The sequence below is a fragment of the Equus asinus genome, chromosome 21 (assembly GCF_041296235.1).
Source record: "Equus asinus isolate D_3611 breed Donkey chromosome 21, EquAss-T2T_v2, whole genome shotgun sequence".
Lineage (NCBI taxonomy): Eukaryota > Metazoa > Chordata > Mammalia > Perissodactyla > Equidae > Equus > Equus asinus.
Window position 1 is genome coordinate 57,522,965 of NC_091810.1, and position 72,089 is coordinate 57,595,053.

Here is a 72,089-nt window from a genome sequence, read left to right on the forward strand (position 1 = left end):
GAAAATTTGCAGGAATTGTTATGAATATAAACCAGGACTTGCTCTTTAATCCAGGCTTCTATATCCTCCCAGTTTCCCTGGACCTTACTTTCTTCACTTACATGTCTTGGAGATTATTCAGCAACAACAAATAAAGCTTTTATTCAGTTTTCAAGTATTATATATTATTCCATTATATGAATTTTCAATAATTGATTTGACAAGTTTTATTAATGAAATTGAAGTCAAAAAACTCTGTATTCAAGTATGAAGGTAGAATGAAATGCATTAATTAGCGATGAATAACTTTTAAAGATAAATGAGAAAGACTCTGCATTTAATTACACAAAATGCTTATAAATATAGTGGTTTTCATTTGCTCTATCTTCATAAAACAATCCATACCTAGAATTCCAGGTGAGCATGGATGTATGCATTCCTCAGTCCTCTACATCTATAACGTGCCTGAGTACATGAGGGGTATCAGGTTACCCATATTACAATTACAGGAATACCTATGCAGAAGTGAATGATGTCCAGGGCGCAACCTATGACCTGTAAAATCTTGGGAAATGTTACCCACTTGTAGGCCTTTCCTCAAAACTGAAACAATTTGCTATCTTCCCATTCTCTCTTCCAGCTGTGTAGAGAACAGAAGTCGTTTCATACTTTGTGATTTTCTACTACATTCTTCGTATTATTACTCATTTACTTAACTTATTTTCTGCCACCTTCTATAGAAGACTTGAAGAATACACACACTCAAGAAAGTAGAAAGCTATAAATCTATAAAAGTTGAGTCCAGGAAAATGCAGACGAACAAACTGAAGACAAAAGTTAAGAATGCACAGACATGAGGAGTGGCAAGAACACTTTATTGTTCACCAAAATCTGTTTTTCTTCTTCTTTGCTACATGACTAGACTGCATTCCCCTGCCTCCCTTGTAGTTAAGGCCCTTTGTTTGAATTTCAGCCAATGGGATGTGAACAGAAGTGATATGTGCTACTTCTGACTGTGGTCCATGAAAACCTTCCTATTGCATTCTTCCACACTCTTTCCTCCTTCTACTTGACTGAGAAGGACATGACAATAGTGACATTGGAAGCTCTGTACCGAGGATGGCAGAGCCTCTGCCATCCTAGGTCCTTAAATGACTGTGTGGAGGAGAGATGCCCAGTCGATCTATACGCCTGCCCAGGATTGTCATCTGAGCCAAGGCACAAATTTTAAGTGGTTTTGAGCCACTAATCAGTTGTGAACGTGTTTGTTACTCCAGCCTCCTGTAGCCTAAGTAATATACGTGATTGACACAAAGCACAGTAAACTCATATTTTCTATTTGGATTTCAGCAGCTCTTTTAACAGGTAGGAAATAGTTTAAACAACCTTCACCCAGCAAACAGCAATTCAAGGCATGCCTGGCTTTAGAACTGAGTTAGTCTTGACTCTCAGTATTGGAGTAGGTCTCAGCTGGAACAGGGGGTTAGTTAGTTTTCCAAAAGATTAAGCACAGAACACTTGGGCAGTGTTATTAGTGAGTCTGAGGAAACTTCTGGGGCAGGAAGTGTCCAGTTGAAGGACATCATCAGTTGAAAACATACAGGACTGTGACTGGAGATTGAGGAACCCATGTTGCCTGTGAGTCACTGAGTTGGAACCAGGAAGAAGAGCTGTGGTCAGTGTCTGGAGTCAGGTAAGCTGGCAAAGTCAAGAAGCCCAGGGTCAACATGGAAGTCAAGAAATCCAGGGACCAAACTGCTGGCTTCAAATCTCAGCTTCACTCCTACCTAGTAATTGTGGAATGTTGGGCAACTTATTAATATCTCTGGGCTGATTTATTTCTTCTTCCATAAAACTTAGGTAATAAAGCTGTGTATCTCAAAGGGTTGTTGGGAAATTAAATGTATCCGAAGTGCTTAATTCACTGGCACATAGTAAGCACTCAATACGATGACTATTTTTTATTAAGATGAATGAAAAAGCTGATGTAGCACACCTGGGGGTAATCAGGATCCAGCACAAACCAGTGGCTTGGCCAGAAAGGGTTGAGAACCAGGGCTTTGCTCTATCCAGAGATTGCCATCTGAAGCTGCAGCCTAAGACCTTTGGTCTTGCCCCACCTGGATTTGGAGTGTGGAGCAGCTGGGTTACACCACTACCCTACAAGCCCTTGTGACTCATCACCAATGGCCACCAATGGCCAGATAGCATGTAGGAGCATCCTGGCCACTTACATGAGGGAGAAGGCAGCAAAAGCAGGAGTCACCCATCTCTGAGGGAAGACACCCCTAAGATCTGCCAGCTCTGCAGGGGACATGAGGCAGTTTCAGTTCATTGAGATTTACCAGGAAAAGAAGGCTGAGAAGCAGAGCTTGCGTGGTTGTCAGAATCTCAGATCCTCGGAATATCAGCTGTGTAACATTTAGGTGAGTCTCTGAACTTCATTTTTTTCTCATCTAAAATATGATCATAAAAAGCTGCATTATGGGCCAGCCTGGTGGCGCAGCAGTTAAGTTCGCACATTCTGGTTCCGTGGCCCAGGGTTTGCCAGCTCGGATCCCAGGTGCGGACCTACATACCACTTGTCAAGCCATGCTGTGGCAGGTAACCAACATAAAACAGAGGAAGATGGGCATGGATGTTAGCTCAGGGCCAGTCTTCCTCAGCAAAAAGATGAGGATTGGCAGCAGATGTTAGCTCAGGGCTAATCTTCTTCAAAAAAAGCTGCATTATGACTAAGATAACATGTTATTATATGAAATACTGAATAGGGAATAGCTCACTAAATCTTTAACACATGTCAGTGGAAGGGGGAGAATGGTGTTGATATGGTCTGTGCTGATGTGTTAGTGGCTGGGCCAAGCGTGGGAACAACTCAGTTTACTCCAAAAATCACACTTGGAAGCATTGTTGGTTGTGATTAAACACAATCTCCAGTGTGTGGTGAGTTGGTTCTGGTGCTCTAAAGCACCTTTGAAGCTCTGTGAATGAGTCTATGCTCCATCCAGTGAGCCAGTCTCAGAATCTCCCATTTCCTCAGTGTTATCCCCTTGTTCCCAGTGCTACCCTCAGCCATAGTTTGGGATACCTTGCTACTCTCTGCTCCAGTGTCTCCATATGGCCTCATGGACCTCCATTGCCCACTGTGTTATGGCTTCTGGTTCACAGACAGAAGCTATGGATGGTTGTGTTTGCACTGCCTTTAGTACTGGGCTTTCAATAGTTCCACTCTGTGTTAGACCCTCTTCTAGAACCTTACCGTGGATTGAGTTCTTAGGTACAATGAACATCTGCTCCAGACTTTGCAAGGAAATCTTAATTCCATGAAGTGGCCTTATCTCCTGCTTTGCTCCTACGTGCCTGCTATTCTCCATCCATGCTGAAGAACTTGAAGACCCAGTTCGTGCCTCTGCATGACGTACACGGTATTATCTCAGCTTGGAGTGTCTGCTCCCTGGGAAGTATAGGGACATGGCCATTAAGTCTTTGTGCCATTTTCAGGTGAGGAAATTTACTCTAAGTCCAACAGATGAATTTCCACCTTTTCAGCATTAGACTCCAATCCCTCATCAACTTTTTCCCGAACTTTTACAACCGCCTCCTATGTGTTTTCCCTGCCAGTCTTTCCCCACTCAAATCTGTCCTCACTGCTTCCAGAATGATGTCACTTACTAAATTGCTCTTAGTGATAGAAAGTGTCTTGAACCCTGGGTCAGGAAGTGTGTCTTCCAGGGCAGCTTCAATGAGAGACTCAGGGAAAATCACTTACCTTCTCTAGGACTCAGTTTCTTCGCCTGTAAATTAGGTATGTTGGACTATGTGAACTCTGATGTCTGTACTTGTTTTATAGGTCTGTGATTACAACTTGTCTTATGGACTCAGATGACATCTATTCATGGAGACATTTCTGACTATAAAACTTCACCTGCTCTTAGGAGAAACTGTGGAATCCATTCTGTGTAAAACTAATGTTAGTGAAGAATTAATTTGGGCAAAATGCTTTCCGGTATATAAAAGAACAGAAAGATATTGACCGTACAATGAGGGAGATGATCAATGGGGTGTGCTTGTATCTTGGGATGGAGGCATGGAGGCCCGTAGGTACTAGAATTTAGTTAGAAGTACAGAGGCAGAAGCAGATGGAGCAGGAGATTCTCAGTATCAAGAAGGAAGAAGCCACTGCCCAGGACCTAGAGGGAAGCAGAGCTGGGCTACACAGTTCAGATAGTGACGGCAAGAACCAGGAAGAAGCAGGGCAGCATCCAAAAACCACGTGATAAAAATCCAGTCTGAATAAGGAAGACAAGTGGGGGAACTAGGAGAGGAGGAGTGGATATGAGTGAATTTGTATGTGGAATGTTATTTTGGTGATGGACTCACCAGCATATGTCTATAGAAATGGGATAGCATTATATTAATACTTCAAAGACAACTTCAAGTTCCCAACTTGTGAAGGAAGGAATTTGAACCCTTCAAAATAGCCCTAAATTTCTGAGTGTTCACAATGGGGCTGACAACAAGCCTTCCTCAGCAATTATCGTTAAAGTCTGCCTTTTGTTCTCTTCAAGTTGCTGTGCATCATCTGCAAAGGCCCCCGTGTCTCCCCCTTACTAAAAATCTAGAGAGAGCGCCTTCTGGATTCTTTTACCTACATCCAGGCAAGAGGTGTTCAATGGAGTCCAGAGCAGTATCCCCCAGATTGCCACAAATTACGTTCAGTGACTTAAAGAGCAGGAAAGGAGGGTGCTCGTATGTTGACGCCTCCTCTTTTGCCCTCTTTCCGGGGTCTCACCTTTCCTTCAGAGATGTTAGAAACAAGGAGGACAGTGTGCTGAGAGCAGTAAGCTGTCTTGATCACTACGAATCCAGTTTGACTTGTAAGCCCCCAGGGCGAGTTCTTACTGTGACACCCAGAGAGAGAAGAAGAGAAGGCAAACCTGCCAATTCTGAGTGATTGACACTGACCGTGGGCAGTGCTCAGAGGCTCACAAACACCCATTCTTGGATTGATTTATTTTTATTTATACAAAGCCAGAAACCCTCTTTTCTTTGTTCCTCCTTTAAGCCCACTCAGTTTCCACCCAATACCTGCATCCTGCCGTCCACTGGACAGTCCCACAGTGCTGCTGACTCTCTGCCCAAAGCAGGCTTCCACCACCATCTCCTTCGGGGAGTGGTTGGACCTCCTGCTTGCGTATGTCTGGCACCGTGCTATCCTTTATTGGTGACAAACCTGTTGTTAGTTGGTTTCCTTCCAATTTTGTGTAAACCATAGTGAGTTTAAGATGCAGATTTTGCAAAGAACCAGATGTTATCAGAAGTACCAGTTGGTGTTAAAATGACCTTTTGGGGCCAGTCCCAGTAGCCCAGTGGTTAAGTTTGGTGTGCTCGTCTTTGGTGGCCCAGGTTCTGTTCCTGGGCACGGACCTACACCACCCTGGAGGCCCACATGCTAAAAAATAGAGGAAGATTGGCACAGATGTTAGCTCAGGGTGAATCTACCTCAGTAAATAAAAGGGACCTCTTTTTTCACTTGTTATATCATACGTTTTGTTCTCACGGACGCCAATAGACGGTATATTGACCTGTTTTTCCACTTGATGTTTGTACTTGTGGCTGTTTAGTGCCAGCGTGTTTTCCTCACACATTTGTGACAAACTTACCCCTTATCCTGCTGCTTCCTGTTCCTTCACTTATTTCCCATACCGCCTTAACTTTAAAATCTCCTTAGAGAGATAAGCTCAGTTAAAATTTACATTTTATGACATATTTTCCTTTTATTCTATCTTTCTCCTTTTAGTTTTTAACTAGCTTTGACCCTTCTTCACCAGCAAACTTTTTTCTGTTTGATATTGCCCTCTCAAAGTGTTCCATTCGTCAGGATCTTTTAACATTTTGTGACATCTGGAGGACTTTTTCCCCTTGGAGTGAGGCACAGTGAGGCCCACTGTGGTTGGAGAAGCTGGTGATTTGCCATCTGAGGTGCACAGCCACGTGGGAATAGAAATAATCTTGAAAGAGGGTATAGAACCCTTGCCTGTGCAAAGTGAGTCATTGTTGGATAAATGGCCACAAGCAACATGACCTATCTTGCACTAGGACACATGTGCTGGCTAGTTGATAAACTCAGCAAAGCTTTCAGAGGATGCCTCTCTCCGCTGCGCAACTGCTGCTGGCAATACTTAGGAAAGATTATAATTTACTGCCAGGAGGATAAGAGAAACAACTCTGAAAGGTCGCTCACAGCATCACCAAAAATCCCGATTCTCTCTCCAATCTGCTTGCATCCTTTTCTATCAAATAAACCACATTTTGCAGAGATCTTTGGAACATTGATAATGTCCTATGATACCCCTTCTGGTTCCGTACAGGAAAGGTACACCTGTACTCCTACAGGTTCACCTCCTTATAGGAAAAAACAGCATCCTGTATTTTCAAACAGATGGTTATAAAAACTTCAGCGTGGGCCTCACATAATGTGTGTTAATCAATATGCAGCCTTTTCAGTAAACAATTTCAGAAACCAGGTGTGCTTTTCAGGTAATTCTTTTTTATCTTCTCTTTTGCATCATTATGGATTTATGACTCTCTGATTCCCTAATGCAACCTTGCTTTCTCTCAACATCTGGAATTCACATACTAATCCTGATTTCTTGTCCCTGCCCAGAAACATGGAATCAACTCTCCTCCAAGGGCATTTGTTCCTTCCGCTGGAGGAGAGTTTCAGAAGACACAGGCACTAGTTCTGCAAATAAACTTGCTCCACATTTTGACTGGAATTTGGCAGGATGGCAGCAAAAGCATCCAGCAGCATAAATCACTGTAGGGACAGAACAGATAATGCCTCCTTTAAAAAGTGTCCATGGTTCTTATTGACATTTCCAATTCGCCTCTATTTTAATAAGTTCTTCTTGCCTTACTCTAACAGAAGAGTTTATTAATCCATTTTTGAACAACTAATTTTTCTTGTCCATTAATGTTAATAACAAAAAGCTATATATTAACATATCAAACCATGGCTCTAAATTTCAGCATTGCCTCCCCAAAATTCAGAAGCCTCCATATCTTTTCTTCTTTCTGGACCCTCAGCTCAGCCATCCTGAAACTGGCTTCAGAGGGTGCAGGTCCCATTGATTCTTTGGTCAGCGTTGGCTTAGCACTAATATCCGAAAGGAAAGAAGCCCCAGCCTCTGTCTAGGGGAAAACCAAAGAATCTAAGAGTTCAGAACACTCACTGTGGTACATAGATATCTTGTTGGCTTAATAAAAAGTAATAATAAAGTACAGATTATAGACAAATACCATTTCTCAAAGTTTAAAAGAAATCTGTCAATTTTCTCCACTTGAGCTCCCCAGTTTGAATTCATTTTATTTTCCCTTTATATTTTTCCTTTCACTAGTGCCTTTGTATATTTATGGAGCAGAATTTTTAGTAAAAAATTGCAGTTTCACAGAAGCCCATAGGTACGTGCAGTGGTTTGTAGCGACTCAGAAGAGTTGCCTGTCAACATCTCTTCCCACTTCTGCATTCAGTGACATCACGTTTATCGCTTGCACTCAGCTGTAGTGGAAGTATTTACACCATGGAAATTGGCAAACACCATAAATCAGGACTTTTCACCCAGATAGCCGGTTGTTAAGCATTTACAGAACAACTCTGGGTACACACATCAGTTTTCCCCAAACCAGTGAAAATGTCAGAATATAAAATCAATTAACTTCCAGAATTATCAAAGTAATATGCCAAACATTATGGTTGGGAATTCACACTCAAGAAATTTACATAGAATAGCTTTTGGAGCTTTATATAACTTCTGCAATATTTACTGCATAGTGCTCCCCAGAAACAACCCTTAAAAGACAAAAAATACAATCGAATTATAGCACATTTTAGTAAGAATATCCAAGGCACATTAATTTATTTGTACATCAGCTTCAAGTAATTTCCATACATGTTTTTATCTATCCCCAGAGGGTTTTATTTCCACAACAGACGAACATAAAGAATTCAGGGATTTCTGTTTATTAACATTTCTGTGCTAATGTCCAATTTTTCATGTGAATTAATGCACTCGGTGCTCTCTCCTCCCCAGCTGCTCACTCTGTAGTAACTGTGTATCTCCTGGATGATATGGAGGATAGAACCTAGCAAGCTCTGAGTGTGGGGTCTGGCTTTGCCAAAATCTAAAACGGGCTGAAGAAATATTAAGCTTCCTTATTGGGTCTGAGTGGGGCTGGCCCACTAATTTGTTCTTTCTAGTAGTCTGTCATGGCACCCCTGGTGTTATTCCCAGGAATGTAATGGCCTCGGATATCTCATTGTTGGAAACTGTTCATAGTAGAGGTCTTCATTTTGTTGTTCATTTAGCACCTGAATTGAGGCAGGAGAAATATTTCTACCTGAAAGCTCTGTGGAGTTCAATTCCCCTGCCTTTTTATTGCCACTTCCACAGAGAAGTGGCCTCCCCAAGTGAGGAAGCCAGGACACTCTGGCCTTGCCCTCCAGCTGCCCTGGGACAGTACTTGGCCTGATTTCTCTTTCTGGGGGTGTGGCATTCTGAGCTAAATCTCATCTGAGTCTACCACTCTTCCTCCCTACTCTCTGGCATTCCCTCTCATCCCAGCCCTACACCTTGAACAGATCTCTCTCTGGCATTGCCCCCATATTTTTGCTTGCCCCTTAAACTTGGCAGGGTCTGGCTGTGCTCACTTGAGGGCACAGGGTCATTCCTTGTTGGAGCATCTGCCTGTGCTTGGCCATGCCAGCTCCCAGCACCAGACTGTTCCAGATGCCCCCTCTCTCCCTCACTGAGTTCCCTCTACCTAACACCGCCCATTTTACATCCCTCCACATTCTACAACATTCTATTATCTTCTACTGTGTTTTCCTACCTATTAATAAGGAAGTTTGTGAGGGACGGGTGAATTCTAACTCTTCCCCCTTTTCTCCGTGTCAGAAAGCTGCAGAAGCCACAGTACAACCCAGATCCAAAATTGACTCAGAACCAGAGGTTTTGTTATCTAAGACTTGTAACCTTGGAGAGACCCCAGGCTTATCATCAGCCTCCCACTTATCTCTCCAAAAACATTTGTGTCTGGCTAATAGTGTTGACCATTTCTATAGCACTTTTAATTTCTGTTATTTCTTCAAGCCAGGAATTATTTCAAATATTTTTGATTTCCAAGAGGACAGATATTTCTTGGATAGCCTTTTATTTTGTTGTCTTTTTAAATTCTATTGGAGTATTCAGAGAGTGTGAGATCTTACAGTTTCTGCTTATTGGGCAATTATGCTTTTGTGGGTTATTAAAATCTACGCAGAGGGCATCATATTGCATTTACCATCTACTATTTGCTTTTTGTATTCCTAATTTTTCCCCCAAATTTATCTCCCTCATCTGGGTGTATCTGATTCATTTATTTTAACTGCTGTTTAGGATTTTGTTTATGAATGTGCATTTATTGATTCACTCATTCTCCTATTGGTGGACATTTTGATTAATTTCTTTCTCTTTCTCTCTTTTTTCAATGAGATACAGTGCTTCACTGAGCATATGTATATGTATCTCCTTTTTCAATGAATGCCAGTTTTCTCTCAGGTGGGTGCCTGAAATTGTAATTGCTTGATCATAGGTTATACAATATCCTGCTTTGCACATATCCCTCGACTTCACCCCAAAGGTGTTGTAATAGTTTACAAATTTCTATCGGTAGCTTATGAGACTTTTCCCCATATCCTCGCCAACACTTGATAATTTTTAATTTTTGCCATTATGATGGTTGTACAACGATATCTTTTTTTGGCACATCTCTGAAGAAAGATATATGTCTTCAGACTGAAGAAACTTGAATCCTGAGCAAAATAAATAAAAATAAAACCATGCTTAGTGACATCACAGTGAAACTTCAAAACACCAAAGACAAAGAAAAATCTTAAAAGCAACTAAAGGGAAAATATAATTTACTTACAATGGAAGGACAAGTACACTGACAGCAGATTTTTCACTGGCAACTATAGAGGTCAGCAGACAATAGGATGATACCTTCAAAATGCTGTTGGGGGGAGAAAAATACCTGTCAACCAGAAGTCTGTATTACTCTCCCAGTGGCTAGATCTGTGCAGCCTTGATTGGCCTCCCCCATCTTCTCCAGAAATAGACACTGCTCCTTGACCAAAGGGGTGGGTAGGTGTCTGAAGCTGGGAAAATCCTAGAACCTCATACCCTCTGGTCACATGAATGGTCCAAAGAGTAGGCATATAAACAAAGAAATACAGAAAGAGCTGTGGACACAGCCCTGCCTTCTCCAAGCTTTGGAGATGCATCCTCTTTGTTTTGGTCACTTGCATCTGAGAGTCCTGAGAGGAAGCATTTTGAGGAAGAGAGAGAGAGAGGCAATTTAAGAGGTCCTAATCAGAGCTCATTTTTTAACTACCTGGAGGTATAAGTGGTAGGGGGCAGGTGAGATGTGTGGACTGGAAAGCTGTACCCAACCACTGTGCAAGATGGGAGACAGAGGCAACCAACAAAGCACTAGATAAAAGCATTGCCCACCAGTAGATGAACTTTGATAGGCCCCTCCTTTCAGCAACTTTCCAGCTCAGAAAATAGAGCAACTCAATTTGTGTACACTCCCACCACAATCACAGAAACCACATGGATCTGAATGTCCTTGTGTTGTATGTCTATATTCAAACTAAAGACAACATAATCCATCTAAATCACAGAATTTCAGGACTGTAGGAGAAAGTTACCATATAACATTGTTCTAAATCAGTTACATCCCAATGGGGGTCTAAAATGTTCAGAAAACTGAGCTGCCTTAAGAAACAACATTATAAAGCTTTGTTGGGTGATATGTATACACTAATGCTTTCTCATTTCCCCAGCAATTTGAGTTTCACAAGTCGGAAGAGAGAGGAAGTTGGAATGACATGCCAACCGAACCTCCTTCTGTATGGGTAAAGAGCATCAAAGGTTTGGCCCTACCAGGAGCCCTGTACCTCCCACTGCTTATGGTTTTGAACAAGAGAAAGACTAGGAATGGAAGGGAGGGACCCACTTCTCCCACAGCACATGAAGCAGCAGAAGGAAAAAGCCACAAAAAGGGAAAGAATCATTCTCTCTCTCTTTCTTTGTCTCTGTCTGTTTCTCTCTCTCTCTCTCTCTCTCTCACCCACACACACACACACGCTCACACACAAACACACATGTTTTGAACTCCAGAGGTTCTTTTATTAGGACCCCAAGAGCTCACCGAAAGGAAACTTATACCAGAAGAAAAGGAAGGTATCGCAGGAGAAGGGGGTTCAAGTATTTGGCTGAGGACTTTTGGAGACTTGAGACAATGCAAGTAACAGCACATTAAAACTGCAGGTGAAAGCAAATTAAGGAAGTAGATTCAGCAATGACATAACCATCCTAATTCAGGAGAGCATATCTGTAGGGCATGTGACATCTTGGCATCAGGCCATTTGGGGAAGAGAAGAAAACTGGGATGGGGAGATCTGGAGTCAGAATTCACCTACCTATGAGTGAGCACCCCTCTCAGAGGCCATTCTTGGTCACCTAACAGTGGGAACCTGCATGAGTCAAAGTGCTTCTGGTTTGGTGAGAATCTCAGGTAGAACCTGGTAACAAGATCCGGAGAAGGCAGCGAAGACGATGTGAAGCCCAAGCAATAAAAATGTAGGAAGGTTGTAGGTAGCTCTGCCGGAAATCTAAAAACCAAGATCTTTTGCCAATTTAAGTTGTAGAAAAACAGATAAGTGAGGGAAAGAGAGGAAAGGAAGACAGGAGCTGAAAGACAAGGAAGGAGTGGCAATTGGAGGGGGCGCATGGGAGCCTGGAGTGGGGAGGAAGCTGTGGTCTCCTGTCTCTCGATGTTTCCAACCTCCCATCCCTACCTGCTGAGATTGGTGAGCAAATCAGATAAGATTGCCAGTCTTAGAAAGAAGCTGTGGCTTAGAAAAAAGAATGGGCTTGAAGTTCTGAATAAATATGTTATGCAGCTGAAACAATTGATCTTGATCTTTGCATCGGAGGAGAAAAATCATAAGGAAGGAAATGGACAGGATCACTTTAAAAAGAAAGAGTTGGTTGGCAGACTAATACAGTAAGAAGATGAAAAATCAGGGAATTCAGATGGTACCAAAATCCACATTAACAAGAGTTAAGAAAACAGACATCGTTTACATTCCAAGCCCAATAACGAGGTGTCAGCAAGGCTGGACTGGAAGAAAAAAGTTGGAAAATGATTCTTTTTTTACTGCTTGCAACCAAAGCTCTAGTCGAAAATAAATGCAAAACCTTGCAGCTGGCAGTAGCGATCCTTAACGATCTCCATCAGCAGAAAACTATGATTCTATTAAAGGGTCTGACTCAGAAATTCTGCTTCCAGAAGCTTCTCTCTTCTAGAAAAGAAAGAACAGAAGCTGTCAGCTGCAGAAGGGGATATTACAGAGAATTTAAGAAATGGAGGGTGAATTATAGTGAAAACAGATTATGTAAAAATCTGTTGGATGACTATGCAGGGGGAGGAAAAAAAAAAAGAGAACATCAGGCTTTTTCTTTTTGGTGCATCAGATTTCTTCCAATACAGAAGAGAGATGCTGCCTTCCTGAAACAGAAATTGCAGATAACAAACCCAAAAATTTGTGTACTTCAGAGATCTCAGAAATAAAACCAAATGCAGGGAGATTTACTAAGTAACTCCCATCAACAAGAGGTCCTGGAAGCCAGGCGGGCTCCCACAGGACCCTCCCCATGACTGAGGGTCACTCTGCCCCCCAGTGTACCAAACACCTTTCTCCTGATATGCCTAGAAGTGAATTAATTAGCTGTGAATGGGCTTGCACCTAGGTAGAGGGACATATGAGGTGTCAGGAAAAACTTTGCTCTCTGGGCCAGCGTGGCGGCATGGTAGTAAAGTTCATGCGTTCCACGTCAGAGGCCCGGGGTTCTCCAGTTCAGATCCCGGGTACAGACCTCAGCATTGCTTATCAAGCCATGCTGTGGCAGGCGTCCCACATATAAAGTAGAGGAAGAAGGGCACAGATGTTAGCTCAGAACCAGTCTTTCTCAGCAAAAAGAAGAGGATTGGAGGCGGGTGTTAGCTCAGAGTTAATCTTCCTCAAAGAAAAATTTAAAAAATGAAAAAAAAATTTTTTTAACTTTACCCTCTGATCTGTGTGCAAACATGATCTAATGGATGCAAAGTTGCCTGAATGTCTATTGGGTCCCACACTCTCTGAATGACAGACTACCCAACCCTCTTCGATGATGATATCACAATAGTGATAACTCCGTGTCATCATTAATCAAATAGATTTGCCTGGAGGTCAACACAGGGCTGTGCATGGGCCACCACCTGAGCCAAGGGACTATTTTCAATATCTGATAAAACATCTGCATCTAATATTGGCCCAGTGTGGCTTCATTAATAAAGAATGGCCCAAAAAGCTCTCACTTTCTTCATGCAGCAAGGGCTGGTTTGGCTAATGCTGATGCAAATAACTTCCTATCTTTATCAAGAATATCTGTCATTAATTCACCACAGAAAAGACTTTCACCCTATCAGCCACCTTCTCAAACACGGACCCAGACGCTCTTCCCCGCCCTTTCTTCCTGGGGAGCTTACATCTTCTGGACAAAGGAACCTTTAGAAACTTAGACCCTCTTGCCATAAGAAAGTACCTTCTTTCTGGACTCTAATTACTTGAGATTATCTACCTCTCTCTCTACAAAATACTTACAGCCTTTTGGTTCTAGAGGGGAATCCACTAGCCTCTCCAGATACACCACTGGGTCCCACAGACTTCTGGCCTCAGATTATGAATGGACTCTCAGGACCGTTCATATGCTTGAAAATCCAATGAGAATGTTACTCTAGTAATGAGATTTACTACTTTTTTAGAACTTAGTTTTATTGTTAAGAGATCTTTTTGAGCCAAATGATTCAAATCTGATAGATATTTGATTTGCTATGAAGTAAGGCCACCACTTAAGCTGTAACTTACCATGTTTTCTACTCTCCTCAAGCCTATTTTATGTATTATGAAAGTAGTTTATATAGTTAAGGTAGCATATGCAACAGAAATAGATTTGTAGTACCATGTTGAATGTAACACGTTTACTTAAATTCATTTAAAAGTAAAAGTATAGGTATAATTATTAGGACAATATGTTAATCTATGCTCTTTTGCTCATCTGTACTTTGGGTAAACCTATCCAGTTGATCAAAAGTCAAAACAACCAACTTGGTGGTAGGTGAATTGTTGCCTAAGAGGAAATAAGTAGTCACTGAAATACCAGTCAACTCAACCCAGCCCTATGATGTAATGCCAAAGAGTACATTCTTCAATTCAATAAATTATTTAGAGAATCACTAACATAAGTATTCTGTCAATATTTTCTTACAGTTATGAAAGTGAATGTTGTCAGACTCTGTTATCCCAGTGGAATCCTTTATATATAAAAAATCAGAAGTCAGCATAGACCCTAAAACTGCCTTAGTCGATGTGGAGGTGTAACCAGGAGCCCTATTGGCTCCACCTCCTTCTGATCTCATAAGGTGCATCTCCAAGTACCTCAGGGCTCCATCAAGCTCAAATTGGAAACTTCTAGGCTGCAGTATGATGGCAATAAGGTCAAGGTCATGGGTCCAGTGGCCATGGGGGCCAGGACCAACCTCTCTCATTTACAAATGTAAAACATCCTGTGGTATAGGATGGATGCATAGTTGATACTCAATAAAAATAAGTTATTTTTATCTTTATCTGTATAAACCAACATTCCTGCAAGTATGTACCTGTGCTACAAATAACAGTGAGTATGCAAAATCTCTCCAAATTACAGCTGTACATCCTAAAGTTGGATCAACAGAATCATCTTTGTCCATTAAGAACACTTCATTTTATCAAAGCAGTGATAGTAAGTGCCTGAGACATGCGCAGAGGAGTCAGGCAAGAAGCCCTCCCAAGATCCTTCCAGGCTTGAGTTTCCACATTTCTCTGGTGTTAGAACAGCAGCCCAGATGGACATTGACAGCACAGCCCCATCTCGCTGTGATCTGTCAGAATTTTTGCATCTTCCCGTGGTGAAAACTTCCACATGATTCTTTATTCCTTGGGAAGATTAGACTCTGCCTTTCTTTCTCCAACTCATTCATTTTCCATCTGAGACCCTATGGGTCTCAAGTTTAGATCTAGGATTTACAACTAAATATGAGGTTGTAGGCAATGACTTAGTGGAAAAATAGCGCCTTGAATTGTAAATTAATTAATTAAATTCACCTGGAGAAAGGGTTTTTTTACAAGATTTCAAAGACCTGGGATGAAGTGATTTCTTTATAATCCTCTTCACCATCCTTATATCTCACCCCCAACACCACCACTACCCATTGTGAACACACCACTTCACATCCTACTTCAAGAAAAAAATCAAAGCTACAGGCAGGAATTGCCTCAAGATCCTGCCACTGACCCTGCAAACCCACTGAAACCTATACTCTCCTTTTCTCCTTCCTTTTTTTCCAATAAACAGGGACCCCTGCTCTGTGCCTGATCCCCTCACCTGTACCCTGGATTCCCCCCTCCCACCTCCTAAGTTCTTGACTCCATCAATTGTCTTCTCCTCTTTCTTCATATGCCCATTCTGCTGCCTTCTTCCCAGCAGCAGTCACCATGCTCAAGTGTCTCCTGAGTTCATGGAATGTTCCAGCTATTGCCCTATCCTCTGCTTCCCTTCACAGTTAAGCTTACTTGAGGGAGTTGCATCTCCCTTCATGAATTCCTCTTCCTCACCTCCCATTTACTCCATGCAGAGTGTGCCCCACAAGGTAACCAACAGTTCCTTATTGTTAAGTATGATAGACACCTTTGACTTCCCAAAAATATCTACACTTTTGAGAAATTCTTCCTATAAAAAAACAACAAACAAGCATCCATTCAGTCAACAAGTGTTTATTGATTTCTTACTAGAGCTAGGAGCTGAGGATGTCGCAGTAAACAGGTGTTGGCAATCTTGGAGTTTAGATTAGGAGGGGAAGAGCCAAGCAATAAACAAGTAAATAAATGAACCAGATAATTCCAGAGGGTGATAAGTGCTGTAAAGACAAACAAACTAGAGTGATGGGCTAAACAGTAACTATGGAAACCACACTGAGTTTCCAAGGGAAGCATCTCTGAGATGATATTTGAGCTAAAGACACCAGTACAGAGCTCTTGGGCCAGAGCATCACAGGCAGGATGAACAAGAACAGACCCTGAGATGGGCCCAAGACCGGAGTAAATACAACAAGATCCTGTTTACATGTACAAAGGAGAGAACAGAAAGAAGGCAAGAAAGTGTAGTACAAAAAAAAAAGAGGAAGATTGGCAGCAGATGTTAGCTCAGGGCGAATCTTCACCCCCCAAGAGAAAACGAAAAACAACAGCAAAAAAAAAAGCTGGGATGGCTTTTGGAGTGGACCCTGCTGGATCCTAAAGAGAGATGGATCCACTCCAGTTCCTTTCCTTTCATCCCCCAACTCTGAGCTGAGTAGGAAAAGTAGCCCAAGAAGGGCTCATACAAGGCCACTGCTGGGCATACAGGGGAAACCTAAGTCAAGGGCAGGCCCCAGAAGGGAGTGTGTTAGAGTGTAGTCTCATGATCAGCTTCAGTGATCAGGGTCTCAGCGGGCACGGGACCAACATGGGACTTGGAGGGGCTCTCCAGTATTTGTGCCTGGGAGAGAAAATGAGAACCCAAAGACATCTTCCCAAAGCCAAGTTCCAAAACACACACACACCCCAATCCACAAAAGCACAAGATGATTTGAGGGTCCTCTACTTAAGCCAGAGGCAATCCCCCTCCATCGTGTGTGTATGTGTAGGGTGTGGTGGAACCAGGGTGAAATAGGGGTGTTAGTTCCTGTGGCCCTGATCAAGAGCACATACTCAAGATCAAAGTTCTTCCCAAGAGTCTAAGGCTACAGATAGTGGGAGCAAAATAGAGAGACAAGAGGCAAAGTCAACCCCTAACCCTGCTTCCTTACAATTGGGATCAGACTCCTGCATTCCTGAATGGCCTCCTACACAGGCAGGAGTCTTAAGACTGCTTAATCTCCCCTCATGTGCGTCTCCTCCACTTAATTCTCCTCACTCCCCAAGGCAAAGCTCCTTTCCTATTTTTCCTGATCCTACTACAGTGTCAGATGGAAATGTGGAGGAGCCCAGCCAGAGAGAGCACAAAGGGACAAGGCCTCAGCCCTTCTCAGGAATTGGGGTACAGCCCTGTCTCCAGGACCCCTTCAAGAGAGGGGCTGGGTGGAGGGCATCTGATTGAGGCCAGACAACTTGCCCAAAGCAACACAGTTTGCAAAACAATGAATTCTAGAGTAGGGACTATCCAAATGGAAAGCAAATGGCACAGGGGAAGAGAGGAACCCGGACAGAGGATTAATTACAAAGAAGAGGGTCAAGGATCAAAAAAGTCAGACTCCGCAACGGGATGCCAGGGACAGAGGGGAACAGAGGCTGGAGGACAACACATGGGCTGGCACTTGAGCCATCCTGATCCAAAGACCCTGGCAGCCTGTGCACGTCCTGGGGGAGAAAGGACTGCAGGTGAGACCAAAGAGCTGTGCACCGAGTTCTGGAGCCTGAGGGGCACTGCTGGGACCCACTGACTGGAGCAAAACACACAGAGATGCCCCTCTCACCTCCAGGCAGGCTGCCCAGCAGGCCCCCCACTCCGTGGGGACCATGGGCATTGGCAGCTGCCACCTCCGCAGGTGTCTGCCCCTGGGTCATATTCGAAGCTGGATGACTCGCCCAAGGGCATGTTGGTCGAGAAGCAGTGAGCCCAGGAGCTGAGGCCATCCATTCACTTGAAATTCCTTACTGGTCACTTCTTCTTCGGAGTTGGCTTGGTTTTCCTTTTCAATCTGGTTTATAAAAAGAAACATAAAAATCCACAACACTGTTAAGTGATAGACTCTTTCTCCATGCTCGGTTAATATAACTAAGAATTTGTAAACTACCTTTGAAGTTATTATTATTCTAGGAAATCCAGCCTTAGAATCCCTCTCTTTAATTTCTCAATTCTGCTTGTATCTGGGCAAAATAATATGATAATTTATTTTCCTGGCCTGAGCCTAGGAAAGATATTCATAAAAAGTCCTTCTATTTTTATGTACAATAATTATTGCTTTTATATTTAATCATTGCAGATAATTTTGAAACACAGAAAAACACAAAGGAAGTCAAAGTACCACCCCACTCTTAGAAAACAACTAGTTTTACTATCCATAGACTTGAAGACATGAACATACACACATATACACACAGGGTATATGCACTCACTCTACAAAATTGTGACCATATTGACATGTTCCTATTTTGATGGGGAACAGACGGTATGCAAGAAAGAGATAAACGATACCCAGTAAAGATATTATGAACACGTGGCCCCAGACAAGCATTGCCTGCAAGCTTATTCTCCAACTGAGAGATTATATTCTATCAACTGCAGCCTCTTTAGACAGCAGAATCTATGTGATCACCTTCAAAATGAGGCCATGTCAAATAGTTTCAGAACACCATCAAAGTTCTTAATTTAAAATACAAACAAGAAAAAAAAAGAAGACCAAGATGTGTATATCAGAAATGTGCCATGCTTTTACACTAAAGACTAAATTTATGGGAATCACAGCTTTTCTGATAATTTGAGAAGTTTTTAAAATAAGAAATAAAATACATATTCAAGTATTAACAATAGCATCTTCCCAAACCCCAAATTATATATCAAGCTAACAGTGCTAACCCTCTTCAGACAGGACGGAGGATACCAGGAAAAATAAATGAAGAAATACTTTATTGAAACTCGTAGAGTGAATTGTAGCCTGGAAGTCTGGAACACATCCCTTGAGATTTGGGGAGGAAATCTTTACATCTTCTGGATCACCTCTATGACTCCAGACATGTGGCAGCCTGAAGGAATTAGAACTCCTCATGGATCCTGCTGAATACAAAATCCTGGGTGCTGATACTAGCATGGAAGCCCACAGATCCCAGGCATCACCCTGTGCAGATACCACTGCAACAAGCCACTGTGGCATCTTAAATCATATAAACACTTAATTAACTAATTAGCATTTCACTGGCAATGGCAGCCACATTGATGCCACTGGGGCATCAAACCGTGCAGCAACAGCTCCTGAACTCCAGTTCAACCAGTGGAAGCAAGTGAGTTGGGGAGAATCTGTGAGTTAGAATTCAATGACACAGTGTCTCCGTTAAGGAAGTTCTAATAATATCCACTTACCTAGTACTATAAGATGATAAACTAAGCACTTTACAATAACTAATGAGGTAAATAATATCCTCATTCTACAGATGGGGAAATGTGGTTTTGAGAGAATAAGTAACTTGGATGGGCAGCAAAGCTCAGACCCAAACCTGATGCCAGAGTCCTTAACCTTCCCACTGTGGCAGACTGACTGCTAGGCGTACTTATAGATCTCATTCAGACGATAACATCAGCTAAGCCCTGAGTCAGGCCCTGGAGACACGAGTTTAAGATAGAGCCCCTGCTCATGACTCATGCATACACCAGCAAGAGAGGTGGACACGTGTGTCAGAAATGTAGCAGCTGAGGTACCAGTCAAGCCCATGGAGGGGGTGGCCATCTGCCAGCAAGAAACGTGAAGGCTCTTAAGTCAAAGAGCTATCCTAAATCTCCTTACCACTGACGTTAGTGATGATTCTGCAGACACAGGAGGGAGGTTCTTGGCCTGCACGAAATACTTGTCACATCATCCCGATTGACCAACTCAGAACAGGAAAATAAGTCACCATGACACAAAAATCAAACACGGTATAAAATGACCTACTCATCTTGTAGCACAGCTTTGAAGGGTAAAAATTATAAAGACTGCCCACATAGCAGAGCAGAAGAAACAAACACCTCGGACCCATGTAGCGTTAGGGAAGGAAGCGACATGAGTCTTTGGCTCACATGTGGGCAACCATCACATGAGTGCTCGTCAGCAGTAAATTCCCTCCAAGAAGAGCTTGGCCCTAACTGTGGATTGGAAATAAATCCACCACGTAAATCCAATCCCCACAGCTTCGGTAACCATCTCCCATAAGCATCGAGGTGACATCAGTGCCTGGTGATCTTGGGCAATTACCATGATAACAATTCTAGGAGTAGTTACGACCTCTTTGATTCTTTAAATCCAAAGCACATCATGCTCATTCTCTAGATGGCAATAGAGTAAGTCAATGGATGAACGGGGGGAAAGATGACCCATGTCTTGAAATGAGGATTTGAAGAAAGAACAGATATAAACCAACAACCCAACCTGAGCGCCTTATCTGGTTGGGCTCAGGCCTCTGAGCTCTAACCTCTTTTAACAACCTCGAAAGCCAATTTGGCAAGGACTTAAGCTTATTAAAATATTTCTCTAAGAAGCAAATATTCTAAGTGAAATAGCACTTTAAACCATATGCCAAAACTAGGCATACAGATTGAAAAGTAAAAAATAAAACTCTCTCTATTCACAGGCAATATGACTGCCAATATAGAAAATCCCAGAGTCTACCATAAAAAAGCTAGCATAAGTGAGTTTAGCAAGATCACAGAATACATGATCAATATACAAAAATCAATTGCTTTGATATACTAGCAATGAACAATTGAAAATTGACATTGAAAAGAGTACTATTTTAATAACACCTAAAAAGTATGAAATACTTAGTTATAAAGCAAACAAAATATGTGCAAGATCTGCATGCTGGAAACTACAAAACAGAAAAGACCTAAATGATTGAAGAGATGTACCACATTGATAGACTCAATATTGTTATAGCTCTCCTCAAACTGATTATAAACTTAACACAGTCCCATTCAACATCCCACCAGGATGTATGGCAGAAATTGACGCACTGACACTAACATTTATACGGAAAAATAAAGGAATTAGAATAGCCAAAAACAATTTCAAAAATGAAAAACAATGTCGGGAAGAAGTCACACGAACTAATTTCAATACTTACTATAAAGCTACAGTAATCAAGTGTTATACTGGAGAAAGGAAAGACAAATAAATTAGTGGAACAGGACAGAAAGTCCAGAAATAAACTCACACATTATGGTCAACTGATTTTTCAATAAAATTGCAAAAGTGAGTCAGCGGAGAATATTTTCAACAAATGATGCTGGAACAGGTAAATACGCATATGCAGAAAACTTTAACCTCAATCCATACCTCACACTACTTAGAAAAAATTAACTCAAAATGGGTAATAATGTAAAGGTAAAACCTACAATTTAAAATTCCTAGAAGAAAACATAGAAGGAAATTTTTGTGACCTTGGATTACATACAATACAAAAAGCATGATCTTTGAAAGCAATTGGAAGAAAAGGAAGGACTCACAAAGGAGACTGAGAAAGTTCATGCAGAGAATTAGGAAAGAGGAAGCTCCTGGAAGCCAAGAGAATAGAGAATTTAATGACTGAGTGAGGGAGTGGTCAAGCAGTTCGACAGACAGGACCTGATGTCAAGACTGGATTCAGCATTCATTAGGCAAAGCAACACGAAGGCCATAGGTAAGCTGTTAGAGCAGATGCTGTGTGTGCTTTTCCTATGGCCCCTCACCCTTACCACTTCTGTGCACACTGGGCCAACATCCAGATGCGTTTCTTTGCCCGTGGGCTTTTTTCTGCTGCCACAGCCCACTTTGCCATCACTTGGCAGGCCAGAAGTATGAAGGAATTAATGCCCCCACCTTCAAAGCAGCATTGGTTGACCACTGACTGACAGGAACTGGTGTATAAGTGTCCCATCTCCTTTACCCCGTGGGTGGGACAACTCTGAGATGCATGTCCTACACTGGCTCATAGGGTTCCTCAACAGGATTAAGCCCCAAGGGCCACAGTGCAGGCTGGATTGATAATACACTTTTTGTGGGCTGCTTCCCTTCCCATCTCACTTCCTCCATTTCTCCAGCGTTCCCTTCCCCTCCCAAATAAACTGCTTGCCCTTTCATCGTTGCTTCTGGAGGAACCTGCACAGGAGGAATTCCAGCGAGGTGCTATGCAAAGAATCAGAGCACGGTCAGTTGAAGAGTGAATGGGATTTGGAGAAGTAAAGGTGACGAGTTCACACTATTCTTAAATTTCGCCTGAGAAGGGAAGAAAAGAGATAGGACAGGGCCGGAGGTGAACACACAGTCACCAGGAGACAGCCGAACATGTTTAAAAGCTATAGAGCTTTCTCTTTAGAGAATGTCTACTTAGACAACAGAAAAAGACAGTTTCTTTTTATACAGTAGAAAAATGTTGAAGCTGTTAGAGAGGTAAATAAACAGTGGAGCAAGACCCTGGAGGAGCAGGAGTGGAGGGAGGAAGAGCATGGTGTGAGCAGTGGGGGAAGGGACAGGTCAGGAAAAACGACTTCATCCTGGAGGCTGAGGTCAAAGATTCAGAGACAGACACACATCCTGACAAGCATGTCAGGGTGGGTGGAAGCAGGCTGGTCTGGAGAGAGCCTGGGGCACATCCATTTGTGGTCACCAACTGTTAAGGCTAGAAGGCTTTTCCTAGCCATGCTCAGTCTCCACGACTGGGCTCAGCGGCTGGGAAGCTGCGGCAGTGCTGGTGCGTCAGCAGCTTGATCTAGGATTGGGATGTGTGGGGATGAGCATAGCAGGAGGATGGGCGACAACAGGATTAAGGCTATTAGAGAGAGAGTGGTCACTGTGTGGTCTAGACTGAGGACATGTGGCCAGGGCAGAGCTGTCAGACTGAGAGAACACACACGGCTCATAGAACTAGAGGCCTCTTGGGCTCACCCAGGCCTCTGCATAAGCGACTGCTCTGCATAGGCACTGCACTATAGAGACCACGATGTGTAAAGGCCTGCTCCCAGTGGGAAGGAATTTATGACTTAGGTAGAGCAAGATTCAAGAGTTCTGTTGCAAAAGCAATAATGCAATCTGAGAGGCAGGCAGGGCAGGAGCCTCATCTAAGAGCAAAGCGCTTGGGTCCTTTTCCCAACTGCTGTTACCTGGAAAATGATAGACGAATTCCTGATTTTGTTTGTCTGTTGAGACCAAAGATAGATTGCCAGAGAATAACCACTGGGGTGAAATCAAGCATAACATGTGCCTGGATGGAATTTTTCCACAGACACGTAAGAAAGAAGTTCTTTCTAAGACATGACTACAAAGTCAGTGTTTGTTGCGTGGGGAGGTAGAGGGAGCGCTCAGAAAAGGGACTGGAAGGGCTAGTTTACCCCCTCATGGGTCAGCACTCTTCTGAAGTAAATTGTAGCTTGTCAGGTATATAATTGCATTGTTCTTTGGCAGTCCTGATAATTCCAAACAAACCCAAAACAATATACCACTATGGATCTTCCACAGCTACAAGGGAAAGTGGGGTGGTTTCTACTCTGTGACCAATGTATCCAGCATGTAGTCATTCAGTTGGTGTGCTTGTCCTAAACTTTAGAAGCAATGCCCTGCCATGCCTAGCCCAGGATGGTGGGTGGTCAATAAAACACCAAAGCTGGCTTGCTTCAGTTTGAAACTCAAAGTTAGAGTATTCTCTGTCCTCAAAAGGCCAAATTCTGTGGAGAACCAGAAGCCATGTAGAACCTTTCCCCTCTAACAATCAGTTCTCTTTCCTGGGCTTTGATTTTATTATCTGCTGAAGTGAGAGAAGGGAATCAATAAGGGGCTGGAGAAGCAGAGGGATCCACGAGGTGGGACCATGAATGTGGGCTGAGGGTGGAGGCAGCCGAGCTCAGAGGTGTTCCTGGAGGGAACAGCAGCATCACCATGGGATGGGCCCCCATAAATACCATCTGAGCAGCTGGACCAGGAATGTGCATCATTTCCCTTGATTGCCCAGAGCTTGTGCAGTGCTGTGCATGCGGTCTTGATGAACAGGCTTGAAAACACACGCAGAAATAAATTGGTGCTCCAGGCTTCTGCGGTGCAGGGCTCGATTTGGTACAACAAGATGTTCTGTGAAAGAATGAGTCAAAGACACGCAGCACTGCCCAAATATGTGTGACTGACCCCAAACCAGTCACTCATAGCCACAGTGGTTTCAGAAGACCACAGATCCGCAGCTCCCAAAAGTGGAGCACTGAGAAATCAAAAGCAGCTCAGCCCAGGAAAAATGTGTTAACCCTAAAGGCAAGGATGACCTATGGAATCCTAAATTCTTGAAGAATTGAGAGAATAGTATAAACTAAGAGGGAGATGCCAGGGTTTTCTCCCATCAAATATGAGAATACTCCATGTTCAATCAGGATGCAGGGAATCACACCATTTGGATCGTAAGACGTAAATATTCTCGGGATTATTGAGAAGATCCATCCAAGTGAGTGACTAAGGACCCAAAAGAACTTTGTCAAAATTATTTGACCTCTAAAGGTCAGGCCTCAGGAATGGCACCATTTCAGAAAGCAAGCCTGCTTCAGAAAACCTTTTCGGATCCTTTCTTCATGTGCCATTTAGTAGCTCTACTTAAGAGTGAAATTTTTCCCATAATCTTCCTCTCACCCCTTTGATTGAGGATAGTCAATCAGTATCAAAAGAGAGAATAGATAGTATGGCTAAGCAATGGCTCTGAGGCATTCCCTTAGGATCTTTGGGAATCTGAGAAGGAAAAGTGTGTATCTCAGAAGGGCTCAGATGGTGCATCCGCAATGTTGTGGGACATTATGAACAGAGCCTGTCAGGTCCCCTGGTCTCAGGTAAAGGACAATGGCTAAGGAGGCAGTGACAGCCTATTGGAGGCACCTCCTCTGATACCCACTGAGAAGAGTTAACTGAGGGAGTCAACATATGCCAACACTAGGATGTCTCTTGAGTTTAAGCGAAAAAAACCAGCAAGGCTGGGTCCAGACAAATTTGTGGCTCAAGCGAAGTCTGCTTTCATTGTCTTCCATCTCCTTTCCATGTCCTGCTTGAACTCTAGCCACCCAAACAGCCATCACACAACTCACTGTAGATGGTGGCCTGAAGTCACCACCATAGATGACACGTCTCATGTACAGTTAAGTCCCTCTGCTCTGCACATTTCCTACCACTTCCATATCAAAGTTTACAGAAGTCCTGTGCTAGGCCCCTTTCACTCAGGCCCCTTGGAAGGGCCTACATTAATGACTAGGTCACCTGGCGTACAACTTCCTATTACGGTTTTAGCAACTGGTAGCCTGTTACTTCCTTCACAAATCAACCTTACCTGATCTTGCACTCTTAAATACTTCCACTTTTAGTACCATAAATGTGGCACATTTCTTTACTACAAATCACAGATAATGTAGATCATTTATTTTTGGATGATGTAGGTCAACGTTTCTCAAAGTGTGGTCTGTATACCACCTGTCACTATGCTGGGGGACAGGAGTTGCTTCCTGAAAATGCAGATCCCCAGACCTCACCAGTGATCCAAGCAATTTGGTTCTCTGGCAGCATCTTTAACAAGCTCCCCAGTTGATTCTTCTGCTAATTAAATCTGCAAATATCATGTGACATGCATACGCAGCATTGTGCTATGCAGGTGCTGCATATCAGAGTAGATATGAGAACCTCAAACACAATTAATGCCCACTATTAACTTATAAAACAGGGTCATTTCTAAATATTAAAAGGACTAAAAAGTTGACCTGCCATGTGTGTGGGCAGGGAGTATATGGAAACCTCTGTACCTTCTGCTCAATTTTGCTGTAGACCGAGAACTGCTCTAAAAAATGAAGTTTATTTTTAAAAAAACAAATTGACTTGCCTAAGATGGAGCAGATGGACATGTACCTCCTTGGCTCACTTTTTCTGTCTATATGGATCATCCTCCTTTTATCCTCTGCCATCCTAGCCTAACCTCCTCTCTGAAGCCCCAAACTCCTGAGAAAGAGCCCAGCTCCAGGCTCCCATAGCCCAATGTACATACTGATTATGACAATATTAGAGCGTTGACACCCTACACTGTGACCAACCATTCTCTTTTCTGATCCTGGTGAAGCACAAACCATCTGGTTTCTTCACTGCCATATTCCCACCCTCTAGTGTGGTATATGGAACTCTATAGGTATGTGATCAAGTTTGCTGAATGACTGACTGAGCAAATGAATGAATGATCTTGCCACTGAAATTAACATTAGGTGAAGTGTGTTGGAAGGTTGGATGGACAAACTGGCTAAACCTCTCCTTTTACACACACAAAGATATTCCTTAGAGTCATCGTTCCTCGTCTCCCTGAGGCACAGGAATTGAGGGCCTCATTTCTTCAATCTATTACTATAGTCAATGCTCTGATAAATTAATCACTTCCAGTCCTACTAGACAAAGGACTCAGTGATACTGCCATCTGAAGTATTATACCAACAGCGGCTATGAGGAAAACAGAAGCCACATGAGATATTTCAAACAAGGGGATTTAATGCAGGGAATTGATTACACAGGCTTGGTAAGGCTGAAAGAGGGCCATTGAAATAACCCAGATGTTAGTAAACACAGGAAGCAGCTACTAACCTTAGGGCTGGGGGAACGAAAGGGAAGAGATGGTGTTACCAGAACCTAGAAGCTTTGTTGGGGGACCCCCCACGGCTGGTGCCTGGCCCTCTCTGGGGGCTGCTGCGCGGCTGCTGCTTGGGCTTCTGAGGGGGGCGCTGCTTGGCTGGTGGTGGTCGGGCCTCTGGGCGGGGGCGTGGCTGACGCTCAGACCTCGGAGGGGACCGTGGCTTGGCTGGTGCTCTGACCACCGCGGGGGGTGCCGCTGGCTGTTTCTTGGGCTTCTTAGGGGACGTTGCACGGCGGCTGGGGCTGAGAGGGCCAAAAGAAGCTGGAGGCTGGAGCCATGGCTCTCCTCTGCTGCTTAAGGGATGCTGACTGGTGCTGGAAACAGGAAGGCAGGCCCTGCTCCCCCTCCCACCTTCCAATCTCCCTCCAGTACCTTCCAATGCTAGAACCTATTGGGGAGCTGTCTGTCAGGGGATCGGGAGAAGAGCAGTTTGCAGAGCCCCAGCCCCAGCATCACAGAGTAAAGCAGGAAGGGGGCCTCAGAGCTGAGAGACAAGAGGCCAACACCCAGCTGAGGTGCTGAGCGGGCAGTGCAGACCACTTACCTGGTCTTTTGGCAGGCACAGCAGATCCAGTCCTCTTCCTTCTTCTGGTAGAAGCAGCCACTTCGACAGATGCTGTATTTCCGATCCACGATCTCACGTTTGGAGTTGAGGAAGGTGAATGGTGGGCAGCAACGTATGACGAAGTGCTCGGAAAACTTCTGGTTCTTGGAGAGTCTGGGACCCTCCTTACCCGTTTTCTGACTCATCTCACTGGAAATCATCCATGAAACAGCACATGAGATGAGGGAGCTGTGTGCTCCAAGAACCCACTCCCTGCTGCTCCCATAGTCCAGGTTGACATTCAAGGTAGTCCTAAATCCTGAAGCTAGAAGATAAATTTCCTGCCCAACTCTATTGAAAGGACCTAAATTAAGGGCTTATTAATTTTTATTTGTGTATTTTTAATCATGTTTTCTTAAAATTAGCTCTTTTTTCTCTTATGTTTTAGTGACCCATTTAGAACAGGAAAAATATTACAAAACCAAACATATCCCTGGTAAAATAATATTCTAGATTTAGGAAAGGGCTTGTCTCTAAAAAACAAAAGAATAGACTTTATTAAAACCATATCACTGTTAATATCATAAATACTACACAATGGTGAAAAAGAACAACCTACTGATACACACATCACCATGTTTGAATCTCACAAACATAATGTTCAACAAACAAAGCCAGACACAAAGGAACACAAGCTGTATGATTCAGTTTGTACAATGTTCAAAAATAGGCAAAATTAATCTACTCTAGGCTGCGGGAAATCACAACATAGTTGTACATGGAGAAGATGAGCTCTGACTGAGAAGGGGCATGAGAGAGCTTGTTGGGGGCTGAGAATGTTCTGGATCTTGACCTGAGAGGTGATTACACAGGTGTGTGCATATGTAAAAATTTAGTGAACTGTACACTTAGTTTTTGTGCGTTTTACTGTTTACTTCAGTTAAAAAGAAAGAGGAGGAGGAGGAGAATGGACTAAAGAGAATTTGAGTCTTGAAAAATTTCCAGAAGGGAGTTTAAAACTAAATTATTCCAATATCCTTGCTGTGAACGCGACAAGTGCAGAAATAGCCCTAACCTAATACTCCCAGACACTGGTGCACATGGGGACGTAAATGACCATGAATCAACAAGAGTCAACAAATATATATGGGTGGTGGGCGTGTCCTGGACGCTGAGAAGGTCCCTGCTCTCAACAGGCTCAAGGTCAAGTTGGAGACACAGACGTGCAGTCTGTAATTACAAAACAGTGTGATGTTGACCAATAGAAGCATGCACCAAGTTCAAGGAAAGCATGGAGAAGGGGTGGATTCTTTGACGACAGAACTTATGATCTTATTTTTTAAGGATGAATACATTAAAAGCAACTAAGTTACTCTCAGGGGATATTTGAAAACTTTTTTCTGATGTGACTGTCTTCTGCTACAGACAGAAATGTGGGCTGAGGAGTACATTGAGTGGAGTTAACGAAAAATACATATATTTTTCACCTCAGTTTGTGGTAGTCCGAATTATGTGCTGCACCCGTTACGCACGCTGCAAGTGTTCTTTCCCAGTATTTCACCTGCTTTTATCATGCAAAAATAATTAATTTTTATGTGATTAAGTTTCTTAGTTCTCATTCAGAGTTTTACATTTTGGTTGAGAGGGTCTTCCCCACTCCATCTGCTTTTAGACATACTCAAGTGCTGTATATCCCATTGTAAAAGAAAATCCTCTCTGGATCACACTTCCACATCTATTTTCCTCCCTATGGCTCCTTCTCTCTACGGGGAAAGTTCTTGTAAAATTATCAATGCTCCTTTTCTCCATTTCTCCATCCCCTCCCCCTCAACACACTCCAACCTGGCTTCTGTTCCTTTTCTCCCGAAGAAAAACAGTCTTCCATTGCTCCCCAAAGATCTGCATGCTGCTAACCCAATTGTCTTCCTACTTGATCCCTCTCTCCGTCTAAATTTTTCCCTTTCCTGTCATACGACATTCTCCTAGATTCTCTCCTCCATCTCTATCCCTTTCTTCTCAGCTTTTCTTATAGGGTCATTTGCTTTATCCAACACTTTTAGTGTTAGAGCTGCTCAAGGTACAATAAATACTAAATGGTTATTGGGGTTACTTTCACCCATTCAATTCAGCATATATTATACACTTAGGTTGTACCAGGCACAGTGCTCAGCTGCTGTAGTAGACGCAAGCTGAATCATGCTTAGTCCAGTCCTTAGGAAACTTAAGCACTAGCTGGGGAGACAATCAAGGATGCATATAGTGTATAAATAGCCACAAAACCCATATATTGAGCCCAAATATGTACAAGTCCCTGAGGGAGTTGAAGGGATGGATCAGATAAACATCTTGCTAACAGCTCACAGTATGGATGGAGAAATGTTACACAGATGTCAGTAAGCACAGTACTAGAAATGCTCTGGAACATGAGAACGTGCTGGTAAAATGGCACAGAGAATCCACAAGAAAGGAGGCAATATGTTGGGCTGGGGAAGCAGGGGAAACTTCATGCGTAGAAACATTTCATCTGGCCCTAAGATTTGGACAGTCAGAAGTAGGGAATTGTTGATACCTAAGCAAAGATACAGAGAGGTGAATTACAGTCCCCCTGAGAGCCCACCCTGTCTGCAGTGCACTGTGGAAGAGCAGATAGTGCTCATCATACAGGTGCTGAGGGAGGACAGGAGTTACCAGTCACTGTGAAGGATCTAGTCCTGGTGACTGGAGGCATGGTCATGCCATCAGCAGATCAAAAGACTAAATAGATGAGAGGGAGGGAGATCATCTCATTGGTCTAGAATGCCATGAGTTTAAGGTGCTCAGGGCATCCATGTGGGCATGGGCATCCAAAACTCAGGAGCTAGAGCTGTCATCTTGAGAGTTCTTCACTTCGTGGAAGAAGCACAACCTTGGGAATGGATGCAATGAGTATGAACTGAATGAAGAGCCAGACGAGGGAGTGCTCCCAGGAGGAATAGTGGGCCTACCTTCAAGCTTCAGGAAGAGGGGCCAGAGAAGAAGGAGCAGCAGGGGCAATCAGAGAGGCAAGAGGAGAAGCAGCCTCTTAGAAGAGAAATTTCCAAATTTGCAGGAGGAGATGGTCAGCAGTATCCAAAGAAACCCTTGGTGCAAACAGACATTTTTAGACCAATGAGAAACTAAATCTGATTTTTAGGGTCTGATTCATTATAGGACCTTAAAGATCTGCCAAACCCCTACCCAAGTCCTACATATGTGGTAAAGTTCAGCTCAAGCTTCTCCTCGCAGGGGAAATAATGAAATAAAACACTCCAGGATCAACCCCCAGGAGTCATTTCTTTAGGCCCCCAATAACTGGAGACTATGTTACTCAACTTTTCACAGGCAACCCAGACATCCCCAGTGCCTCCAGCCTTCTGAGGTCATCTTTTCCCAAATGGCTCAGGCACTCGCCACAAATAAAAGAAAACCTATCACTCGCCTCAAATTTTTAAGAATGACTAGCATGGGGTAAGAGGGAGATTTTAAGCCTCCTATGACTGAATTCCTGCTCTGACTGAATTCTCAATTCCCATCCACCTGCTGTGATGCGTGGGCCTACTCTGTGACCATCCAGACCCGCCCCCCATCCCGCCCCCACCCAGCCATCTCTTCCTCCAGCACATCAGGGGAAAGTTCTCAAATTCTTATGCTATGACAACTTTTTTCACTCTCCGCGTTACCCCAACATGTCCAGCAGGGGACAGCCCCACCTCATGTAATCCATCATGTGTCGTCCTAAAGGAAAAAAATTCTGTTCCCTGGAAACTCGACATTCTTCTAGGGCAACCAGAAAAAATTCATTGAGCTTTAAAACAACATTTTTCCCTTCCTCTTAGTAAATGTTTATAGTCTGTGGAAAGGCTCTGGCCACTAACCATTTCCCCTGGTAGCGTTCAGTTGGTTATAGTCACTGCCTCTCCAACTCTTTGCCCCACATCATGCTCCAGTTTCGGAATTCGAAGCCCCAAATTCTTAACAAGAGCAATATACCCACGAGTCATCTTTTCCCAACACTTCAGGCTTACTAGTAAATTAGTTATAGCTACAGGCAGATGACCAACAGCAGAGGAAAGAATTCACATTTACTAAGCACCTAGTGTAAGGTGGTTGCTTTATATACTTTACCTAGTTTTTATAATATGATATTATCATCAACAAATTAAAGATGAGAGAGACTGAGGAACATGACCAAGTTCATAAAGCCAGTAAGAGGCAGACAGGGGATTTGAATCCATGTCTCTATAACTACAACATCCTGCGCCCTTTGAGCAGGTCCAACGCTATCTGTGGCCCCTGTGCTCAGCCCTCCTCTCTGAGGAGCAGGAGTCCAGGCCCTGGGTCCAGACATCGGGGGACTGGAGATGGGCCCAGGAATGGGATAAGGCTGCATAGATGCATGGGTCTATGTCCTAGGGTGAAAAAGATGGAAAGTTGGGGAAATAGTGTACTGAAGAAGGAAAGGTAGAGAAAGGAATTTGGAGACATGACACAGTATGGTGGCCAGGACTTCTCAGCAGAGCAAGAAGGCACATAGTGGGATTCTAGAATGTAAACTCGGAGAGGGTCCTGAGGGGAGTGTGACCCCCAGGTGCTTCCTCCACTCCCACCTCCAACTCGTTAGTAGGTTTTAAAATCTGTATTCACTGTTGAAAATTAGAAAACTTGGATTAAGTAAAATAATAAAAATCCCAAAGTTTTTATCCCATAACCACTTATAAAATATTTGAACATTTTTTATTTGAGAATATTTACATGTAAATATATAGTCAATAAAAAGTAAGACCGTACTTCACATACTGTTCAAATTTATACACTTGGACAATCATTCATTTTTTTAACTTTTATGGATATAGACATGTTATATCTCTTATGGCTTTTATAATCAATGATAAATTTATAGTTACAGCTCCTTTGGTACTTTATATTACATATCTGCATCCTCTCTCATTTTTGTTGATTAATCTTGCCAGAATTTATCTACTTTGTTATTCTTTTCAAAAACAAGCTTTTGGTTTTCTTGCTTGTACTTGCTCTTTGTTTTCTAGTTCATTAATTTCATATTATGCATTTATTATTTCCTTAATTTTCTTGAGGTTTATGTTCTTGTTCTTTTTCTCTTTTCTTGAGTCAAGTGCTTCTCCATGTGCATTTATGGCTATAGTTTTTCCGTTAGGTACAACTTTAGCTAAGTAACAAAAGCATTAACATAAGTTTTTCATTTCACTTGATTTTAAATATGGATGAGTTCTTTGATCAATTATTTTTTAAAATCCATTGTAAAATTTCCGAGTCTTTAGAGTTATTTTTGTTACATTGACTTCCAATTCTAATGCATTCTAGTCAGAGACCGTGGTCTATGTGATAATGATTCTGATATTTGTTGAGATTTGCTTTATGGCATGGTTCATAGCCAATATTTCCATATGTTCCATGGGTGCTTGGAAACATTATGTATTTCTGGAAACAATTTGGAATTATCTAGTGAAGACAAAAATGTGCACAAACTGCAATCTAGCAACCTATTCTTGGGCACGGCAGCCATCTTGGATCATGGCTCAATCTTGTAGATGAAGCCACGTGGTGGAGCACAAAGCCTGGAGGAGCCTGAATCCTTGATGACTGTGGAGCTGCTGTTCCAGGTCTGGACTCTTGAACCAAGAGCACCTTTTACATGAGAGGCAATCTCATGGAAAAAAGCTTCCACCTTATTTAAACCATTATTATTTCAGTTACAAGCAATCAAATACAATTCGAAATTAATATACTCAGTTTCCTCATCTAAATGAAGGTGTTTTATTCAGTTTGGGCTACTATAAAAAAATACCATAAACTGGGTGACTTATAAACAACAGAAACTTTTTCTCATAGTTCTGGAGGCATGGAAGGCCAAGATCAAGGTGCCAGCAGATTCGGTGTTTGGTGAGGGCACACTTCCTGGTTCACAGAAGTCATTCCTCTTCCTGTGTCCTCAAATGACAGAAGGTACATGAGAGTTCTCTGTAGCCTCTTTTTAAGAGCACTAATCCCATTCATGAGGGCTCCACTCTCATGACCTAATCACCTCCCAAAGGTCAGCCTCCTAATACTATCACATAGAAGATTAGATTTCAACATATGAATTTTGGAGGACACAAACATTCAGTCCATAACGGAGGGGAATAGTGAATAATAATACTTAACTCAGAGGACTTTTGAAAGTATTAAGTAAAATAAAGTAGGTAAAGAACTTGGCACTGTACCTAATGCAAATAACTTACCTAATAAATTCCAATTCCCCTTCACTGACTAAGAATTCATTCAAGTGGCTTGTCTAACTTTACTGCATTCTTCGGACATATTCTCTGTGTGTCTCACTGTGTATCTCTGATGACACTTAACTCAAGCATTAATTACATTTTTATTTACTTTAGTGGGTAAAAACAAATCACTATAAACAATTACATGATTTTTTCACAAAAGATACCACCTAATTGCAGAGCAAAGATGATTATGAACTGTCTGGCGGGATGAAGAGAAAAATAACTGAATTTGAAACTATAATAGAATCATCTCCAGACTTTCCAGATGTTCTCATACACTCTTAACTAGAGAGGAGGGAAAGTGAGGCAGGTTTTTAAAGAAGGAGGAAAAGGAAGCAAAGGAGAAGAAGCAAAGGGAGGAGAACAAGAAACTCCCCCCACTATTTAGCGGGCACCGACCACGTTACAGATGTTTCATATCTATTATTTCCAATTCCCAAAATAACCCTTCGAGGTTGTCCCTACTGTCCCCATTTTAGAGATGAGGAAATTGAGGCCTGAAGAAGTTAAGCAAACTCTCCAAGATCATTTAATAATAATAAAAGAGCAAACTCATAATGGTCAATACAACTAGTCGACTAGGCACCATCCACTCTCCCCTTCTTCCATAACAAAGCTTGATTTTGTTTGGCACCATGATATGCCCAGTTCAGTACATACAACTCCCCATGTGGCCATGTTCTAGCCAATGAGCACTAGGCAAAAGTGCTGGAAGGGTGACTTTTCTTCAATAATAAGGCTGTTATTCAAGAAAAGAACCTCCCTTAGTGAGTGCATCCAGCCCAATTCAGCTGCCCCCAGGCCCCAAGAGCTGGGATTATTTCAAGCGTTTGGACTTTGTCCCATAGGGCATCTTCCCACCCAACAATTGAACAATTGATGATTAAACTCCTGCCTCCACCGCCTTGAGGCTCAGCCCAAAGCCAAGTTACCTCTTCGGGAGAATTTCCAGAGCCTTCTCTCTCCCGAGGAGAAATGATCACTCCTCCCTCTTCTGTGCCCTGACCTTGTGTGCTGTTCATAATTCTAGGAGAGTTTCTGCAACCTTTAGTGTTACACTTACTGCTTCACTGCCTTCTAAGATTTTTCTGGCCTCAGAGCCTTGTTGAATGGCTGATTCAGAACAGGCATTCAGTAGATGCTTGATTATAATGAGAGAGAGAACAAAGAGTGTCTCTCACAACCGCTGCAGGGGCCCTCAGCCTGTCGCTGCCTGTCCCCAGATGTTCCCTAGCAGTCCCATGTTCCCTCAGGGACCTTTGCTTTGGCTCAGGCAACAGATCCTGTTCAATGAAAAGGGCAACACAAGAAGAGACCTTTCTAACTGATCTTGAAAGTTATAAAACTTGCCTTTTTAGGAAAAAAAAAAGACTTCATGAACACATTACGCCTTTTCCTAACTCATGTAAATTAATTAGCAAGCTTTAATCAATACACACATTTGATTACACATTCTGGAGATGGCACTAGCATCTCTATATAACCACCAGTGTCACGGGTATCTTTAAACACAGGTCACTATTCCCTAAGGAGACTGCAGGTGGAAATTAGAGCCCTGAACACAAAATGGATTTTCTTCCTTCCAGCCATCTTTTCTTCGTTTCTACCATCCTTTTTAAAAGGCAATTGGGATGTGGGGTAATTATTTAATAGAAACGGCATGTGGCCCTTAGTCCTGGGCAGGCCTCTGGAAAGGAAAGACAACACAAGTAGTACGTAGACGTGCTGCAGCCCGTGCACTCCTTCGCATCTACCTGGGACCACAGGAAGCCAAACGTGGAAATGGGTGGACGCTCTGCAAAGTGAAGGGAGGGTGCAGGCCAATATTTGGGAAACAGAATAGTTCTTCAATTCTTGTCAGTCAGTTCCCTCAGAGTCATGAGCAAGGCCTTGCCCTTGTCTTGTTGTAAAGAACTCAACATGGGAAGGACGAGAGGCAAGTCTTCACCCTGACTATCCAGGCCCTGAACTCTATGTGAGAACGCTATTCTGGCCTCAGATATCAAAACTCCAAGGGAAGACAACGACCAGTCTCAAGACTTCTTAATAAGCCACATGGATTAAGGAATGGGGTGTTTAATACATACTTGGGGAAAAAGAAATTTAAGTTGACAAGCAAAGCAACAAGTTTCAAATTTATTCAAACTCAACTCAGTTGTACCAAAAAAAAAAGTACAACTTTTTCATTTCTGTATAATTGTATAATTGATACAATATACAATTTCTTTCCCTTTCTGGGAGAGAAAGGGGAAGGGACAAAGCAACCAAATCTCCAAATTTATACTGCCTGGATCACTCCTGGCGTAAACTGTCTCTTCCTAATAAGCAGTCAGTTAAAGTTCAGTTCCCTAACAGAACTATTCCTTACCTCCCTCTATTCCATCTCCAGGTGAGCATAATATGGAAAATCTGAGAGTCCTCACAGCAATGAGGGAAGGGATGGCTGGTCTGGGTGTTGTCCTCCGCTGCAGGACTCAGCCATGAGATGCCTCATCTGCTCTCACCGGGCCCTTTGGCATGAATGACACATGTTACTGCAGACCACTTGATCCCACCGAAGCCACTGGTCTTTAGGGTCCCTACTCAGAAGCCTCCTACTCTGATCTAGCTGTCCTCTCACCTCCTCCACATCCACTCTAGGTAGCCTCTGGTTCCCATGCATGCCATGCACTACATGTGGGGAATCAAGAGCCCTACCTTGAGGCCATTGGCCTAGACAGCTCCCCAACCAAAACTGTGCACCCAACCCTGGGCCACATTGGATGTGGCTGAGGGCTGGCCTCTCCCAGGGGCTTGCAGCCTGTCTCCACTCTTCCTATTGAAGTGTGTCACAAACATCCACCACCCCTCATACCTACACCCACAATTTCAAACCTATCCGAATGTTTCTACCACACCATACCACGTCCCCACCATGATTTTATGGTTTCATCCAGAGGAAAGAGAGAACATGGATGTCTGCCTCCTTAGTTTTCCCTCTCTCTTTCCACTTCGAATGTACTTGTTGGACAAAGAGTTCCCCCATAAATTCACAAAGTGGAGAAGCTTGAATAAATAAGGACATGCTCTTCCTAGGGCTTTCCTTTCGTTTTCTCAACTCCTTCCTATACATGGCTATAATTCCTCATTAAAACCTGCCCTGCCACCCTCTCTGCCTTCATATGATTAGGAATAATTGTAAGGAAGAGATGGAAGTAACCAGAAATTGTAGTTTTCATAGATTTGTTTCAAGAACAAGATGAAATGTCTAGCATTTGAAATCCTGAATTATTTCAAAGCAGGGAGAAGTAACTTCAAGTGCTTAAAATACTTGTAAATCTTGAATGAATTTCTGTTAGATCTTGCCTCCATTTCACAATTTAATATTTACTCTCCAGAAATCAAAGTCCTCGAGAGCAATAAAATCTTTTAAACTATGAGAGGAGACAGAAATAAAATATATTTTCAGTAATAATGTAAGAATATGGATGAAAAATAGTAAATGAAATTTTACTTACTGGGAGGAACAGGGAGTGAGAATGTTAAAAATACCCAAACTTAATTTCTGCATATTCCCTAGAATTGGGGGATGGTCTTTCAAAACATTGTCAGAACAGAAAAAGTGAAGCATTCATTATTCTATACATTTCTTAAAATCAGGCTAGCTTATTAAAAAAGAGAAGATGGGTGAGGAAATTTTGGTGTTTTTGTGAAAATACAATTTAAACAGTACGGCTTTGATTTCTATTGAGTTATTAATATATTTATAATTGATTAACCATGGAAATATTAGGTAGCTATTTGAAGACCAGCTGAATATAAGGTAGCCGTTTTATTTTTTTATTTTTATAAAGAGATTTTATTTTTCCTTTTTCTCCCCAAAGCCCGCCAGTACATAGTTGTGTATTTTTAGTTGTGGATCCTTCTAGTGGTGGCATGTGGGATGCTACCCCAGCATGGCTTGATGAGCGGCACCATGTCCTCGCCCAGGATCCGAACCGGCGAAACCCTAGGCTGCCATAGCAGAGCACATGAACTTAACCACTCGGCCACCGGGCCAGCCCCAAGGCAGCTGTTTTAAAAGATGCTTATGAAGAGGTTGTACTGACATAAGAAAATACTTCTGTAATATCAAATGAAAGCAGCAAGAAGCTAGATTATTTATTGTATGGCACCAACACCGGGGAGCCAGGCATCCCAGCTGAAGCCAGCTGAGAGTCAATGCCGCAGGCCACATCAAGAGAGCTCCTAGCTCCCTCCGGTACCCTCAGACACCTCCAGAGGTAGCACCCTCAGCAGGGGGCTGGGGCAGAGCCAGGGGGCCCTCGCAGGGGGAGCGCCGCACGCTCAGATCCTGCCTTGAATAGATGAGATACTGGCACTCTGGAGACTTCAAGCAATCTTAGGGCTTATCTTCAGGCTGGTGAAGGCCTTCTGAACTGTCAATGGGAGCTATTGGGACAGTTTGTGACCACAATGACCCCGCTGACAGAGAAGGCCAGGTGGTATCAGACTACTTGTATAAAAAATATACACAGAAAAAGACTGAAAGGAAATATAGCCAAATACACCACTAACACTTGGCCATTCATTTGAACATTTTTCTGTGCCTCCTAAGTGCCAGCGGTGAACAAGACAAAGAAGGTTCCTCAACTCACAGAGTTTAGGGTACAGTGAAGGGACTTTAACAGATCATCCCATGAACAATGTATAAAGGAGAGTGATTAGGCTCCCGGGTGCTAGAAGAGAATATAACAGTGAGATAAATTTAGATTGAGAGGCTAAGGAATGATTCTGAAGGAAGTAATATTTAATTTGAGATCTGATGGATAAGTGGGAGCCTTCCATGCATAAGGGAGGAGAGAGTTCCAGAAAGAAGTCCTTGACGTGCTCAAAAACCAGAGAAGGGGGTGTGACTGGAGCATGATGAGGCTGGAGGGTGAGATGTGGGCAAGACAATGCAGGGCCTTGAAGGTGACCTAAAGATAGAAAGAACAGGAAGGCAGTGAAGATCTTTACTAGAAGAGATAAGTCTTCCTATTTATATTTCATGAAGATCACTCAGGCATCATTTTTTTAAAGACTGGCACCTGAGCTAATATCTGTTGCTAATCTTCTTTTTTTCTTTCTTCTTCTCCCCAAAGTCCCCCAGTATATAGTTGCATATTTCAGTTGTGAGTGCCTCTGGTTGTGCTCATTCAGGCTTCTTGCAGTGTAGATTGGAGTGAAGCAGGAGTGGAGGCAAGGACACCAGTGAGAGAACACAGGGCCTTCACTAGGGCAGTGGTGGTGGAGGGGATTCTGGAAGCAAAATTAATAGGACTTAAGGATAGAATGGATAAAGGATTCACTGGAAAGGATAAAGCAAGGATGACTGCCAGATTCATGGATTAAGCAAATACGCAATGGAGCGATTTACTGAGGTGGGGAAGGCTGGGGGACAGGGGAGTAAGGGTACATACAGTTTTGGACATTCATTTATTCAATAAATATCAATTGAGCACCAACCGTGTGCCAGACATGCTAAATCTGAGATGCTTGTGAGGATCTAGTCCTGATGATGCCACACAGTAGACTGCTCTGTACTGGAAGCATTAGCATATGGCTCAAAATTGCAAAGGATCAGAGTATAGGGTGAGCAATAGAGGAAGCAATTTCTCCCAGAGAAATTAGGTTAGGTGATGGATCATTTTATTAGGAAGAGAATAAGTTTAGAGACAGGGCAAGGGAAGAATCGAGAGTTCAGTCTTAGGGATGTTCAGTTTAAGAAACTTGTGGAGCCTCCAAGCAACTGTGAAAGGACGTGATTGGCCCCAAGGGTCAGGAGATAGCAAGAGAGAGAAAGAGGGTGATAAATAAATCTTAGTGTATTTGACAGGGAGATGAGATTTGCTGCCAAGGGAATGCAGAATACCCAGGAGAGAGGGAATATGGAAAAGAATAACTGGAAAAATTTATTCACAGTAGCAACAAGAATCCCAAGATACCTAGAAAAAAAGAGAAAATTAAAATGTGTAAATTAAAATGCGTAAATCTTTGTGGGGAAAAATTTCAAAACTTCAGTGAAAGTATAAAAGAACATGTGAATAAATAAAAAGAAAAATGGTTCATAGATAGAAAAGATTTATATCACAAAGATGCAATCTTTTCCAAAACTAATTCATAAATTATATGTCTTTCTTACTAAAATCACCAAAAGTCTTTTGGAACATGACAATCTGATCTGAGGAAAGAGCAAAGGACCAAGAATCACCAAGAAAATTTTTTAAAGAATGACAAGACTTTTCCTACCACATATCAAAACATATTACTAAGAGATAGTAATTAAAATAGTTGGCACGGGCCCAGAAATAGACAAGTAGACCACTGAGAAAGAAAACAGAACCCAAAAACAAACCCAAGAGAACTTGATGTATGATAGAGATGTTCTTACAAACCAGTAGAGAAAAGGCAGATTTGTCAACAAATAGTGTTGATATAATTAACTTTCCAGGTGATATGATTGACTACATCAAATTAACAACTACTGGACATCAAAAGACAGCATAAACGTGGCCACAAGATAAGCAACACTAGGAAAATACAACACATATAACATACAAAGAATCACTATCCGGAATCTTTAAAGAACTCCTACAAATCAATATGAAAAAGAAAACCCAATAGAAAATTGGACAAATGATTTGAAGAGGTAATTTACAGAAGAGAAAGCAGTAGATGACCCGTAGGTATATAAAAATGCATCCAAACTCATCAATTATCAGAAAGATACAGATCAGAACAATAATTAGATATCATTCCATAAGCATCATACTGGTTAAAGTGAAATAGCCCAACACCAAATGAAGCAAGGAGGTAGGCAAACAGGACCGCTCACACACAGCGGGTGGACATGCGACTCGGAAGAGCCACTTGGGAGGGCAAATCAACAGTCTGTAGTAAAAATGACAGCGTGTGTGTAAAGGCCCAGGAATTCCACTCCTCAGTGTACTTCTTATAGAAATCACAGTGCACGTGCACAGAGAGGCACATACAACAGCGCTGACTGCAGCTTCACTTGAAAAATCAACGAAAAACACAAAACATAAACCAAAGTTCGTTAGAGAAACAGAGAAAGTGTGATAAATTCATGCAATGGAATTCTGTGCAGCCATTTAAAAGAATTAACTAGATCTCTATATGTGGACGTGAACCCTCTCTCAAAACACCACACTTTTGAATTTTAAAAAGTTGAAGAAATGAAGAACAGATAGAATAGAGACTCTGTGTAGGTACATCTTTGACAATATCTATCTTATCACCAGGAACTCTGTTATGCATTTGTTATTTTGCTTGTTTTTGTCTCCCTCATGAAAATAGAGGCTTCATGAGAGCAGGCACTTTCTTTCCAGTTTATCCTCAGTGCCTTCTAGCGCTGAAGGCATCGCAGAGAAAACCTTCAACAAATGAGTTATTGCCGTGTTTTTGTTTGCAGATACATATGTTTGCGTGTGTCATTTTTGCCATGATTTTTATGCAAAAGAGTAATGTGGACGCCTTATTTTTCTCACTTGACGATATATCTTTCCGAGGAGAACACAGAGAGTGTCCTCGTTACTTTTCATTTGTCTGAGACTCCAGTGGAAGGTGGCATCGTGGTTTACTTAACTAGTCTCCTATAAGTGAAAAGTTTGGTTGTTTCCCATCTGTTATCATTACAAACGAATAGTGAATAAAGTTGTGTACCCATCATTTCACACGTGCAAATATCTGAGAGATAAATCTCTAAAAGTGGGCTCACTGGGTCAAAGAAGTTATTCATTTGTAATTTTGTAGATTTTGATAGATTTTTCAAACTTGCTCTTCCTGGGGTTTATACAAATTATCATTCTACAAGCAATTTATGATAATGCTCATTTTCTCATCACCTCAACAATAAAGTGGGTCATTAAGTCCTCAGGTTTTTGCCAATCTGATGGGTAAAATGTTTCATAATACAAAGTAAAGATGGTCAATCCAATAATGGTTTAGATTTGGAAAGTCTGGAAGAATTATTTACCATATTAACAGATTAAGGGAAAAAATATGATCAGTAATAGATGCTAGGAAAGCATTCAATAAAATGCAATACCTATTCATGATAAATACTCTTAGCATAATGGGAAGGGAAGGGAATGTTCTTGACATTATCAAAAGCCAGCTACCAAAATATACATAGTAACAGCTTACTGCTGGTGAAATCTTAGAAACATTTTCCTCCCAATCAGACACCCAAAAAGATGCTATCATTACTACTTTTCAACAGTGCACTTGAAATCCTAACCAATACAAAAAACAAGATAAAACAAAAAACTGTGAGGCTCTACAAGATCATAGAACTAAAAAGAAAGTCCAACAAGATTTCTGGACCCAATATCAATATATCAGAATCAAAATTACTTTTATAGATCAGGAAGATCCAATTAGAAAACGTAAAATAAAAGAAGCCATTCACTGACCACAAAACGATAGGACACCTACGGGTAAAAATATATACGATGAAAGAAACGCAAGGCCTTCATAAAGAAATTTGCAAAGCCTTTCTGACGGCAGCAAAAGGAATAGTCAATATCATAAGTTTGCTGAATATCTCCTAATAAATCTATAAATGTAATGTAATTCCAATAAATATTAGATTTTCATGTATTGACAAGATGATCCAATAGTTCTTATGGAAGTATAAAGGCCCAAGACAGTTTTGAATAAGAATACAGTCTTGCCCTACGAGGTTCAGCGCTCATCATAAACAACTAATTAAAACAATGGCATATTGGCTTGGAAATAGACCAATAAATCAAAGGGACAGAATAGAAAGCCCAGAAACAGACCCACATATGTACAGTAGCATAGTTCATAACAGAGATAGCATTGTTTTAATGGATGAAGTACTCAAAAGAGAGACAAAATGAAAGTAGACCAAAGACCCCAATGAGAATAACAGCAAACCTATGTGAGTAGATACAAGCCGGCCACTCTTCAAGGGCTTTATGCATTTAACTCGTTTAATCCTCGCAATAGCCCCGTTTTGTAAGCGAGAAAGCTGAAATACAGAGAAGTCAGATAACCCACCCTAGCTAGTGAATGAGGGCCCCAAGATCCCAACCAAGGTGGGCTAGTCTGTATTCCTGACACCTGTGGCTCCCATCACGGCAGACGTCGAAGAAAAGGGAAGCAAACCAAAGGGCTTAATTTTATAGAATAAAAGATACCACGAGGATGCAGGTTAAAAGACCTGTGTCAATATAGAAGAAAATACACGAACATATAAAAGTATAAAATTTTAATAATCGGAATGTTTAAAAAAAACTATAAATTTTTAAAAAATAGGAAAATAGAAAAAGAATAATCTTTAAAAGCCAGTAATCATATACAAATATGCTTAACTCCGCAGGACTCAAGGAAGGGGAAATGACAGCAAGAAAATATCAATTCACGCCCATTTGATTGGCCCAAAAAAGAAAAGAATTTATGTTGCTAAGGCAGCCAATCAGAATGCCGGGAAGGGGCGCAGGGGCAGAACCATTCAGCAAGTTGGCCTCTGGAGCTCAGCTGTCCCAGGCTGAGAGCCCCAGGCTGTCAAAAGGATGCCCACGACTTCCTGCAAGTGAGGAATGCACACCGGTGCTTTGTCAACGAACTGTTTCTGAATAAAAACTGGGAGTTCAAATGTTCCACTCCAGGCCGGGGCTTCTTTCACCTAGCGATACCACGTCCTTCTGAAGGCTGCTCAGCCCCAACTCCGCTGCTATGAAAAACGTTATCACTGCAGAGCAAATTCATTCCACATTCACCACCTCCCTTAGAAACCTTTAATAGCTTCTAAAATCTTGCTAATTCTCTCTCAGGCCAAAAGCTAATGCTTTCCTCTGACTGTAGATTTACACCGTAAAAGACGGTGGCTTGTGTGTTGTTCAGTCCACAGCAGCAAAAACCTAAGGAGGAAATCAACTTCGGTTGTAACTACTACATGCTGTCTCTAAGGATATCTTTATCCATTTGTCTCCTTAGCAACCAAAATGTTTACAAATTAATACAGTGAATGTTGAACAGTAGAGTGTTGTTGGGAAACTAGTTCCGGGCAATGGAAAACTTCACACCGAGATTTATTTTGAATCAGGGTGCTTTTCCACAGAGAGCAGCATCTTTCCAAATACTGATTTGGGGACCTGCCAAGGCCATCAAAAAGTAACAGCATAAGAGGGTGCTGATTGTCTTGGAGCTGACAGCCTATATGGGGAGATGAAAAAGCCCTCGCTGTTTTCCTTGGTTCCAGGCAACAAGGATAAATTCAAGCGGTCCAAGAACCACATTGCCCACATAACTATTTCACAGACTTGTGCAAAGGCCCTTTGTGACTGAACAAACTCTACCCAACTCCAGCTATTCTAGGGGAGGGAACAAGTGTCACCCAAGGTCGGTATCCTTAGCACACAGGCCATATATTTAGTAAATGTTTTAGGAGTAAAAACCTTGCTTATTATAGTGGAGCCAGCTAAACATGTAAGAAATACAGTAATTTTCAGAATGTAATTTTAATAACATGACATTCTTCATTTCCTTACATGTAAAATTACACAATACATAGTTTTCTCTTCTGGACACATGAACTTACACAAGAATTGTATGTGGATGAATAATTCCATAGTTTTCTACAGATGGGAGCAAGAGGGTCCAGGAAAAGGAACCAAAGGCCTGAGTTTGTCTCCTGTTTATCCATTCCCCTTCTCAAAAACTTCAGAGGCTCTCTTCAGCTACAGAACAACGCCCTTGCTTCTTAGTTTACATGGCACACAAGACTCCTCAGAATTTGGTCCCCGTCCACCTTTCCCCTCTATCTCCCACCACTACCCCTCACTGCTATAGGTCAGAAACATCCTATGATCAAAAGATGAGCTTTTGAACATACTGTTCTCTTTTCCTGGAATGCCTTTCCCCCATCATGTTTGTATGGTGAACTCCTATTCATCCTAAACAACCCAGCTAAGGTCTCACCTTGTCCCCTTCTCTGGACTATCTCTGTAATTTATACATACTTCTATTGGGGGACATATGACACTCCGTGAAAAGAGTGTGGCTGTATGTCTGTGATCTCAGCTTGAACTCCTTGAGGAAAGGGTTCTGTCTGAATTTGCAGAGCTCTGCTGTGCGCTCCATTCAACGAATGAGTGTTAACTATGACTGAATTGAAAAGTGTCTTTAAAATCCCCAGGTGCTTCTGCTCCCTGGGGTGTTATGTAGGACTCAGGCTGCTTTTGTTAGATTCCCAGCAGGGCTATTTTAAGAATTAAGGTTTTAACATAAAGTGGTCTCTCCATAGAAAGTATTATTTTTTTCAAGTTATGCTAAGTTTTCTTATTTGTCTTTCTTAATCTGGTTGTGATGTAAGAAATAAGGATTGTGTCTTTCTCCTCTATGAAAATGGTGGGATTTTCAATGTATACGTATGTAGATTAAACACATCCTCTCTTGTGTAATTCTTCCTGAATTACGAAGAAGGCAATCAATCTTCCAGGTTTGCGTTGTCTTATAGAAAAACCTAAATGTTAATTTGGCCTATGGTCATAGCAGGGGGTTAAAGGAGAGTACCTAGATTACCTGATGGGCTGATTTATTGCTCTTCCGACAGCTAGAGGAAGGTGAGAGCTGCTAAGCTGCCTTGGGTTCCCCAAAGGTGTCAATCTTGGGGAGACAAAGAGACCAGGCTACCAAGCTGAAATAAGCACTGGATTGTTGACCACCCTTTTTCCTGAATTTTGTGTCTAAGACCACCCTCTGAGTCACCCAATAGCAGTTACACTGGTAGACTCCCTCAACTGGATGAAATGCCACTTATCTTTGTTCCATTTTGCAATTCATATGGCTCCATTTTTATATTTGCCATTTCATATTGAAATCATTCATCTGTTCAAAAAAAGAACAGGAGAAATAGTAAAGGGTGACTTCAAGGCATATAGTTTGAGCAACTAAGTAGGTGGTGGAAGCATCTACTGGAGGAAAAGCTTTGGGGGAAGAGGCAGAATCATGAGTTTGGTTTTAGATGCATTTGAGGTGAGGTGTTAGAGGTGCATCTAGATGGAGGGGTCAACTGGAAACTTCAGAGGAGAAGTCTGGGCAGGAGACAGAATTTGAAAGTTGTTGGAGTATAGGTGGCAATTGAAGCCATGGGGATGGGCAGGATTGCCTTGGTGGCAGAATGTAGAATGAGAAGAGGGTATGACTTTGCCTTGGGCACTCCCACATTTACATGTTAGGTGGAGGAGGAGTGAAGGGCCAAGAATATAGTAGAAGAGTTGGAGAGGTAGGAGGGAAACTAGGAGTATTCAGTATCATGGAAGCCAAAGGAAAGGAGTGTTTCAAAACAGGGAGTGGTCAACTTTGAGGAATGATTCTGAGAGGTGGTATGATATGAGGAGATAAAGGTATATTAGATTAAGTGATATGGAAATAATCGATGACTTTAACAAGAATTCTGTCCAAGGAATGGTTGAAACAGGAATCAGATTGGAGGGTTTGCGGAGGAAATAGGGGTTGAGGATTTGGAGAAAGAAACTATAAGCAACTCAGGCCAGAAGTTTGAGAACGAAGGGGAGGAGAGTGGTGGTAGCTAGAGAATCATGTAGTTTCCAGCGGTTTTGGTTTTTGTTTTTGAGAGGGGGTTAGATTGATTGACTCATTTTTTGTTGTGATGGAAGCATGCATACATGCTGATGGGAAGAGTCTAGTAGAGAGGAAGAGATTGAAATAAAATCATGAAGAAAGGAAATAATTAGTATTCTTGAGGAAAACCTGAGGAGATGGAAAGCAGAGCACATGCAGAAGGGCTGGCCTTTGTCGGAAGAGGAAATTCCCATCTAATAGCTTTCATTTTTCCAGTGAAATGGGAGACAAGGTTATCAACTGAAAATGAGAGAGTTGAAGATTTGAAAAGAATAGAATGGATTCAAAAGAGATTTTGCAGAAATTTGGAGACCAAGCTGCCAAGCAGTTTTGACTGCCTGCTTGAGGTCATTGCCCATTAATTTTTAGTAATACCAATCTCCCCCATTGTGTTTTTCTCCAGTTGTTCTCAGCAGCCTGGGTGCAGATATGGAGAAGCAGATAGTTTGAACCAGGGTTGAGGTTTGCCAGAGAATTTACAAGAGCATAATTGAAATGATGGATCCTAGAATCTATCCATAATAGGGAAAAAATAGGAGGTAGAAAATGGTGATGATGAATGGATAGGTGAATGGATTCATAAACGGATAGAGAGATGGAGGGGCAAGTCAACTACAAGTACATAATGGGAGGACAGCTGTAGTGGGATACTTAACAAAGAAAGTTGCATGAAAGGAAGGTTGTGAATGAGATCCTAGATGTTTGCACCATTTGAGTCAGAGATGGAGTAGTTTCAAGTGTTGACAAGTTTCACAGCATGACACTAGATGGATGAAGCAGAATGCGTCGTATATGGGTTTGCCAAAGGTGGACAAATGGGGTGCAGGTCATATTCCCTCTGATGCAGAGAATTTTTCTTTTCAAATTTCTACTCCAAAAACCTAGAAAACTGTGAAACACCTGGAATAGTTTTTAAAATTATTTAACTTTTATTGAAAGTTTGATTGCTCAGTCTTCTGCTGATTCTGCATTCTACTTTGACTTTCATTGCTGTAGTGAATAGTTCATTCATGTGGCCATTAAAGTCATCTAAGTTGATGGATGGAGTTGGAATGGAGAGGGAATAGGAGCCTGGTAACAAAATCATCATTGAAGGAGAGGAGTGACTGGGAGGTCAGGTGAAGACGGACACAAAGAATGGAGCACAAGTTTCGAAACGTAGAGGAATAACTACAGAGGGAAGAAGTAGTGGCCTGAAAGTGTCACCGGGCGGGACGCTGACCTTACTCTCAAATCTCCAGCTACTTGGAGTGTAAAATGGCCCCCATTTGACATGCTGACAGGTGAAGACTTGTGAAGACTGGCTGGATTCAGTTAAGACAAAGAGATGGAAAGAATCTCCTGAGTAGAATTTCAGGATGAAAGGGAAGGAAATTTCTTTTTCATGAAATGGCTGTTCCACTGTGCATAGCACATGGGTTAGCCAAAGGTGGCTTACATCATAGTCCCTCTGGTGCAGAGAAATTTTTTTTTCAAATTTCTACTCCCCAAACTTAGAATACTCGGAAACACCTGGAACAGTTTTTGAAAGAGTTTAACCCTTATTGAAAGGTTGATTGCTCAGTCTTTTGCTGATTCTGCATTCTACTTGGACATTCTAAATACAAGTAATCGTTATACTATAATTTAGATGCAGATCCAAAAGAGTATAAGAGATTCATTTGTACCTGTATTTTCATCCGCACACATCTGGTGATTAGATCCCTGTTAGGAGCTTGTCTTGGTATCATTTGCTTCTTTTTTTCCTAAAAGTAAAGCAGTAGAATGTGTTCTGGTTAATTTACTGGTTTGGTTAATTCAAGTGTTTTGCACACAGAAGTTCACTCTCACAGTCCTAGGAAGGATCAGGATGCTTGATTTAGATGCTGTCTGTCTGTTGGAGGCTAAGAGGAGGATATAATCACAAAATCACATGCAGATTTTTTAAAGCCATTTTATCATTATAGAGGAAAAATGCTATACATCCAGTTAATTCACTGTCATTAAGTAAAAGATCTTTAGTAATTTCTCCTAGTAAATCTGATCTCTACAAACCTGACTTTTGCTTATAACGCCAATGAATGAAATTCCTGAAATGAATGAAATTTCAGAATCTGGCTCTCAAAATGCAAGTCTTCACAATTAAGTCAAGCATCTCAAGAAAGGAGTTGAAGGGATGTCTTCCTCCCTTACAGCTCTAAAACAGAGCTGTGGTTTTTGCACTGCAAACTCGATGAAGGAATCCAATTTGATAAGGCATTAAATGGAGAACTTCTTCAAAATATCAATCTTGTTTCCCCATGCACTATGGAGATTTACATGGCTATTCATAACCATTTATCCCATTCTTTCTTAATACATATCGGATCTCGGAAGTCTTACTTGAACAAAGGGGTCGTATAAGGTTATGAAGATTCTAGATACAAAAATAACCTCCAAAAGAAACCTGTAATTCCAATTGGTTGTCTTACTTGATAATTTGTTTTTGTAGTAATAATGATGCAATTGACAACTCTAAAACTAACTGTGTAAATCTTTGTAAGATTTCTCTGTCAAATCAGATGAGCATGTTCCTCTTCTACCTGCTTGACAGAATAAGTGAAATCCTATGATTCTACAAGCTTTCTTATTTAAAAAAAAATTGATCAGTCCTGGTGTAGTAGCAAACATTGAACTTACAACTCCCATTGAAAACCACAAAAGCTGAAGAGAATATACAAAGTTATTGTTTGCAGGCAGTGGATGGCAAGCATTGCAGGGCTGTGATCCTTGAGAGAAAAAATTAGAAAGAGATAAACTCCACGTTTATCCTGGTTTTCTCCCTGAAGATATTTTTCAAACTGCTCTACATGGAAAAAGAGCTCAAGCAGAGAGGGGAAGAAACAGAGATCAGAGTTAGGGGTTACTAAGACCACAGGGATCTGGAAGGGGGTGGAGAGGAGAGTAACAAAAGAGTAGAGTACTACTGAGAAGATACGTACGATTTCTCTCAGATACTTGACCAATTCGAAAGTTGTACAATTTCAGGCTGAGACTGTAGGAAGCCCAAGAAAGAACAGTTGCTAAGAGGCTGATAACTAAGCAGAAATATCAGAGCTCATACATTACTGGGGAAACACGGTGAGACATTGCTGAACACCCCAGGCTTTCACCTTGAGGCCTCTGAAAGATCTCACACTAGGGTAGAGACCACAACTAGGAGTAAGGGTAAAAATGAAATAGGTCTGACCTAACAAGGCCTAAAACCAAGCCTTGACAGGATCAAGGTTATCCTCCAATAATTTAACATAACCCAGAATCTCTACAATCTATTATCTACAATGTTCAGCATACAATAAAAATTAACTGACACTTGAAGAAATAGGAAAAGGGGACTGAAATCAAGAGAAAAATGGTCAATAGAAGCAGATTCAGTTATGATCATTACTGATAGTTAAAGAAAGTAGGAGGAAAGATGAACAAAATGGGTGACAAGATGAGGCATTTCAAGAAGAAAAAGGAAATGTTTTTAAAAGTCAAGCAAAAAAGTCAATCAAGATGTAGGAAAGGAGAGGAAACCCAAGATAAAATGCCGACTGTGACAAATTAATTGAACTAGATTACACACAATCTATAATTTAATCACATAACCACATGAAAGGGATGAGAAAGAAAGGAGGTGACCTAAGTAACTTTGGAAAATAGTGTTTTAACTGGATACTATAAGGCTAAAGACAAAAAGAACTATACACAAATGGCATGCTTTTGCTGATAAATTTGTTTCTCAGAGAAGTATACATTAGCAACTCTAAAACTGCTTCATATGTATACCAGGATTGAGTAAATAAGTAAATATATTGTAGATAATGAGACTCATGTTTCTTTCTATCAGAGAATGAGGTTACAAATAAGGAAAAGAGGAATGCTAGAATGAACCTGGTGGCACTGGACTGCAGTCAGAGATACAGAGATAAATATAGGTGTGAGTATATATACATTAGTATACATACATACATTTCCTAGCTCTGTTCACTTATAGGGCTTAGAAGAAGTGACACTCCAGTAGCAAAGAATACACCTGGTACCCAGATCTTGGTTTCTAAATATCTTTGTCCAATAAAAGGAGCCATGGCTCATTGAAAAGGTGGTTGATTTCAGGCTAAGGTAGAGAAAATACAAGTTGATCTTGGAGCAAACTGTAGTGGCAAAGAGTAAGAAAGTTCTCATAAAGAATGAGGACGTGTGAAAAGGGCACAGGAGCCAACCTAAAAGAGCTCCCAATGGACAAAGCCATTTGAGCGAGAGACTAAATAACAAGAGTATTGGATTATAAGCGAAAGAATAAAATAAATATCATTGGATTCAACCTGATATAAATAAATAACCGAACAAATAAAGAAATGGGGTAGAAGAGACACTCTTTCTTAAAGAATAATTCCAATTAATAAATATAGAGACAATGAGGGAAATCGAAAATCACCATTAGAACACCACAGTAGTAATTTCTGCAAGCAGCATTCACTAACGGATGCTATAATTAGCAGGTGAAAGTTTAAGGAAAAACAGTATTTGCATAGTCTCAAAATAACCCCCCAATAAATATCTATTAATTAAAAAGAAAAAAACAGTAATTTTATAATGGAGGAATCTGGCAGATACCACCTTAATCAAGTGCTCAATGCTTACGTTAATGATAAACCCCCTGTGGTGGGCAAAATGACCCTCCCAATCAATTTCTAAATCCTACTTGCTGAAATCTATGAGTATGTAATGTTACATAGCAAAAGGAACTTTGCAGATGTAATTAAGGTTTAGAGCTTGAAACAGGGAGATGACCCTGGATTGTTTGGGTGGGCCCAATCTAATCACATGAGCCCATAAAAGCCCAGAACTTTCTCCACCTGGAATCAGAGAAATGCAACAGAAGAAAGTCAGAGAGATTCAAAGCATGAGAAGAGCTCAACCCACCATTGTTGACTTGAAGGTAGAGGAGGCCAGTGACCTTAGTCCTACAACCATGAGGAAATAAATTCTGCCAACAACCAGTATGAGCTTGGATGTAGATTCTCCCCCAGAGCTTCTAGATAAGAGCCTGGCCAGCCAACATCTCATTTTCAGCCTTGTGAGACTCTGAGCAGAGTACCTAGCCTCCTGGACATCTGATTTACAGAACTGTGAGATAATAAATGGGAATGGTTTTAAGATGCTAAGTTTGTGGTAATTTGTTACACAGCAATATAAAGCTAATATACCCACCGCTGTGGATCACTGAAAATCCATTCCTCTATCTTCATAATTAATTTTCGGACTCCCATAAGAAATAGATACACATTCCATGAGCTTGTCTGTATCAGAAGTCCTAGCTCTTAAATGCTATTGCTCCAGAGTCTAAGTGTTGCTCTCCTTTCCCTAGGCCCATTCACTCTAAAAGTGGACATTGACTGTGTATAAACTATATCTTCTTATTTTCTATAGTCTTGATGCTCTGGCATCTGGGGCCTTGCTAATCCTGAAGAGATTGCCCCTCCTAAAGCTATCTAATTCCCAGAGATAGCAAAGGATTCCCCTGTGAACGTGCCTTTCATATGCAAACCAACCAATCCAGAACCTAAACTAGCTAACTACCTTCTTTATCAACCTCTCACAGATTGAGTCAATATTCCTCTGTCCTAATCACGTCAGGGCCAGCTACCAAACTACTCAGAACAGACCCTACACCCCTGAGCCCACTGAAGTTATTCGAACTAGCCCATCCTAAACCTACCTACCCTGCCTTACCCTTCCTTGCCCATTCCTCCCCACAAAGAACACAATAAAGGCTCTTGTCTATGCTTTCCCCTCACTACTTCTGACTCCTGACTGACCCTGGTGCTTCTCCATGCAGCCCTGCATGGCCTGGCATTCTCCCTTCTCTTGGGAACTGTGAGTAACACACTATCTTTTCAATGACAATCATCTCCTGATCTCCTGGCCTCACTACATCTAAAAACAAAATCCCAGGTACATTTTAAAACTGACCCCTTAACCACTCAGAGCACAGGTAACATCAGGCTTTTACCTAATGCTTTAGGGGTAACAGAAGCAACAGAAGCCAGAGTGGCCTGCACAGCCAATAGAAGAGATCACTCTTGGAGCCCACATGATGGAACCTAATCCTTGGGGCCCAGTCCAGCACAGTAGACTTCCAGGTTGTGAAAGCAACTCAACTCCCATCCACAAGACTCTCCTGTCCTTCCAAGCCTTCCATGTCCTGGCCCCGAATTCTGTGGGCTAAGTGAGAGAAGGAGGCCCTCATTTTCCATCCAAGATGGCTCATCTCATGGGAACACATCACACATTCCTTTAAGTGGTAAACACTTTCTCAAGCTCCAGGGTGACTTCTATGGCCCGGATAAGGCAATCATAATAGCTAATGCTATATTTTCCCCAAAGTTGAATCCCCAACATTAAATAGCACCATGTGCAGAACCCAAACTTCTAACCTAATTCCATATTTAGGAAAGAAAATATTTATCTATTTCATCCAGGGAACAGTCCTGTTAAAGCCATAGCACATTCACATTTCTACAAAGATCGTATAACAAGTTAATCAGCTGCCCCGCATTCAGATTTATAGTGACTTCAGAGTTTTCTCCAAGGGAAAAAAAAAAGGATGCTTTATATCTGCATGTCTAAAGAACCCATTTCAGTAGTTCTCCCAAAACAAAGAAAGTCTCCTGGGAAGTCAAAGTCTCCACTTCTAGAACAATAAAACTTCCAGCCACCTCCAAACAGAAGTGTTCCCACTTACAAATAAACAAAATGCAAGTTCTTTCTTTACCAGGCAACTGTCAACACGCTAAAGGTGGCCAGGGAGCCCGGAGAGACTATTCAGGACAGCTCTTTATTGAACTATATCTGCCTTCAGCAGATGGTTTTGCTTAGAAAGAAGTTATTACATTTATGAAATGAATGAATGAATAGAGCAGTGGACATGAATCCAACACACACAAAGAATCTACATGAAATATCACCCTACAGACCTACCAAGTTCATGGACATGTCATTATAGTTACCGCTTAGCATTAAAGGGCAGCACTTAGACTCTTTTGGTGAATACTTGAGAATTATCTGTAAATTATCTGTAAATCTGCTCTGGATTTTTGACTTTTTGTATTTTCTTGTAAGATTTTAGGTATTCATTTTAAATCCTAGTTACCATCAGATAAACAAGACCGTGAATTAAAAGTTTGTACAATCAGCTTCAAGTATGATCTTGGATATCTATGACCTAAAATGCAAGCATCTTCCTTCCAAAACTGGATCATCTGGATCTAGTCATGCGAAAACATCAGACCAAACCCAAATTGAGGGACCTCTGGCAAAATAACGGCCTTATACTCTCCAAAATTGTCAAGCTCATGGAAGATAATGACTGTCTTATGCACTGCTTCAGATTGAAGGAGACCAAAGAGACGTGACAGCTAAAGGTGAGACATGATCCTGGATTGACTCCTGGGACAATTGATGAAATCTAGATGTCTGTAGATTAAATAATAGTATTTTCTCCATGTTAATTTTCTGATTTTGATCATGTCTGTAATTGAATCTCAAATGCTTAGAAAAAACCAATATGTTTATGTGTACACAGAGAAAGAAAGAACGATAAAGCAAATGTGGTGAAACGTCAAAATCCGAGTAATCTGGGTACACCTGGAATTTTTGTACTGTTTGCAATTTTTCTGTAAATCTGAAACAACTTTTAAAATCTACCCACCAGGGCATTCTCCTGCTATTCTAAATAAACATAAAGTGGTATAGTTGCGCAGCTGACAGCAGTCTGTTTTCTGCCTCCCTGTTTTATTCACAAAGCATTAGAAATTCTTCCCCACATTTTCTTCCTAGAACGCTAGCCAAGTTCATGACCTTATTCCCCTGACACATAATCTTTTCTTTTTTCCTATCAACCACAAAACCAGAAAAACTATGATTTCTGACATCCTGTACAAGACAAAGCATAATGTCCTTCCATTTAAGATTGCTGGTCTGCAGGGGACAAAATTCCAACAAGATTGTGGCTTTGTTGTTCCATTAGTATCCCCCACACATAAACCCAGCTGTATGAAGAAAGAAGTTGCCCTAGATAAGAAGAAAACTCATTTTCAAATCATGACAAATAATAAAAAGAGAAATAGAAAAAGAAGAGGTCAGTGGCGCTGTTGATCTGGCTCCAGGAACATGGGGCTTTAAACCTGAGAGAATCTGAATTAGGGTTCAGAGCTTTTCTCCAGGCTCAGACAATTCCCAAACATTAGCCAGAACATTCCGGGAGGGCCGTCTGCCCACATCAGAATAAGCTTGGTGTCTTCTCTTCTTGTCTTCTCCTTCCTTTTATGTCTTCCCAATCTTGACTGCTATTACATACAGCAAGTTGCCCCTGGGATATAACGAAATGGCCTGTACAAAAATGTGCACTTGCCACTTGAAGATGAAGTACAACATGAAGTAAGACGAAAACCAATGGAAGCCTCTTACCTTCAAGTAGCAGGTGTTGTATGAAACAAGTTCCAAGTCTGTACCAGGTCCCTGGAGGGGTTGAGGCTACCTCAATGCATGGAGAATATATAGGGAGAGATTATATATCCGGGTTTTTCATTACACAAGGTGTTTTTGATGAGTTCTCAGCCAAGATCCACTTAAAAACAAAAGCTACACAAAGACTACAAAAAGGCCACACAAAGTTTAAACAAAAGGCTAAAGAAAGACCAAACAAAAGCCAAAGAAAGTTTAAACAAAGAGTGAAACAAAGACAAAACAAAAGCCAAACAAAGACAAAAACAAAGACTGAAACAAAGGGCAAAAGAAAATCTAAACAAAGCTAAACTAAGCTACAACCATATCTCACACACACACCCCCCCATCTCCACACTATATCCCCACACACACTCACACATTCCAGTCTCACACCTCCCCATCCCACTGAGTCAGCGTCCCATGCCTCACCAAGGGGGTCCGCTCCACACCAACTCAACCCCACATCAAACCACACGCCAAGTCCAACCACACCACACACCAGCTCAACTCACCAAAACACAGACTCTTCTGCCACTGCGCCACCCCACTGTAGCAACCATCCCACCCCACCACACTATACCTCACCCCACATACCACAAGCCAAACCCACCAGCCATGAACAGAGGTGGAGTTATACTGACAAATGCCTATCTTTAGGCTCCTGTGTCCATACTCTGTGCAGATTAAATAGCCATCCACACTCTCCTCCCTAACACACACATGTACATACACACGCAACCCCAGGGCTAATGTTTTCACATGCATGCCCTTACACATTTAATGTAACAAGAGTACCTCAGGCCAATTACAACTGAGATTGGATTTCGAAGATTCTATGACAGTTACCCTTTGCATTTAAATTTATGAAAACTTTTAAAAACCATCTCTTACAGTGGATGATTTCTGTAAATGATGGATCTCGTTCAATTAACATGGTAATATTGGTTTCAGTCTTAGACACGCTTTCTTATCATTTTCCTAAGATTTGGAAGTCACACTATTGAATCCTATAACTCTGTGCCTCTGTTCAATTTCATGGGTTTTGTAACCCTGTGCTTCCGCTAAATTTCATTTTTTATGCGTAGAACTACACACGAATGATTTGAAAGATGAAAGAACAATTCTGAATGTAATCCAACCAACAGCAGCCTTGCCTCTTGAATTCCCAGAGCTCCCCGCATGACGTGGTGGTATAAATGCCAACATCGTCATCAAGTTTCCTTTTAGGCTCTTGTCTCAGTGTGTGCAAAAAAGAATCATCCAGGGAACCTTGAAGAAGCAATCCAACGAGACTGTAAACATCCAATATAAATCTCATTGTACACTAACTTCATGGCTAATTAAACATTCTTTCTCTAAGTAACGAGTTGTAAACATATGCTGATTGATTCGCTCCTACTGTCAGGCCAGCTCTTTGTTTCTCTTGCAGTGGATGTCTTTATTAAAGGACTCCTCAAACCTGTACAACAAAGGTCCTTAATGGCAAATTTTTGTGAAGTCCTGTCTTTGATCTTCTACTCCATAATATATGGAATGATATACAATTTATGCAATCAAGGTATGGAGGTCCCACTGAACACTCATTGTGCTACCTTTTTATTCCTATTTAAATTCTGGTGTTTGCCGTTTTTGCAGTGGCGTTCTCAGTCCCAGAAAGACAGCTTCCGAGGCCTATTTGAGTCATTGTCACTGCTTTGAATATCAGCTTTGTGTTCCACAGAAGGCAAGACCTCCCAGGACTACAAGTGGACTCATGGCCAAAATTAAGTAACTTGCTAACACTACAGAGGATTTCTCCACAGAATCTTTGGCTGCAACTGACAATCCCCACATTTTATGGGTTGAATTGTGTCCCCTCCAAATTCATATGTTGCAGATCTAACCCCTAGTACCTCAGAATGTGACATTGTTTGGAGATGGGATCTTTACAGAGGTAATCTGTTAAAATGAGTTCATTAGGGTGGGCCACTGATGTCCTTATAAAAAAGGGGGAAACTTGCACACAGAAACGTGCATAGAGGGGAGACAATGTGAAGACACGGGGAGAAGACAGTCACCTACGAGCCAAGGAGAGAGGTCTGGAACAGATCCTTCTCTCCAGCCCTCAGAGGGAACCAACCGTGCCAACACCTCAGTCTCATACTTCTAGTCTTGAGAACTGTGAGACAACAAATTTCTGTTGTGTGAGCCACCCAGTGGTACCACATTATGGCGGCCCTAACAAACTAATACACCACCACACCAATAAGTACCATTTTAATATTTATCAAAATAGTACTTACACAAAGTTATAATGGCATTAAAAGGCTTAGGTTGAAAGACAATAGCCCCTTTTGCCACCTCACGGCATTCCACAATCCCACTCACTAGAGTTAACCATGTTTCACTGTTTTCCCAGCTATTTTTTCTTTATTTCCATATTGCTAAATAATTCACACAAACAGCCATTTATATACTTCTTTATTGTAGGCTAATGACTTCTTGTTGAGGGTTTAGTTTTTTTGTCATCTACTCCTTCCTGTCCCTTTTTCCTCACCTGCTGAATATACTGGTATCAATCAGTATTTATATGATTATAAATATGTAAATATTATTCTTACAGAAACTTGTGATCAATGATTGTTTCCTTTGTTTGTATAACTTTGTTTTTCCTAGGGTTAATAATCGCCCTGTTTTTGCTTTCATTTATTTATTTTAATTTGCCTGGTTTTTTATTCACTTATCACTCATATTTTCCAAATATTCCAACAGATCTGTCAAATATCTAGCAATAACTTTTTCAAGCATCCCAATACATGGAATAATCGTCAACTTCTATTGTCCTCTGTAATCACCTGTTCTCTTGCTCTGGTTTTAGACCGGTTGCTCTGTAAGCCTGGTGCAGGACTAGAACGTCCCTTCATTGCTTTGCTATGATGAGTCACCTGTGTCTTGGATCCCATGTCATTCTCATTTTCGGTGTGTTGCCTCATTTTCTGAAGCATACTTTCTAGTACTTTCCTTAAAAAGGGTACATATTAAGTGAATTTTTTTTGAGTTCTTGCATACCTGAAAATTGCTTTATTCTACCCTCACATTTGATTGCCTGTTTGGCTGGGTATAGAATTCTAGATTGAAAATTGTTTTCCCTCAGAATTATAGATGCACTGTTTTTCTGTATTTTTTCTTCCAATGCTGTTGTTCAGACATTCTAGATCTTTTGGATTCTCATTCCTTGTGATTATTTTTTTAATCTCTGGAAATGTTCAAGATCTCATTTTAACCCCAATTGTCTGGAAACTTCCCCATGCTATGCTTCACTGTGAGTTTTGTTTTCACCCACACTTGGTGGACCATTTTCATGTAAAAATTTATAAAATTCTATTCTGTAATTTTTCTTTTTAATTTACTATAAATTTTTCTTATTAATTTATTCCTCTCCATTCTCTTTCTTCTTTTTGAAATTTTTATTAGCTGGCTATTAAAAACTAATGACAGAAAACTAAACTGATCCTCTAAATTGTTCCTCATTTTTCTGTTTCCTAGTTTCCAAATCTTTGACTTTTTATTTTACCTTTCATAAATTTTCCTTATTTTATTCATTATATACTTTCTATTGAATTTCATATTTTACTTGGGCGATCATATTTATAAATTCTAAGGCCACATTCTTGTTTGTTGACTTTCTTTTTTTCAAAGCACATAATATTTTCTCTAAACTCTAGGAAAATAGTAATTATATTACATTGGGGGATGTTTGCTTATTCTTTTGTTTTATTTATTTGCTTCTCTGTCAGTTTTGTTCTTTGCACTGAGTTAGCTTGTTTACTCCAAGTTCCTTCATCCTGGTTTGTTTTCACCTCTCCCCTTCTTGTTGAAAGTGTTCCCCTTTATCTGGCGATCTTTCACTTTCCTTTGCTGTATAATAGTTGGGCATTCAAGAGGTGACTGGATGCCCCAAGTATGAGCACAGGGCTTGTTAAGGAGTGGTGTAATGGGCAGCCATGCTAGCCTTTACATGAGCAGACCTCAAAATCTAAGTGGCTGGAAGATTTTCCCCTTGGGTCATTCAGTTTCTTCAGGGAAGAGCAATCCGTTCTCCAGCCTGGCAGGAGTAGGAAGATAGCGGAGTGTGAATATCTTACAACTGATATGCTGTGATCAGGGTAGGCAAGGGACCCACATGAGTATCTGGATGTGTCCCTTTCCTATACCCTGCCCATCACCCCTGTTCTCCACAGTTTCTGAGTCTGGAAATTTCTCCATAATAAACTTTCAGTGACCAGAGCAAGTTGGTGCCATGAACCTGGGAACCCATTCAGAATGTGCAGCTTGCCCAGACCTCAGCCCTGCTTTCTATGATACCTGGTCCTCCAGGTGTGGGGACTCGGTGTTTTGACATGTACCCTTGGCATGCCTTCCTCTGGCATCGCCCCTGCAAGCACTTAAATTGGGACTTCCTGCACTCTGCCAAGTCAGTTACCATCCTCCCTCCACTTTCTATCTTCCAAAATTGTTATAATCTCTTGTCTTTGGTGTCTCCTTTTCTTTGGGGCTTAAAACCTTTTTTAACATTCTCTACTGCCCCTGTGAAGTAAAATATTTTTAAATTCTGTACCTCTTTAAAATATTGTACTACTGTAATTTTAGTGATATTTTGGAAGGGAGAGTAGATAAAATAAGCATGTGTAGTTAACCTGCCATTATAAACCAAAAACTCAGTAACTGTTTTTGTTGAGATATAGTTCACATACCACAAAATTCACAATTTTAAAGTGTAAAATTTAGAGATTTTTTAGTATGTTCACAAGGTTGTGGAGCCATCACCATTATCTAATTCTATAACATTTTCATCACTCTAAATGGAAATCCATGCTCATTAGCAATGAAGCATTATACTATTTTATATCAGCACATAGAGTCAAGCATAAAAGAACTAGAGGGTATGGCAAACATTTTGTTAGGGGGATTACTGAAAGTCAGTGTAAATGAGTGAATCATCCATAGAAGAAAATTACCTTAGGAAAGTAACTATGAGCTAAGGGCATCTCCGTATTTCACCTGAAAACTTAAATGTATGCAAAATCACATCCACAATTAGACAATTGTTGTTCACCTAACAAAATTATGTATCAAAGTAAGTGTCATAAAAGGTTTTTTTTTAATTAAAAAGATAAAAGGCAGGCCAGAGATCTTCAGATTCATGACAGTAATCCTATTTTTCCTACAGAGATATGAAAAAACTGAGTTTTATAAATAGCTATAAGAATGTTTAATTGTTGCCAGGTAAATAATAATGAATTGCTTGATCAAATCTGAAAGAAACGTACATAAATTTTTCTTCATTTGCCCTTCAGTCCTCACTTGCAGAGCAAACCTGCCTCTTCCAAGTCTTTGACCCTGATGTTACAGTTTTTAGCTACACAGTCCCCAAGTTTCAAAGGTAAACAGAGAAATACACCAACTGAGCTACCAGCCGCTCAGACAAAGCTTCTATGTGTTCCCAAGCTCCATAGCCAACCCCTCTCTCCCTCTTTCTCTCTCTCTCTCTGTATGCTAGGACCCAGTCACAATTGTGTTCTGGCCAGTGGTGACCTCCGTAATAATGCACGTTATGTTCCCTAATTAAGAGCCTGGGTCTTATCCAACTTGCTGTGGTAAAACTCACTCCATAGGAGACATGCTTCTGCTGTTCAACTTTCTGAGCCCAATTCGTGGATTTTAATCCTTGTAATATTACTATTCAAGAAGGAAAGGGTGGACACAAGGTAACAAAATGCAAGGATGTTAGCAAAAGGAGAGACTCAGGATAAGAATGTATTAGAACTGAACCAGAACTGAACAATAATTAAAGTGTTAAAAACAGATTTTATTCAGGAACTATTGCAATAGGAGAAAAGAGACCTCAGGATAAAACTGGGCTCAATTCCCAATGCAATATTAACAAGTGGGGATTTACAGCCAAAGAGCAGCTTAGGGGAGTCAGTGGATGAAAATTACTAAGAGGAAATATCAGTGGTAAGGGAGGATTTCTCGCTAAACCAACTTGACAGGATTCTTGCCAAAGTCACGCCAGGGTGACCAGACATCACCTGAGGGATGGTGGGGGGCAGGGAATTTGACCAGATATCAAAGGTGGGGGATTCTTGCTAAAGTGACTTAGTAAGGCTCCTGTTAAAATTGGATGGTGCAAAGACAGACACTGAAGTCCCAGGGTCAAGCCTAGCTGAGAAGTAGGTTCAGAGGAGTGTGACTAAAGTGGGTCAAGGAGGGTCTTCATCAGATGTCAGCATGTTGCAGTGGGGGAGCCCTGACTCAGATTACTGATATCAGTAATCCCGAGACAAGAAACATGCACAAAGAAGCAGGACCCAGCATTAATGGAAATAATCTTTGAAAAAAGAGAACTATCTTTGTTTTAATTCTATGCTTACCAAGCAGCCAAGCGTCTATCCTTTTGTTATCTGGGGGTTTGTTAAGAAGTGCCTTGAGAAAATCACAGATCCCAGGTAATCTGTTGCCATTTGAGTTGGTAGATTGGAATTAATTATCAGGCTCTGTTTTTTAAAAAAAATTGCCTATAACACTGGCAGAGTTTTCAGTTTTAAAACTCTGTTTGAAAAAATAATTGCCTGGCCCATGGTAAGATCTCTATAATAGAAGCTCCCTTCTCTAATTTTTTGCTCCTTGACAAACTAAAAATCTGGTTTCTGATCTTGTTAATCTGAAGTCCACAATAAGGTATAGACAGCACACATGTGACTAAACTGAGGACAACCTATTTTTTTTCTTTTTTTCTTTGTGAGGAAGATTGGCCCTGAGCTAACATCTGTTGCCAATCTTCTTTTTGCTTGAGGAAGATTGTTTCTGAGCTAACAGGCAATCTTCCTCTATTTTTCATATGTGGGACTCCACCACAGCATGGCTTGTTGAGTGGTGCATAAGTTCACACCCAGGATCTGAACCCATGAACCCAGGCCACCAAAGCAGAACATGTGCACTTAAGCACTACATCATTGCTTAACCAGTACACCACCAGGCCAGCCCCAGGACAGTTTTCTTGGTGAGGAAGATTGGCCCTGAGCTGACACATGTTGCAATCTTCCTCTATTTTTCTGTTTTGTTTGCGGGATGCTGCCTCAGCATGGCTTGATGAGCAGTGCAAATGTCTGTGCCCAGGATCTGAACATGCGAACCCTGGGCCGCTGAAGCTGAGAGCATGAACTTAACCACTCAGCCACAGGGCCACCCTGGGACAGCCTATTTTTAACAAAATCTTTACTGCAGTTTTTACCCAGGGTTCCCACTGGGCCCCCTTCCTTTTCCTCTAAGCTTATCTCCTCAGCTAGTGTGGCCTGACTTGAGACAGATCCGCCTACTGTTCCACCGAGAGATAGAACCAGTCTCAGCCCTGCTTTCTCATGGCTCTCGGGGAGGAAAACCCTCTCATCCCCTCACAACCACCCGAGTCATCCGTGCTCTCTCAGGTTTTCCCCTCCCAGCAGCACCTGCCACATTGACGGACGCCATCAGGTAGATTTCTCAGAGGGCTAAGGGTCCAACACGACTCCTGCAAGATTTCTTTTTAAAGAAATCTTTTTTTTCTTTTTTTAAAGATTTTATTTTTTCCTTTTTCTCCCCAAAGCCCCCCGGTACATAGTTGTGTATTCTTCGTTGTGGGTTCCTCTAGTTGTGGCATGTGGGACGCTGCCTCAGCGTGGTCTGACGAGCAGTGCCATGTCCGCACCCAGGATTCGAACCAACGAAACACTGGGCCACCTGCTGCGGAGCGCGCGAACTTAACCACTGGGCCACGGGGCCAGCCCCTTAAAGAAATCTTTTAAAGAAATCTGCCAATTAAAAGTAGTCCCAGAGTTCAGTGCCTGGTGAGGAAGCAGCCAGTGGATTTTCACTCCAGGCGATCTTTGCCAGGTCTCCCCTCATTCCCAGACAGGGTCATACGGACAGTTACGTACAAAGGGCTCTGTGAGGAGAAACGTCAGATCACTCCTCACAGATAGTGTGCAGGAAGCATCTCAAGAGCCCTTACCTTCACCATCACGTGAGGGGAGGCAAAACCTGGAAGCATGACAAACCACATCTTGAACTCATTTCCTAATAAGGAGAGTTTCACATGACATTTGAAGCAAAGAGAAGAGCAGTGTTTTCCCACTTTATAGAAAGACATGCCAGAACGAGCTTCTGTCCTTAGTCAAACCAATATATTAAATATTTGTTATAAGCAGCTGCCGCTGAAGCGGGACATGCAAACTTAACTGCTGCACCACCAGGCCGGCCTCTCTCCTTCCCTTTCCTCCCTCTTCCTGCCAAAAACATGGGATGTTTCAAATGGAGTCACAATGGCCATCTTACAACCATGAGAATGAAAACTAAGGTGGGCAGAGCACAGATAGGAGGACCCTGAAACGCTGACAGCGCCTGGAGCCTCCGAAAAGTCTCTGGGTTGCCTCGCTCTAGAGGCCACTTTATAAGAGTGAAAAATATGGCCCCGTCTTAATTAAGCTGCTCATTTTAGGCCTCTGTAACTAGCAGCCAAGCAATTTCTAAGTGATACGAGCTGGTCTCCCTGAGGAATGGAAGAGAGGCGACGTGGTTAGAACTGACTCATTTGTAATAGATAATAATGTCATAAAATTTGAATACATCAATTATTAAATCAAACGAGTCTCACCCAAAACTCTGTGATCTACTTCGGTGCACAGAGTAAATGATGAAAATGCTCGCGATCACAAGTATGTTAAATATATTTCTGAAGTGATTTTCATCTATAATATATTAGTACATATTATATATCAGTGTAGAGATATATAATAGTGATCTACTGTGCATACATAGAATTTCTTTTCTTATCATGCGATAAAGAATATATTAGTGTGTTAGTTTCCTATTGCTGATGTAACAAAGTGCCAAAAATTTAGTGGCTTAAAACAACACAGATTCACTATCTGATCATTCTGGAGGAAGACTGTCTCACTGGGCTAAAATGAAGATAGCAGTGGGGCCCTATGCCTTCCGGAAACTCTAGGGGAAAATACATTTTCTTACCTTTTCCAGCTTGCATTCCTTGAGAAGATGGCCTACATTACTTGTGTAAGGACAAATACAAGTTAAAAATAAATATTTTTTAAAAGAGGCTTAGTTCTCCCTGCTGAAAATAAAAGACCTCTCGTCCTTCTTCTGTACTTTAGAAAATTTGAAAGTTCTTTCTCTGTCCCCTTGAAATGTATATAAATCTTTCTAAAAGCCAACTAAGGCTCTTGCCAGCTTTACGACCTGGGAATGTCTTTCTCAGGGACCTGGGAGCCATCTCTCTGAAATGACATCAAGGAAGACCCCCCTCGCTCTCTGTTTCTGGGGGAGGGCAGGAGCCCAGCTTCAGTGGGCCCCTCACTCCAGATGGTAAAACTACCTCCCGCCGTAAAGATATGAGAAGTTTATTTTTCCTTTGGATAAAGCCGATTAGCTAACACAAATGGTCACCCCAATTACCAGCTGAATTTAGGGTGAACTACATGTGACAAGGTCAACAAACAAAGCGCATTTAGATATCTTTGACTGTTCTGTGACAATGTAATTTTCTTTCTTCTAAAATATTTGAGGAGGGGGAAGTACTCTGAAGCATCACCCCTGAAAAGAACCAAATGTCCTTTTTCTGCTTAAAGTCAGGTCATTCAAGTGTCTGTCGTAGGAGGTGCTGTCAAGTCCTCTTACTTGAGAACTAGTTATCATTTATTTGCAAATGTGTGTAATGCCGTGATCTCTTCTGGTGGTGTATGAGACACGCGTGAAAGGAGCTCTCACCTAGACATGCTTAAATCTGAAGGATGACCCCAGTAACCCATCTCTCTTTTCTCTACTCTTTCCAGAAGCAGCAGCTTAACTAACCAACTTACTAACTAGCTAAGCGGCAGCCCTCTTTCAAGAACAGCACTCAGGACACTTGCTAAAATTAGAGTGTGCTGAGACATGAGGACCTAGGGACAGTCAATTCCTACTTGTCTCAGATGGTGATAGAAGTACTCCAAGCTGCTGCCTCTGCTGGTGACTTGAGTACAAGCCAGATGCACAGTGACAAGTGCCATGGCGTGTGAAATGCACAAAGCTGTACTGTTGGTTGGCGGGTGGGTGCGGTATGTAGGAAATTAGGGGTAAGGAAAGGGAAGCTGAGAAATCATACACAGAATACAAAGAGTAGTCTGATGGCTTTTGCTAAAGAGGTTTTATAATTTCTTTGTATGATATAAATCTGCAACTATTTAATCATTTGGCAATGATTTTGGCATTAAAAGCTTTTGGTGGCAAACAGCTCAAATAAATGAAAGCCAAAGTTTAATAGAAAACTAAGTGTTGAATCTCTGTTTCTCCAGAAAGTTGGTGGTGAATGTGTAACTTCCACAAAACGTGTGTAAGCATTTACCTTCCACCGTGGGCGCTGCGGTGATGTCACTGGTCCTCACACATCTCCCCAAAAGATGGAAATCTGCTGAGAAAGCGTCAAGGCCCACTTCAAAGCTAAATAGGTATTTTAAGAGGACTGCCTCCTAAAACGGCCCTTCAACATGTGCAGCTCCAGAACGTGCCTTGACACACCGCTGCATGAAAGGGACTTTTTGTTTAAATCAAATGACTGTCCTTTTAATTTTGCTCATTTCTCATTCGAAGTTTGGTGTTAATCATCAGATTTTAGAAATGTTTGAGCCTTTGAAAAACTACTTTGTAAATCAAACTAAGTGTCCCTACTCACTTTTATAAATGAATTGTTTTAAATTTTGGTTGTGTTTTTGTTCAAAATCAGTTGGAACTCTTTAATCAACATATTCAATGAATGGAGCATCAAAAAAACAGTTTTTGAAGTTTTAGCAAATCACAATTATCATTAAACCTGAGGAACTCGTTAATTCCCCACCCTGCCGCATCACCCCTCAGGTGAGGTACTGTGTGTGTTCCACGATGCCTCCCAGAGTCCCCAGTGGGAGGCGCCCAGTTGCCCACCACACTTGCCTACTCAAAGATGCACCCGTCCGGATCTCCCTTCCCTACCTTCCCCACTCCCTGCATGTGCTTCCTGGGATCCCTCCCCAGTAAATTGTTTGTACTAGAACCCTTGTCCCCCCGGTCTGCTCCTGGGGGAACCCAATCTAAGGACACACCAGAGGATAGTCTTCCTGTGAGCCTTGCCCTTTGTTCCTCCATATAATGAGGGTGACTCATCATAACCTGGAGGACGGTGTCTGCCTTGTATGGGAAGTCAGATTCCCTGTCTGGATCAGCCGAGACCTAAGTCATCCTGAACTTTTGGCATGATTTAGCCAAGTTTTTGCTTCTGTCTGGTGCTAAAACAGATGCCACCACAGTACTCCTCATTCCTGCGATCAACTTCTGCTCTAACAAGTCCGTTAACAGTTACTGAAACTCAGGACATCTCCGTAGGAAGGTGTTACCCTGTCACTCAGTTTTAGTCTATTAGCTTCCAGAAATATTCTATTTTTAAAAATAATATGAGCAGATTATGCATATAGTATATACTAAACTGTATAAATGTGTAACATTCTCTTTGATTACTAAAGGAAAACAACTTTATACTTGAACATTGAACACTACAAATAAATGCATATGCAATTCCATTGATACACAGAAAGCAGCTAAGTCCTCACATGTGAGGCTATAGATTTGGTCTGTGGAACCAGTGATTGGAAGAAATAAACGCTGAAAAGCAAGGCATCCAGGCATGCAGATAAGGAACTTGTCCCATCTCTCAGCATCTGCAGTGTCTTTGTTAATCTCACAAAGTGTGATTTTGCACTCTAATTACAAATGCCACCAGGCTCTGTACAGATTTGAGCAGAGCGGATCGCAAACGTCGTCATTTTATAACATGGGATTTGAATCTCTTCACAAATTATTAACATTTTGAATATTATTTAATTGCAGTAGTTACTTTAAAAAAACAAACACAAGGCCAAAAACCAAGATCCAACAAATACTTTGGTTGAAAACAGCATCTTTATTTCAGGAAACCCACTGTGGAGGCTGTGTTTTATGGTTAGTATTTTCATTTAAATATTTGATATTGGTTAACTCAATTTTATTTTTTCTCAGTAAATTTCCACGAGTTGCCATGTTCAACATGATAATTTGTTTGTTTTTATTATGAAAAATTTTAAATATATACAAAATTAGGAGGGGAAATGCTCTTTTTTTTTTACCTAGTTTCAGTAAACATCAACATTTCCCTTTCTTGTTTTACTAATCCCTCATTTTCACTTACCCTCCACTCGGCTTGCATACACTTTTTTTGGTGGGGGCAGGGGGCGGGTCAGAAGTTTGAAAATCAAATCTCAGCCGTCATATTATTTCACCCACAAATCTACACTATTTACTGTATGTAGCTCTAACAAATCATGACTTATTAAGTGACCATACCTAAGAATTTAACAACAATTCCATAGTTAACATGGTAATTAGTAATTATTGTTGGTATTCAGTAATTCAAATTGGGATTACAGGAAAGAACTCAGTAGTTTATTTGCTAGCGCAGAAATACAAATTGTCACAGGATCTTGCTTCTGTTTCAAATGCACTTTTTAATTTTTTCTGCATAGTCAGTGAATTTTAGAAAAACATGGAGCTGCTCCTCTATTTAGAAGTGCTTGAGGTGTTATATAAAGATAAAGTTTCTCCTATCTCTAATTTTTTTTTATTATTATTTTTTGCTCAAGGAAGATTGTCGCTGAGCTAACATCTGTGCCAATCTTCCTCTATTTTGTATGTGGGATGCTGCCACAGCATGGCTTGATGAATGCTGTGTAGGACCACCCACAGGATCCAAACCAGCAAACCCCAGTGGCCAGAGCTGAACACGCAAACTTAACAGCTACGCCACTGGGCTGGCCCCTATCCCTGATTTTAAATAAAATCTTTATGCTCTGTTTTTTGAATTCCCAAACAGTATTTGGACTCTGCACACAGTTTTGAAAATATGTTCTTGCTTTACTTATTGAAGTGGAGAGTAAGACGATCCCAGGGGTAGTTGAGGCTTCAGGAATAAAACGATGCATTACTCACATGTATTATGGAGTAAAATCTCATATTTTTAAACAAAAACAAGAGCTTTTAAAGAAATACCATTCTTCCTTATGTGCACTGCTTTCCCAGACCCTATGAGATTTGAGTTGTCTTATGTCTTCCTCCTCCGCTAAAGGGGAGGGCCTTCTTTGCTGGAGAAGCTTGCAAAGAACATTGAGTTATTAAAGACTGGCACCTGAGCTAGCATCTGTTTCCAGCCTTCTTTTTCTTCCCCTTCTTCTCCCCAAAGCCCCCCAGTACATCGTTGTATATTCTAGCTGTAGGTCTTTCTGCTTGTGCTATGTGGGACACCACCTCAGCGTGGCCTGATGAGTGATACCACTGAACCCACTAAACCCTGGGCCCCTGAAGCAGAGCATACGAACATAACCACTCAGCCACAGGGCCAGCATGAACATTGAGTTAAAGGATAGATAAAACACAAGCCATGGTATTGAGGGATAGCTTTACTAGCCAATGCATTTCAATGTGTTTTCAGATGAAAAACCTGCCTATGGTTATACAATGCATATTCCAGCGTGCAAAACTCAGGCAAAATCCTAACTAGTGCATTTATCACGCCAGAACTGAAGTCTTTATTATGTTGACCAAAATAAGTAATTACAAAATCCAACAGTCCAGAAATTAGCAGACTGTTGAAAATACACCCACCTGCATTCAATAAGCTTAAAAAGTACTTTTATGAATTTCTTTTTGATGCAATGAGTTCCAACTTTCAAATATTTCAGAACTTACCATTTCCGCTTGCTGTTCGCAATAGCTGATCAGTATGAATTTGCGCTTATCCACAAGACAGATCTATAGACAGAAGGTCTCTGACGCACACTGTCAGAGAGGTCGTGCAGGGTGCAGTAAACAGAGATTCATGCTGAGAAACGCTTAGGGCTATGTTGCATGTTATGGTTTTCAAGGTGAGCATTCAACCCCTGCTTCCACTTTTTTCCCTGCAAATTATAATGCTTTTCTTTATAAATATTTTATGGTATTTAAGACTTATTCTTGACTTTTTTAGTGATCTGATTTCCTTTTACTTCAAGCCCATAGGGACTTTGTGGAATATGACAGAAGTCTTCTGTAATATTTGTTTTTCTAGAATTTTGAAGATGGAAAAGACTCTTCAAGTATTCAGTGCTTTAGACATATTCCCCTGGCTTGAGATTTTAAAGAATTGAGATGTTGAAGGTATTTTTTACTCTTTGTATTACAAGTGTAACTTATTGATTATAATATCTTTATCTTCAATTCAGCCAGTTCTAGTTTTTTTGTGAATATTGGAGAAAACTGTGGTTGCAAAGTGCTCTTTAGCTGTGGAAAACATAGTTTTTAACATGGATTTATGCAACCTTATACAGCCATTCAAATTAGTTTTCATCCTCTGAGAATATACTAACTTAAGAATAAAGAGTTCCAGATGTTGAGTCTAGAAAGTAAGCCAGGAGCAATCTAGGATTCAAATTTTTTTCCACGGATATTCCATAAAATAAATAATTTGAGCATAGATAATTGAGAGCTGGCAGCACACATAAACAGCTGTGATTATGAATTTTTCAGGAACATCTTTAAAGCAAACACTATTATATATTTTTTCTTTTTATTAGAGTTATCAGCATGTGGTATTTCATTGTTCCTGAAACATATTTTTGAATAATAAAATAAAAATATGTTCTCCCTGTCTCCCAAGAAAACTGTGAAAGCTGTCATATGCAAAAACAAAGCAACAAGTTGCAGAAGGAAAGAGAATGGTGCTTATGAAGTCCTGGAAGGGAGAGAGATAAGGTTCCTCACGGTGAGCTGTATGACTTGGAGGGTAGAGTTTTTAGAAGAAGAAGTGAAATGGGCCTGGAGACCTGAGGCAGCGAAAAATTACAGCATTTTCTACTGGTTATATGGAGAGTTTAGTCCCTAAAGTAAGCAAAGGTGGTTTGTTATTTGAAATTACTGAATTCTGGCCATTATTGTCCAAGTAACCACCAAAAAAATTGGATCATCATGGTTTCCAAGTGCACAATTTTGGGGTAAATAAATGATTGAACCAATAATTGTGTACTATGTAATTCATAAGCTGTAGGCCTTACATTTTTGCAATCACCACATTACTCATCCCCTCTTTATAGTTATTGTCTGCAGGAGCCCAGACGACATTAGCAGGCAATGGGGAACATGCACAGTCCAAGGATAAATGAAGGACCAGCGCTGACCTGATGTGTTCTCACCTGAGAGAGCTTCCGGGCAGGTGGGCTCAGCTGAGCAGGGTAGGAAGCAAGCGTGGTCAGACCTTGACAACCTCTGCTCTACCCCTGCAGCCTGACGCCATATGAAGCAACTTCTTAGAGACCTCTTCCCATCATCTATCAGCTACTGTCTGAGGCTACAGCCTGGGGAGAGATGAGTCAGGCTCCATCAGCCTGAGCCATGCCTGGGGGTGTGATGCACAGAAGGAGCTTTGTACTTCTGTTCAGGGGTGCAGGTACCAGTCTCCATCCTGCCACCAAGCAGCTGAGTGACCCCAGAAGGCATCTTCACTTCTTTGTTTGTCCATTCTCATGCTTAGTTTTATTGGATCACTTGGAAAACGTTGATGCCTGGTCCACCACAGACTTCTTGGGAGAAAAAGTGACTTACAGATCACTTAAAGAAATCCCTTATTTGTAAATAAAGTAAAACTCTCAGAGGCCTATTGCTTATTTTAAATTCTGTCAAAATGCACAACATTTATAAATACAGCCTTACCGCTGTCTGGAATTGAACCTGACCAGGGCTTGCTTTCTCCCTTCCTTTTCTTTCTTTCTTCCTCCCTCCCCTCCTCCTTCCCTCCCTCCCTTCCTGTCTCTCTCTCTTTCTCTTTCTTCCTTCCTTCCTCTTGGTGTCCTTGCTGATTAAAGGATAATTTTAAAAATACAATAAGTCAGTAAAGTAATCCTGCTTTTATGTTTTTAAAGTTTAAAAAAAACTGGCTAGAAAGGTGATTTTAATATTCTACAGCTTTGATCACTGGAAGGCAGGACAAAGTAAGCTTTCTAAAACTGCCATTTTTGACAATAAGTGTGGAATTGGAATTTGTCTTCTGTGTAGAACTTTTCTGGTTCTGAAAGGGATCCCTTTAGTGAGCCTTATTTGACATGCAGGAGTGACTCATTTGAGAAATTATTATACATAAAAATAAATGTATGCAGAGTGGCACAGTGGTTAAGTTTGTGCCTCTGCTTCAGCAGCCCAGGGTTCACTGGTTCAGATCCCGGGTGCGGACCTAGTGCCGCTTGTCAAGCCATGCTGTGGCAGGCGTCCCACGTATAAAATAGAGGGAGATGGGCACAGATGCTAGCTCATGGCTATTTTTCCTCAAAACAAATAAATAAATAGGTAAACAAATAAATAAATGGAAGCCCCATTCCCAGCCCTGCACAGAGATACATATCCAAATCAAAGACTCAGAGTAGAAGCAGGATATGCTGCAGGTGGATGAAACTTCCATGGGGTGGAGAGGGAGGAGAGATGAGGGTGTTCCCTAAACAGCAACCAAATATGTCATTCCATACTATCTAATTCTTTTTTTTTTTGGCGGAAGATTAGCTCTGAGCTAACATCTGCCGCCAATCTTCCTCTTTTTGCTGAAGAAGACTGGCCATGAGTTAACACCCATGCCCATCTTCCTCTTCTTTATATGTGGGATGCCTACCACAGCATGGCTTGCCAAGCAGTGCCATGTGCGCACCCAGGATCAGAACCAGCCAACCGTGGGCCGCTGAAGTGAAACGTGCCCACTTAACGGCTGTGCCACCGGGCTGGCCCCCCTATCTAATTCTTCAATTCTCTGACACCAACTGGGTGTCTAACAATTCAGTTTTGACACCAACTACCCAGAGTTAGCGCAGATCTCACAAGTAAGGATCCAGTCCCACAAGTCTGTCCCCACTTCAGATACCAGCCACAAATGGGGTCCCCAGCTACCCTCATTTCTGCCCAATCAACCACCAATTCAGGGGCTTCCATTACCCTCCCCCCGAGGTTTAAGAATTTGCAAGAATGACTCACAAAACTCAGGATGTGCTTTACTTATGATTGCTGATTTATTATAAAAGATATAACTCAGGAGCAGTCAAGTGGAAGAAAAGCATAGGGGAGAGAAGGGGTAGAGGGCTTGCCCAGAGCTTCCGGGGCTGCCATACTCCTGGCACATTGATGTACTCACCAACCCAGAAGCCCTATAAATGCTGTTGTTTACAAGTTTCTTATCAAGATTTCATTAAATAGGCAGGACTAATTAAATCATTGACCATTGGTTACTAAACTTAATCTCTGGCCCCTCTTGCCTTCCTGGAGGTCAGAGGGACCAGCTGCCATCCTGAAATTATCTAGGTGCCCCTATCTTGAGTCATCTTACTAGCATACAAGAGACACTCTTCTTAACACTCAGGAAATT

At 41.5% G+C, this 72,089-nt stretch overlaps 1 protein-coding gene across 19 annotated transcripts; it reads right to left on the minus strand.

Annotated features, from left to right (window-relative positions):
* Nucleotides 1-7,867: 7,867 nt before the first annotated feature.
* MOBP (myelin associated oligodendrocyte basic protein) lies at nucleotides 7,868-55,248 on the minus strand. Of its 19 annotated transcripts, none has more exons than XM_070492326.1 (9): nucleotides 55,178-55,248; nucleotides 54,545-54,763; nucleotides 47,740-47,817; nucleotides 27,102-27,311; nucleotides 26,554-26,799; nucleotides 21,020-21,047; nucleotides 17,680-17,904; nucleotides 9,949-10,032; nucleotides 7,868-9,832 (listed from the first exon to the last, which is right to left on the minus strand). In XM_070492326.1, exons 4-7 carry the CDS (start codon nucleotides 27,305-27,307, stop codon nucleotides 17,767-17,769), a joined length of 618 nt encoding a protein of 205 aa, XP_070348427.1. In that variant the 5' UTR covers nucleotides 27,308-27,311; nucleotides 47,740-47,817; nucleotides 54,545-54,763; nucleotides 55,178-55,248; the 3' UTR covers nucleotides 7,868-9,832; nucleotides 9,949-10,032; nucleotides 17,680-17,766. The 19 variants fall into 19 exon arrangements, with proteins under 19 accessions (XP_070348427.1, XP_070348425.1, XP_070348423.1 ...); XM_070492324.1 differs by lacking the exon at nucleotides 55,178-55,248 and adding an exon at nucleotides 30,086-30,220 and having other exon boundaries at nucleotides 26,548-26,799; nucleotides 54,545-54,681; XM_070492322.1 differs by lacking the exon at nucleotides 55,178-55,248 and adding an exon at nucleotides 35,787-35,928 and having other exon boundaries at nucleotides 54,545-54,681.
* Between the last annotated feature and the right edge of the window lie 16,841 nt (nucleotides 55,249-72,089).

Coding starts and splice junctions, on each gene's coding strand:
- MOBP (XM_070492321.1), bottom strand. CDS start 35,815: ATGCTCACCTGGAGATGGAATAGAGGGAG. Junction 26,800..27,101: donor TGTGCCTGCCAAAAGACCAG/GTAAGTGGTCTG, acceptor TGGCCCTCTCAG/CCCCAGCCGCCGTGCAACGT. Junction 17,905..21,019: donor TTGATTACTGTAGCTTTATA/GTAAGTATTGAA, acceptor TTTATAAACCAG/ATTGAAAAGGAAAACCAAGC.